The 72,089-nt window shown below is 36.5% G+C and overlaps 2 protein-coding genes and 1 non-coding gene across 4 annotated transcripts in view; all 3 read left to right on the top strand.

Annotated features, from left to right (window-relative positions):
* Positions 1-1,538, top strand: part of LOC131029800 (pentatricopeptide repeat-containing protein At2g13600) — a 4,203-nt gene extending 2,665 nt beyond the window's left edge. The window contains exons 1-2 of one of the 2 annotated variants that reach the window (XM_057960453.2): positions 1-83; positions 768-1,538. The exon at positions 1-83 is cut by the window's left edge and continues 2,665 nt beyond it. The gene's annotated coding sequence lies outside the window, so the exon portion shown is untranslated. Of the gene's footprint in view, positions 84-764 lie in introns of both variants that reach the window. The other variant, XM_057960452.2, reaches the window with a different exon arrangement.
* A 20,115-nt stretch (positions 1,539-21,653) lies between these two features.
* Positions 21,654-21,737, top strand: TRNAY-AUA (transfer RNA tyrosine (anticodon AUA)). The gene has a single exon. It is a non-coding gene; the product is annotated as a tRNA-Tyr (tRNA).
* A 22,843-nt stretch (positions 21,738-44,580) lies between these two features.
* LOC131858396 (uncharacterized) lies at positions 44,581-55,213 on the top strand. The gene is made up of 2 exons (XM_059211628.1): positions 44,581-44,656; positions 54,654-55,213. Exons 1-2 carry the CDS (start codon positions 44,581-44,583, stop codon positions 55,211-55,213), a joined length of 636 nt encoding a protein of 211 aa, XP_059067611.1.
* The last annotated feature ends 16,876 nt before the right edge of the window (positions 55,214-72,089 follow it).

Raw genomic sequence — 72,089 nt, 5'->3', positions numbered from 1 at the left:
GAAGGATCCTCGGCAAGCAGTCGATGTGAGAGAAGGGCTTATAATCAAACCAATGCTTGAAGACGATGGGAGAGCATCTCTTGGTAGTTCTTTACTTCAACTTTTTCACTTTGTTTAGTTCTTTTATCTGGATTATTTGTATTGGCTATTATACAATTTTGTTTTATGATTTCCAATATATATATTAGAAATGCATGTATTATTTTATGATTGAATCTGTATGTTCATTGTTTTTATTTTGAGAAATGACATGTTGAATTAAAATTATGGTTTTGCAATATCAATTTGATGATAATTAATCGTATTGATTCTATATTGTTGTCCTATTATAATTATGTCATAATTGAAATGTTATTCTTGGAATGAAAATTGTAAAATATTGTGTATGGATATTTCACATGATTATTTATTTATATGTAGCTTCGGCTATTCGTATTGGGCAGATGCATATAATATTCGAATTGAGTGCACAATTACATATTTTAACCAACAGTGATTTATTCAGGAGTAGTTTGAGCTGATTACGTGGTATGTTTATTTATGTGAACCTATCCTGTGTTGGCATATCCCATCATTGTCTACCCATGTATGGTTGGTTGATTTGTTATTGTTTGATAGTGTTTTTAGGATATTTGTTTTCTGTCTTTTAATTTTTGTTTTTGTGTTAGTTGTTGAAGGCACACAAGTTTATCATTATTTCATTTATAAATACATGATCTTTATGCATTATAATCAGTTGGTTTTTTAACTCTCTGACATGATAGCAGAGCAAGGGCGGACTACCACTAATCTATTGACTAGCATAGTGGAGGCACTAAAAGCTGGATAGAGGCAGGCTGATTCATGTTTTGGAGCAATCTCATTTCATATTTGCGGTGATCAAATACAATGCAAGTCGTCCACTTATGAGCAAGGGATAGCGCAGTTTTGTAGGTTGCATTCTTTATTGTAGACCGTGAGCTTGAGGGAGAGGGCAAACTTTTTTGGAGATCGCCCTTCTGCATGTACAAGTCGATTTTTTGTTGGAATGGTCGCACATGAAGGCTGATTCACGCCTGGTTAAGGGCACACATTTGCTGATTCTTTAATTTACTAGCAGAATTGACGTTTAAATTGGCAAAATTGGCTTCAAATTCAGCGGTTTCTCTTGTGGAGGTATTTTTTCACGGTAACTCTCTTGTAAATGCGCCAATTCCTTTCTGCCAAGGGTTTTCTAAGACCAAAACCAGCAGTATTTGTTGCTACTGGTAGGCGTAGGCAAGGGTAGAACTAGTATAATTCTTTTCCATATCTGGAAGGAGGCCAATTTCTTTAGTTGATTGTATAGATTTTTTATTTTACACAAATAGTGTGGATGGATTAGATGTAGAAAATTACAATTTGGGGATGGAATTAGGCAGATCGTAGTCTTGCCCATTTACATGCATTTGGGAAGATTGTTTTAATTGACCATTTTTCATTTCTTTTGTGGAATTCTAAAGTTTCTTTTGAAACTAGACTAACGAAAACTTCAAAATGAACTTATGTTTTGAAAACAATTTGCATGTCTCTCAACTTTTCTTGATAAGATGTTAATTTTATTTCTAAAGTATCCTCCCCTTTGTGGTAAATCATTGATCCGAGTTACTTTAAACAGGAAAAAATATCATCTTTATTTAGCTAATACAATGGTAGGAAGTTCTCCAAAATTCCTTTTTCTAAACTCTCAATTGCTACCTAGGAATATTTATTCTACATGGAAGACCAAAATTAAAACTCGGGTTTGAATAAGTTTGCCATTTGGTCAACAGTACCACCACGCAACATAAGATTGATGTTCATGAGCAAAGGAAATTTGATCAAGTTGATAGAAAGGTCAAATTGATCATCGTTTTCAATGTGTCTAATGAAGTTCAGCCCTTTATTTGATACTCGTCCACAATCAAAGACGCATGGGAAAGCTCGAAACTGTATATAAGGTGAAGAATTAGAATTCGATCATGAATTCATGGAGTTGGCTACATAGCCTAAACATGAAGATTGGAAAACAACTAGAATACTATCTCAAAAGAATTATTAAATTGAGAGCTTCGCTACAAGCCTCGGGTGGAACAATTGAGGATGTTGTCTTGGTTCCCATTGTTTTGCAAGCACTATCTTCCAAATACAAAGTGTTTGCAACAATTTTGAATGTCGTAGAATAGACACCCAATTTTGAGAAGCTTGCGTACCTACTTCAGAAAGAAGAGTCTTTAAGCCAAGAACATGGTGAGGAAGATCATGCAATGAGCACACATCGTTAAGGCAAGAAGCCTAATGAATAGTTTGGGGACCTCCCAAATTTGGTAAGACATTTTGATCTAAAAAAAAGTGTTCATTTTGTGATAGGATAGGACACAATATGAAAAATCATTAGTACAACTCCCTGGTTAGATCTTCCAACAATAAATCACATCAATAAAGCCATTTCAAAGAGGCAATACATGATGGAAGAAAAAGAACAAACAAAAACAACATGCCAATGTTATTGAAGAAGAAAACTCTTTGAAAGGGGAGTATTTGTTTTCAACCCCCACTTCAGAAGATAGTTTATAAATAAAATTATATTTCGTATGTGGACTCAAGTGCTACCAAGCACATGACAGACAAGTTGAATGGTTTCTCACATTGAAACCCCATCATGGTAAAGTCTCTCTTAGAGATGATCCCACCCATGACATCTCCTTTCGGTTTGGTATACATCATTGCAGGATCATTGAAGTTTTGTATGTGTCACGTCTTACCAAAAATCTCCTATTTGTCAATCAAATCCTTGATCATAACTTTAGGATCAAGTTTGATAAAAATAATGGTAAAAAGTTAATCTGTGATAAGTCTAAAAGGTCAAAGATTGTTGCAAGTGCCTTTGAAATTGGAAAAATGTTTAGTCTTCATGCAATTGATCACAATCAAGCCTTAGTGACTAAGTGTAATGATCTTGCTATGTTATGGCATTTGCTTACTCTTAGCAAGAAAAGCATGGTCAAAGGGTTGCCCTCACTTCAGGAGTTGAGTGCTATTTGTTCTAGTTGTATTGTTGAGAAAACAACATTGTGCACCCTTCTATCCTAGTGAGCATTTTGCAAGCCAACCTTTGTAGTTGGTGCATGTCGATCTATGTGGGCCCATGAAACCCAATAACAATGGATTCAAGGTACTTTCAACTTTTTTATGATCACAAAAGAAAAATATGGGTAATATTTCTCGCAAACTAAAGATGAAGAATTTTTCTACTTCAAAGAGTTTTACACTCTCGTGGAGAAAGATATGAATAATCGCAATCATGTCCTCTACTTAGATTAGTGGGGAATGCATCAGCATAGAATTATCCACTACTTGAAGGAAAATGAAATTCAAAATCAACTAACTACAACTTACACATCTTAGCAAACTACAGTTCTTGAACAATGCATAACCGCATCATCATAGAGATGGTTCATGAATGATGAAGGATTCAAATTCGGGACATGCATATTGGGTTGAAGTTGTGCATACACCAATTCATATTTTCAATTATGCACCAGCCAAAGGACTTGATGAGATGACACTAAAAGAATCTTAGATAGGTGTAAAGCCATCTATCTCTCATATTTCATATTTGTGTATTTGGTTGGACAACATACATGCACATTCCTAAGCAACAAAGAAAGAAGCTTGTTGAAAAATCCATGAAATGTATTCTTCTTGGTTATAATAATGAGTTTAAGGCCTATTGTCTTATGGATCTTGCCACAAAGAAGATATATATTAGCAAAGTTGTCATTTTTATGAGAAGATTAAGTTCACCTTCCACTTCATCACTTAATTCAGATAGTGCTCCTATATACAACATGGATGGGAAAAGTAATGGGGATGTTGATAGTCAAACTAATTCAATACCCACAAATGTCACATGACCTATGCACAAGTGTTATATTAGTACCGTTTGCAATGCAAAACTAGATAAAATCCTAGAAACATCAACTTCAGGACCAAGGACTTACAACATGGCTCATAATGAGGTAAATCTATCACTAATGAATTCAATTGTTGGTATTTTTGAACCATTTGATGTTTAGGATGAACTAGAATCTGAAATATCCCAAACTACGATATTGTTTCGAATTTGATTTGGGTTTTCGATTTTTGCCATGTTTTGCTTCATTTCATTGCAAAGTAACAACATGCAAACATGCAAAGGAAACAATATGGATTTCCAAGGAAATAAGCATGTTACAAAGACAAATCTATTGATAATGATTCTGATGATCATTTGAAACATACAAAAGAAGATTGAATGACATGCAAGAAGAGAGACCCATGCAATGTGTAGTTGATGTTGTAGAGATGCGTCGATACCAACATGCAAGGAGGAATCAATATCAACCAAGCCTACAAATAATCATTGGAATATAAAGAATAATTACTATCCAAAATTGGAGAAGTTGCTACTACACAATCACCCTAGCCAGAAAATCTCCTCCAAAACCTTATTAAAATGATGCCAATTTGCTCAATGATGAACCCTGAGTGAGCCCACCTCTCAAGTAGTGTTGGGTTTTTGTCCAACCTACAAATATCCACAGGTTTTCGTCCTCAAATATGGTTGCTACTGTCAAACTAGCAACAATGGAGAAATTATCAAGTATCAAATCAACATATCATAATGCTTGGAGAAGGAAGGAAACCCCTTAAATGGATTTTCTAAACTGCTTTTGGACCTCAAAATCACAATGTGTGATTTTTAATAAACTTTTTCCTCCTCCAAGAAGTTTGTCCCACTTCTAGAAGGCTTAATAAATTAAATAAATTCATTTTATAACTTTACATTCATGACAAAATCACTTTATATTTTATTACCATCTTAATAAAGTCATAATTCATACTTAAGTCACTTTCTTTTTTTAATTTAATTTTATAACCAAAAGTGACTTTTCCCTTATAATATTACTTTATGGGCTCAAAATAATATATTTATTTTTGCATCAATAAATAATCGACAATGTTAGCCTTATATCCCTGAATTAGCCTACTGGAATGACAGAAGAATAGGCTAATCAACACTTGAATGATCACTGAGGAGAAGGGGACATTACAGTCCTCCCTTCCTAAAGATTGCTTGTCCTGAAGCAATTTGCATTGACATGCCAAAACTAAATACCAGATATCAACGTCAGGAACACTGCTCCATCAATCCATTGCACTACTCTAATATAAACTTCACCATGCCTTGAGTTGTGGAGCAACTTGTCAAACTCCCACTGAAGAAAAGTATCAAACATCTTGATACCAATCCCCCAATTCCTCATGCAATCATACTCATATGAAATCTCATGACTTATCTGCAACTCACTCTCCACGAAGATGTCTCTTATCCCAAATAAGGTCGATCATGTACGCCTCCTTATGCAAATAGACATTCCTTTTGCCATGCTCATACAAATTTGAATACTTGCAATGCCTTGCTTGAGTAGTCCTACACTTATCCCTCAATGCATCCTCCAAGGGCTAATGCGTGAAATCAAAACTCTCATTACATCTTTTGCACAAAGTGTGAGTGTCATCATCCTCATGTGAAGTGGCATCAATCTCATGATGATGCAAGGGATAGAGATTGTGATTGCCAAGCAACAAATTAAAATAGAAGTCACGTGCAACCTTAGTGTTTCCAGACACTCCTTCCTTCATGGTGAAAGATTCCTTACTGAATGTTGCTTCAAGAAATGGCTCTAGCTGAAAACAACAAACTTCAAACTTGCCTTAAACCCCTATCATGATGATAGGTGTGTCATTGCACTTCCACTGGAAACCATCTACTTCATGGATGCCAACTACCCTAACTGAATGTTGATGTCAATAATAATAAAATCAGAGTATTCTGAGTTTAGGACAATGTCAAAATCAATCAAGCAACCACTAACAATGATTTGATCACCGTTCCCAAACAAGAAATCAGAGCTTCCCAAGCTTATGGCAACACCGGACCCAATCAAGGAAGTATTGTCAGAAAGAAGATCGGGTTCTTCTGTGTGTAGGGTAGCATCAAGCTTCATCAAAGAATTGTCATTCTTAATTAACAAATCAGAACTTTCTGATTTTGGGGCAGCATCAAACTTAAACAAGGAACCATCCTTCTCATGATATGATGTCAAAGCACAAGATGATCTCACCCATGAAGCATCCACCTAAAAAGTGTCTTCCATCTCCTTAGCCATTTGTCCCCTGTCAAACATTCTTGCAAATTGGTTTTCTAATTGGTCTTAGCTCTTTCCTCAACAACCCTCCCATCCAACTCATGCACAAACAAGTTGTCATCAACATTACTATGAGTTAGATTTATTACCTCATGCTCTTCTTTACTTGCTATCATGAAATCAGATTGCGGGTGATCAACATCTCCATCTTCTATCATCTATTTATCAAACCGCACCTAGCTCTCCTCAATGGATTGCTCATGTGCCTCTTCTTCAAATGAATTTTCAACATCAAAATGATCTATATGCTCATCATTAGTGACTTCAATGTGTTCATTGTTGTTATGCCTCTTATCCATCCTCTTAGCTTCTTCAAAAAGCAATTTCTCCAACAATAATGACATATCCATTTGATATTTTTGAAATGCTTGAAAGAAATCCATAATAATTTGTTGACTTTTAATGCAATCATTCATACCATTCATAAGTTTTCTCATATGTCGATCATTTCTTTGTGGACTTATACTATCATTTCTATCCCTTTCTTTAACCGGTGAGGCAAGAAGGAAAGTAGGTAACAATCTCCCATCTTTACTTTTAGCCATTGATACAACCTTTTATACCCCTACTGTAAATGTTTAAAATAAACTTTGATTTGTACCCTCAAGCTAGCAGGTTCACTGGCTCTGAATAAGGGTTGGTAGAATCATTTCAAAGCTGCATGCAACTTGTTCCTAATGAGAAACATTTGTTGATCCACATGCAATGATTTTAGCTAACATGCAACTCCAACCCGCTAATATGCAAGGATCCAAAATGACATGCAAACATCTGGGTATCCACCAAACTGACATGCAACACAAATCCTCTAACCAGAACGACTTGGAAATAACATGCAATGTTAACCCTCTTCATAAACTACTCCTAAACTGACATGCAATTATCTGGGTATTCACCAAACTGACACGCAATAACATTCGACACACATGCAACTCCAGATTTTGGCATGTACTTGTAGTGTCGTAAATTGTACACCCTTGCTAGGGTGGTACAAATTTCACACTTAGGTTAGCACTCGCCTTAGTGTGTCTTGCATCTTGCATTTCTAATTTCCCTTTAAGCATTTAATTAATTAATTAAATTAAATCTAAAGTCATGTTTCATCACTTCATACATTATAAAATTGGGCCCTTTACCCTAAGTGTGCCCCTTTTTATTTTATTCCTCCAATAAATCATTTAATCATAAACCCTAATTATGTCCTATTTCGACCTTTAAAGCCCTATTTCGCATATCAAAACACCTCGAAATCAGCTGTAACTTTGGGATTTGCTCTAATATCATCATATCTAACGACCTTGAAAATTTGGTGAAAAGTTGGGCGGACCGTGGCGGGAATGCACATGGTCCTCGACTTTTTCCCGAAATTTCGGGAGCACAATTCTATGATATTATAATGCTTAACCCCAAAAAATTGGACGGAAATTAAATTCCTAGGTCGGCCTAAAGGCAGAATTAAGTTGAAATTAAGATCTAGGGTTTCCTACATAAGAACCCTCTTTTTTCATTTGAAGGGAACTAAGATCTATCTAATCTAAGGAGTTTTCAGCAAGGCAAGCATAAGGACCCTTCTATGTAGTGAAAGAGAAGTCTATGTGGAGTCTTCAACAACATTCAACAACATTTCATCAAGCATTCATCATCAATTAGGAGCCTTGAAGACATTGAAGAATAATAGGAGATTTAGTGGCAATATCTCTCCCTTGGGGATTGGTATGATTTCATGTTATTTTCATGTCTTTGTATGAGCTTCTTTACATCAATTTGCATATTTACATTCAAGCTTTAGATCATTTAGCATATTTGGTTTGAAGCATTGCTATTTACATTCACATTTGCATTTAGGGTTTACTCTCATGCGTAGGGTAGCTCTAGTTTCTTTCATTTTAGAATCTTGCATACACACAAGGTTCTAGCACACACATTTTCAGTACATTATCGGCTATTTGTGGAGGTGGAAATCACCAACACGGGGGTTTGACTAAGACAAAACCCTATATAGCCACCCAAACCCTATCTTTTGAGTTGCAGGTGCAGAAATAGGCATCCAGAGGCAGTTTCAAATCTGGAAAAGGCATCAACACCACCCACAAGTCTCAGAAGTGCAGAAATTTGTCAAGGACGGGTGCGTGGTGCCCTGGTCCCTCCACTTTGCAGTGATTTTTGGCAGGATACATCTTCAGGGTCTCCAGTTTGCATCCTTTTAGTTGCAGCTCTCTGTCAGTCCATCAAGGACAGTGGCCTGACACCCTAGTCCCGATCAGTTTTGTTCAATTTGCAGCATCAGGTACACATCCAGAATCCTCCCCCTTTCATTCTTTCAGTATCTCAGTTTCAAATCTGCAAGTTTGTTCAATTTCAAGTTCATTTGTGCTTCATTCTTTATCTCCTAATCTAGTTGATCATTCAAACCCTAGTTTTTCTCATCATTTGCAACAAGAGGAATAGAAAACCTAACAGGTAATCCTTGGCTCTCTCTTTCTCACAAGAAGTAGCCAAAGTGAGCTATCTCCCTAGGCTCTTTCGTATTCCCAATGTGTTGGCAAAAGTGGGATTAGGTCCTAGTCACCCGATCTCGCTTTTCCCGCCACCACAACACTGTTGAAACCCTAACAGGCTGGCAAGATCACCAACTCTAATACCACTGAAATATCCCAAACTAGGATATTGTTTCAAATTTGATTTGGGTTTTTTTATTTTTCCCATGTTTTGCTTCATTTCATTGCAAAGTAACAACATGCAAACTTGCAAAGGAAACGATATAGACTTCCAAGGAAATAAGTATGTTACAAAGACAAATCTATTGATAATGATTTTGATATAAAACATGCATGATCATTTGAAACATACAAAAGAAGATTGAATGAAATGCAAGAAGAGAGACCTATGCAATGTGTAGTTGTTGTTGTAGAGATGCGCCAATACCAACATGCAAGGAGGAATCAATATCAACCAAACCTACAAATAATCACTACAATATGAAGAATGATTATTGTCCAAAATTGGAGAAGTTGTTACTACACAATCGCCCTAGCCAAAAAATCTCCTCCAAAACCTGTTCAAAATGATGCCAATTTGCTTAATGATGAACCCTGAGTGAGCTCACCTCTCAAGTAGTGTCGGGTTTCGTCCAACCTATGAATATCCAAGGGTTTTCGTCCTCAGATATGGCTGCTACTGTCAAATCAGCAACAACGGAGAAATTATCAAGTATCAAATCAACATATCATAATGCTTGGAGAAGGAAGGAAACCCCAGAAATAGATTTTCTAAACAACTTTTGGACCTCAAAATCATAATGTGTGATTTTTAGTAAATTTCCCCCTCCTCCAAGAAGTTTGTCCCACTTCTAGAAGGCTTAATAAATTAAATAAATTCATTTTATAACTTTGCCTTCATGATAGTCACTTTATATTTTATTACCTTCTTAATAAAGTCACTTTATGACTTTATTTCATGACTTAAGTCACTTTATTTTTATAATTTATTTTTATAACCAAAAGTAATTTTTCCGTTGTAATATTACTTTATGGGCTCAAAATAATATTATTTATTTCTCCATCAATAAATAATTGATAATGCTAGTCTCTCATCCCTTATATGTCCGAATTAACCTACCGTAATGACAGATTAATAGGCTAATCAACACCTAAATGATCAATGGGGAGAAGGGGACATTACAGAATCAAAGCCTTTGTAGGAGGTTATGGATGGAGAGTATCAATCTTTAATGAAAAATAAGACTTGGGATCTTGTTGATCTACCACTAGGTAAGAAAGCGCTTGGATGTAAATGGGTCTTCATGATAAACTATAAGGCAAGTGGTAGTATAAATAAGTATATGGACAAACTTGTGGCTAAAGATTATGCCTAGAAAGAAGGGATTTACCATCAGGAAACATTTGTTCCCACAACAAAAATCAAAACCATCAAAATAGTTTTTTCTTTAGCTACACAATTTGGATGGAAGTTATATCAAATGAATGTAAAGAGTGCATTTCTCAAAAAGATACCTTAAAGAGGATGTCTATATGACCCAACCAAAGGGATGCATTGCACCTACTAAAGAAGAAAAGGTATGCAAACTTCTTAAGTCTCTATATGGTCTCAAATAGGCTCCTAGAGTTTGGCATACTAAAATTAATGAACATTTGCTACAACATAATTATAGTAGGCATCCATATGATCCAAATCTCTATGGGAGATTATCATTATTATGTATATATTGATGACCTAGTTATCACAAGAAACTTAGAAGCAATGGTTGAAACAACCAAGAATGATCTCAAGAAGGCATTTGATATGACAAATCTCAAGCTATTACACTATTTGTCTTTGCTCAGAGGTATGACAAACAAATCACCATATCTTTGTATCTCAGAGAAAATATGTCAAAACATTGCTTGATAAGTTTACAATGATAGAATCGAAACCCAAGTCTACATCAATGCAATTAGGATTACAATTGTTTGTTATTTATCTATATTCTCAAGCAAATACAACTCTTTATTGATAGATGATTAGAGGTTTGATTTATTTGACTGGCACTAGACTAGATATTAATTTCGTTGTTAATTGTCTTCCATGGTTCATGCAAGGACCAAATATGTGTCATTTGAAAGTAGCAAAATGGGTACTAAGGTATATCCATGGTATAAAGAATCATGGTTTGGAATATAAAAAAGAGTGATCAATACTTCTTGGCAAGATATAAAAATGCAAATTATGTAGGTTTTTTTGGTGATAGGAAATACACATTTTGATTTGTTTTCTTCTTAGGTTCAAGTCTTATTTCTTTGGGGAAGAAAAAAACAAGCCACAGTTGCTTGTTTCTCAATAAAAGCATAATATCGTGAAACATATGTAGTAGTTTGTGAAGTAATTTGGATACATCACATACTAGAAGGATGGAGAGTACCTCAATGTAAAATTACAAAGCCATCTACACTTTTATAAAGGAAATGACTTACATTGATCCAACATTATAACTTGAATCACTAGAAAGTGACATTTATATTCTAAATTTTGAAATGATGTAAACTACTGAAATGTGTATATTTTTAGTGTGTTTTATTTTTGTAATTATTTAAAAATGTTTAAAAAATATTTGAATATATTTTTTTTTACTCTTTTGAAGGTATAAGAATTCTGGCTCTGATATTCTAAATTTTGAAATGATGTAAACTACTGAAATGTGTATATTTTTAGTGTGTTTTATTTTTGTAATTATTTAAAAATGTTTAAAAAATATTTGAATATATTTTTTTTACTCTTTTGAAGGTATAAGAATTCTGGCTCTGATAACAATTGAAAATACTGAGAAGGGGTGGGGCATTGGGGGGGGAGCAAACATCAAGGTGCAAACACCAAATTTCACATGGAAAATCCTTTAGAGTGAAAAAACACGACATACAATAGCTTTCATTAACAAAATGGGCACCAACCAAGATTACAAGTGAGCACCATCTCACTGAGAGTACTAACTCTCCTAGAAGCACCAACTCCTTCCAACTGAAGCACCAACTTCAATTTAATCTTTTTTCTTCATTTTTTCTATGTATTTATAACTTAGAACTATAGTGCATTGATTTTTTTGTCTCATTTTGTTTTTTGATCGGTAAGGGGTCGAAGTTGTTAACACTTTTGACTAGAGCTATGAATCAGTGAGGCCACATTTTTTAGGGAACTCGTCCTCAGAGATGTTTTTGCAATTGTGTGTGCATGACTCCTCCACCTTGTCACTCTGTTGCATGTGCATGGAAACTCACCCTTATATCTCATCTACCTCGCACAAGAAAAACCATATCTCTTCGTCATCGCATGCAGACATCACCTTATCTCTCCATCACCTGTGCATAGGTATCTCCTTATCTCTCCACGGTGCTGCCAAAAACTTCTTCCATGTCAACAACTCCTTATCTCTCTATAGTGTTAAGCATTCCTTATCACTCCATTCCGCCTGGCATCACCTTATCTATCCATTGCGCACACTATCTCTTGTCACTCCACTGCACCAACCTTCTCCTCCTCTCCCCATTATCTCTCCAACACTCACCTACACGCTATCCTCGATCTCAATTTCCTTATCATTCCAACATGTGTCTCCTCATCACTTTGCAAAACTCCTTATAACTCTAATCTGACTCCTTCACCTACCTTCTTCTCTCCTCTGACGCAACAACGTAACACCTCCCTACCACCTGCCCACATTGAGGGAATTGCCAAACATCATGTCCATCGTGGCAACCAGTGTGGATACCATCTGCCTTACAGTAGCCACTCCAACCTCACCTTCCGGGCAGTGTGCTTCCTCTTGTAGGATGAGAGGCATGAGTTTCAAACTCATGATTGTCCTATCAAAATGGCCCATGACTAAATGTCACGATGTGGGATCGCCCCCTTTTTTTGTCTCATTTTTTATACATACATATTTTTAAATATATCTTAAAATTTGTTTGCACTGGAAAATAATTGGTTCCTTGGGATGTCACATTTTGTCTTGACTATTTATCCAAAATAGAAAAAAATATATCATCCTATATAGAATCTTTTCTCTAGTGCATCATATTTTTTAATTTTTTTTTTTTAAAATTAATATTTTTTCTTGACAAAATATTCAAACTTATATTTTGGTGTTGATGATCTATTTTTAATAAAAATAAAAAATGGGTCGTTGATGGGCTTCATGGGGTAAATCCTAATGGGAATGATGTATTTGATATTGTTTGGAGTAAACCAGAGAAGGAATGGGTGAAGATTAACTCCGATGGTGCTTCAAGAGGTAATCCAGGTATTTCAGGAGTTGGATGTGTGGCTCGTGATGATGAAGGGAAAATCTTGATTAAAGGCACTCAAAGATTGTAAAATGGGACAAACAATGAGGTAGAGGTTCAAGTGGTGTTACTGGAAATTGTGTTATCTCGTAATCTTAATGCTTCTAAACTTCATCTTGAAGGGGATTCTAAGATAATCACAGATGCAATTTCGAAGGGATCCACCCAGTGTTGGCGAATAAATAAGTTTATTTCAGTTATTTGTTCAAAATTAAATGCCTTCCAAGATTTTAAAATATCACATATTAAACGGAAGGTAAATGAAGTTGTCGACTTCTTGTCCAATGTGGCTTGTCACTTGGACCCCCAAATGATCTAGTGGTGGGACAACTTAGATGTGGAGGTGTTTTGGCAGGTCTAATCGGCAGATGTCATCATTGTTTTTAGATATCGCAGTACTACAACATCATTTCATCCTTGTGTTTTGTTCTTGGGGCAGATCTTATTCTTGTATCATTAAATTTTATGTCACCACCTTACTTTGTCATTAAAACAATGGTTTTTGGGATTGGTTGTACATGAGGTGACACGTTTCACAGTGTGGGAAGAGGTTGGGTGCATTTATTTATTTATAAATTTCCAATTTTTTTGGCATTGCCAAGTTGGCTTCCGTCGAGTGAGAGTGGTGCAATTTTATCAGTTCTGGGTGTAGTTTTGGGTTTGTTCTACTCTGTGTGGAAATGGAGGTGAATTTCACCCTCCATTCCACCAAGTAGCAGTTGGCCTTTATTGGCGCCATTTTGGACAAACGGTTGGGTGGAATTTATTTGTTGTGATGAGGAGGCCTTTCTCAAAATCATTAAGTGCCTTCTGGGCTGGGAATACTTGGTCTCTAAATTTAGATACATCACCAACATGGACATTGTGTCAATGTTGGTGGCCTATGGGTTGATGTTTGGTACAAAACCTAAGGTTGAATTGGTTTTGAAAGACTGTGTGTCGTCCCATCCTCTGTGTGGTCTAGTTTCATTGATGGCAAGGGCGGTTTCGGGGCAAGGATTGAGGAGACCCTTGGGGGAGGGCGTGATGTCGAACCGATTTAATGTTGGGTATAGGCCTTTTCTATTGTGGAGGGATAGTGTGGACCGTGTGTTGAGGACCAATGAAGCTCGTGAAGTGTGGGAAGACCTGATGGTTTATGTCTGATCTACAGAGATTGAAAGGGATATGGCGCGTGCAACAAAGAAAAAATACGATTGCAACATGAAGATAAAGACAGAATTTATCGACGGTCTAATGTGCGACTGACTAGAATTTGGGTTGAAAGACTGTGGGAGGTGAAGGATAGTGCGTGCTAGTGAGGACTCAAACAAGTATATTGTTTTTTGCCCTAGTCTTGGTGTTGTAGGGGTATCGGGTGCTCTATTCTTCTTAAGCGTCAGTTGCCCTATGGTTTGGGTCTTTATCTTGTTTATTTTTGGTTACTTGTCAATGGGTTTATGTATTTGAGTCTATATAGCAGTAAATGTAGGATTGGTGATCAAGTTGGGATCGCCATTTTTGGCTTGATAATGTATGTATGTAGGATGTTGTGAAGTTGCCAATTTGGTCTTGGGCCAATTGTGTGTATGTAGCAAGGGGTTGGTGGGATTGCAGAGAAATGGATCTGGGGGTGGTCACCGGTGCTTTCAGGCTTTTTGTATCTCCTATAAAACTTCTTTTCTATATTCATAAAATACATACATTACCAATCAAAAAAATAAATATAGAAACTAATTGAACTATTAAAAATTTATATTTTAAAAAACTACACTTGTAGATCTACAAAAGGTTTTTTTTTAAATGTTATTTATAAGTGTAGAAGTTGAAAGATAAAGTTTTTCATATTTTTTTGGTATATTGGCCCTAAAGTGGCATGAAATATGCATTTAGTGGACACTTCTAGTTGGAAAAGTTGTGGTTCATGTCTAACATAGCTAAAATGAATGTACTTATACCATATGTTTGACCAAAATTTATTTTTAGTTGGAAATGTTTAAATTCACATGTATTAATAAGTTGGCCAAAGTGTGACACAACTTTGTACTTTTGTCCCTCAAAATCAACCCAAAATACTCTATTGTGACAATCAAAGTGTTCTCAAGCTTATTTGTAATCTAGTGTTTCATGAACGAACTAAGCATATTGAATTTGATTGTCTCTCCAAGCGAGAACATGTTCAACAAAACAATATTCAACTTTAATTCTATTCTACTCAGGAACAATGTGCATCTTCTCCAAGCCTCTTGGACCCGTGAAGTTTGATACTTTTTAAGATTTTGTTACTAGTAGTTTAAAACAATGATGTAATAAGGTGGAATGTTGGTATATTCCATCATTGTCTACCCATGTATGGTGAGTTTGTTATAATTTATTATTATTTGATATTGTTTTTAGGATGTTTATTTATAACCGACTTTAGTTTTTGTTTAATGTGATTTGTAGTTGTTACACAAAATTATCAATCTTTCATCGATGTATACTTAATCTTAATGCAATAAAATCAGTTGGTTTTTACTCGCTAACATCCTATTTAATGTCAAAGAAAACGATTTGTCTCATGTTAAAACTATGATCTAATCATTTGAATTGTATGAAATTCTAAATTATCCTAAATGTGTAGAACTTGTAAAATACTTGTCCTTGTACATTTATTAGTTTAATTCTTTATTCTAGTACATTGGTGTAATTTCAAAAAATGGAATCTGCAATTATTATTTAATGCATTAGAAACATATATAAATGTAAATAATAAAATTGATTTGCATTATATGTATTAAAAACATATTTAATATATAAAATAAAATAAATAAATAAAGATGGAGTAGAGCTTTGCAACTTTTCGCAACTTGCAGAGGCAAACATAGAAGAATTTGGGTTATTTTTCACAAAACCCTTCAAAGAAACCCAAGGAATATGAACAAGGAGGATATAAAAACTTAAATGAAACCATATTAGATTAGATTATGTCTTCTTTTATCACAGGTTCGAATGGAATCCCTCTTAGTAAAGGTGGATGGTCATCCATTCTGAACCTTGGGAGTCACTCAAGAGATAAACCAAAGTATAGAGCACCAAGGGCTCAATATTATCAGTTAGGAGCGGATCGGGAAGTGATAGATAGATAAAGAAGTTAAATGGATCAAGATCAGTATGAGCTCTAGAGGAGGAAGCAAGGTCTAGGGTTTTTTTAGGGTAAAAATAGAATTCGGTAGTTTTAGGACCCAATTCCACTTTCATTTAAACATTGGAATACGGAAGAACCTAAAGGAGTGATCCTCTTTGACTAGCTCTTGTGAAAGAGAGTCAAGGGATAAATTTAGGGTCTTTATTCCTTTGTTGCTATGAAAGGGAATATGTAGGATATGAATGAATGTTAAACTATGTTGAAAAGATAAAGAAAGTGGACAATACAACAAGTATAGAAAACTAATTAACAATAGAACTGAGACAGAAAGTACAAATCTTATAAGGATATTTTCTACACCTATGATAAAAAAATTTAGTCTGATTTAGCGGGACTAGGGCGTTGTATGCCCTAGTTTGAAAATTGGACTCAACTACAAACTGGAGGACCAATTTCTAAGGCTGACTAAGGAGTTCTTGTGAAATCTAGAGCCAATTGAGAAGGACCAGGGCGTGGAGCACCTGGGTCCCTAAGATCCAGGTCCAATTTCTGGTTATGTGTATGTTCCTATTTCTTGAGATCTCTCAAAAATTATTTGCTTCGACAAAAACCTGTAACTGTACCTACAAGCTAGAAAATGATGTGTTTGTGGCTATTTAGGATTTTGCCTTAGTCAAACCCCTTGTTCTGGTGTTTTCCACCTTCACAAATAGTCGATATTGTATTTGAAAATGTGTGTGTGCCCTATAATCTCATGTGTATGTAAGATTCATATGAGCTAAATGCAAACTAGAGTTCTACCCTATGTTTTGAGTAAAACCCTAAAATGAGTGTAATGTAAATGATATAAATCACAAATGCAATGCAAGTCTAAAGCAATTATGCAAATCTGAAAATCAATATTGTATAGATCTGAAGGTCAATATATAGACATGAAAACAACATGAAATCATACCAAATCCTAAGAGGTACAAGCCAATCAACAGTCATTCATTCCCTTATTATTCTTCAATATCTCCTAAAGCTTTCATAATTAATGAAAATGTTGATGAAGACTTGATTGATAGATGATTTTTCTGACTTAAGACTTCACACAAAGCTTCCTTTTCACTTCACAATGATCTCTTTTCAAATTGCTAGATTAGGATCTCAAAATGAGGAAAGGAAAGGCTTTATATATGAAACCCTAATTTTAAATTTGATAAAAGTTTGACTTAGAATTGATAAAAATTGACACCAAGCGGGATTTGAATAATATAAGAATGTCTAATTAAGCTCTCAAAATTCGAGGAAAAAAATTTGGGACCATGTAGTATACTACCTGATCTGACCAACTTTTTTTCGTTTTTCGAGGGATGCAAGATATCATGATTTTAAAGTTAAATCCAACTCCGTAGGTCAATCCAACTTGTGTAGACGTGTGAAAGTATGCCTTGAAGATTAAAATTAGGACTTTATTAGGATTAAATTAAGATAAAATAAAAAGGGGTACACCTAGGGTTAAGGGCCCAATTTTATGATGTGTGAATTGATGAGAGAGGACTTTAGATTTAATTAAATTAATAATTAAATGCCTAAAGAATCCCTATAATGCAAGATACAAAGGGACACACTAAGGTAGGTGCTAACCTAAGCGTGGAATTAGACAACCTTAATTAAGGGTGTACAATTTACAACGCTACATTTAGCCCCCACTTTAGTGGTCGTATGACACTATGTGCATATGCAAGCTAAAGTACAGAAAAGTAAACATTCATGGGAAAAACGATATGTCCATAAGATGTTGAATGAAGCCCCTAGCGATATTTGCAGTACAAAATTAGGAACCACATCCTACAAAACCACATTGTTAGTTGAAATCACAAAATCTCCTAAAATGCTTACTAAGAGTGATGAAATTCAAGGGTATCTATATGCACCCCTATTTTGGCTTGCTTTTTAGTATGTTGAAACAAGGTATCATGTTTACCACATTGAATTGTGAAGTAAATTGATGACAAATGATCACAACAAGGTTTGATATAAGATAAAAATGAAACAAGGATCATCTGGTAAGAAAGAGAACTGAAACACGATTCTAATGCAACCAACAATGTGAAAATCGAAGTTCTCTAGCTCAAGGTGTTAAAGATTAAGTGCAAAATGCAAAATTAGGGTTTAGAGAAGAGATTTACCTTAAATGGTAAAAGTGACACTATTCATTTGTCTTATTCACCTTTTTGTCTCATAGTGTAAAAGAGGATCCTACATAGTAGAAAATGTCATGTCAATGGGCCGAAGTGCCCATCCAGATGGAGAACCTGAGGCAATTGATCCTAGACGATGTTCCATTTGATTAGGTAGGTCCACCAAACTGCACCTTGGTGATTTGTTGTGTTTTGATTCGTAGATTAGTTGTCAAAACCCTAATTTTGATAAGGGCCACCTAGAATAGGTACCATGGTCCCATCTAGATGCCCTGGTCCCCTAGGGGTGCCATGGTCCCATGAAGGTGTCATGGTCCCAAAAAAGGGGCACCGGGTGGCACTCATGGGGTTAGGACAGGTTTTGATGATTTTGATGATGTGGATACTGATACATGATGTTTGATGCTTGCAGGAGTTATCATATATACATGAGAATACCTCAGGTCACACATACAACCATATGTGGAGTCAAATTCCTCACCTGGCATTAGATGAGCAGAGACTTCTCTATGCAGTGGGCTTGTGGTGGGTATGTTGCATGCTAGCGATCAAGTTTCATGGGCCGATTTTGATGGCCTTGATGGAGAGGTGGGATTCAGATACATCTATATTCTACGTTCTTTTTGGGGAGATGACAATTACGTTGGAGGATGTATACCATATTATGCAATTACCAGTGAGAGGTAGGATTGTGACATATCAATCACGTCGCTCATGATCAAAGAGGAGGAGAGAGCGGGCATATTGTATCAACGGATCCACACCCGAAGAGACGAGAGGTTGGATACTCATTTGATGGCTACTTCATTTGACATGTGTTATCTCATTAGTGACGAGATTGATGATTGTCATAGTGGGACTGATTGTATGTCCCGATGGTTGAGATAGTCACATGCACGAAGGATTGACATATGCTATTCACGAGATGGAGGAGCATCATATTATGTTTGCATGGGGACATAATATTTTAGTGCATCTCTACCATGACTTGAGAGATTATGTATATTATGAGGGGAAGAGTTTGATGACCTATAACCCCAAATATGGATATTCGAGCATGTTACATGTACGACACTAACAAAGTTCTCGATATTGACATTGATGAGCCCCGAGCACATGCATATCCATGCATGAGATCTTGGTGGAGAAGTGATTTATTACATTGGAGAGTTGCAATTCATTGTTTTCAGCTAGATGATATTGTATGGAGGCCTTACAGATGGATGGGTGATTAGCTAGGTCAGTATGTATAGATATGACATACAACGGGACCGATTTCTAGAGGGTTGTTGCAATTACATCATCATTCCCTTCTATTTTGATACAGTGATGAGGTAGTGTGGTCTAAAGAAAGGTTGTTCAGTAGTGTCGATCTACATACGACACTCTCATAGTGCCTTGAGACCGGGAGCTAGACCTAGACCTACTACATAGGATGTGGAGATTACAAATGATGAGGAGGAGGGACAATATAGATATGTGCCCCCATTCTAGGATGATGCAAGGGTACAACACAACTATGTGAGATGGTGGGAGAGGAGCTACCCAAGAGCTATATTTACTCTAGACTACCCGAGAGGGAATCATGATCCTTGGGTGAGACCAGTGGACCCACGCAGTTAGGAGAGAGGAGATGAGACATTCGAGGAGCCTAGTGAGGTAGATGGTGAGATACAAGATTAGGAGGATGAGTAGGGGCATGCGAACATTCTCGATCATGCAGGAGATGAGATTGGAGTTGCAGACCCTCCACCACAAGAGGATATGGGATAGGATGTAGTAGGAGATGAGGATGGCATAGCCCCACAAAGGCCTAGTTCAAGATTGTGTAGATCCTCACCATTAGTGCCACACTCTGAGATACAGAGGTAGTATGAGGGAGGAGAGAGTAGTGGTACGATGCCATAGGCTACAATAGCTCAAGCTCCTACCTCATTTGATCCTACTTGGCAGGAAGGAGATCCAGGTAAGAATTTGTGTATAGAATTAAAGTTCAATTTTATTATTTGATGAGGTATATATGTTGAATACCCGGACAACTGAGAGGGGGGGTGAATCAGTTGTCAATTAAAATTTTTAACTCTTTCACACATCCGGAATAACCAACCTATTAATTATTTAATCTGAATAGATGTAATCATAAAAGAACACACATGCATACATAATGAACACCAGATATGATGTGGAAAATCCTAGAAGGGAAAAACCACAGAGATTGTTAGTTCTCAATATATAACACCTGTTAGGGTGAAACTAGTTAAGGTGATTTTTACAAAGGTGGCTCACTATGGGAGGGATCACTCCCCCGAAAGGCTCATTGTTGGAAGAGAAAGAAAGAAAAGAAAAACCACCACTGAGATACAACTACCAAAAAATAGCAATGTCAGAAAATCTTCCAGACCCCAACAACACGCTACACAATTTCGCACAAGTTCTCACATCAATCGTCAGCCAAATTTAGCTTTTCAATCTTGCATGTCTTCCATTTTATTATTCAATATCAGAATAACTTATATATTAATCAGTTAATGGGTTAGGTTCACTTACTTCTCATTTTTATTGACTTTATTTTAATGCGAAATAATTAATAGAAAAAAGTAAGAATATTCTAGTAATTGAAATTGAAATTAAGTATTAATAATTTCAATTATTATTCTTAAATCAAAATTACGAAAGTGAACTAGATTATGCCTAATCTTTTACTATTCCTCGTTTTATCAGCAGCAAGATAAAGGAAATAAAAAGCTAGATCTAAAAAAACAATTCTACATTAGTTGTCCTCAATTCTATTACATATTCTATTCCGTTATAACAAAAAAATCATCATGACAGGTATTTATTTTTTTATTGCAACTTTTTTGTCTTAATCAAATATTCAAAATGAACACTGGGCTTTATTGCAAGAGCCCTTTATCGGGCTTGAACCGATGACTTACGCCTTACCATGTATTCGTAGATATGAATAATCTAATGGGGTGTATATATTAATACATATATATGTGTGTATATATAATAGAATATAGCTATATATAGTTATATTGTTGATCCTGACAATGCAAGAAGAATATTCAATAATGAATATTAAGAAAGATTCTTTTTATTGACAAATTCCTAGGGATTTGAATATTATGACAATAAGTAGGCCCCTATTGTCTAGTGGCCCAGGACATCTCTCTTTCAAGGAGGCAACGGGGATTCGATTTCCCCTAGGGGTACTAGGCTAGGAAAGTAATTATAATACCTAATTAGGTATTATAATTACTTCCCATTTTTTCCTGGGTCGATGCCCGAGTGGCTAATGGGGACGGACTATAAATTCGTTGGCAATATGCCTACGCTGGTTCAAATCCAGCTCGGCCCAATACCAACTTGATCGATAGATTGAGATTGATACCAATCTATTGATATTGGTAAAAAAGGTAATTGGTTTTTGAATCCTGTATACTCAATATAGAAAGAATCGGAATGAACAGATACTTTCGCAATATTTGAAATAGAAAAGTTTTACAACCTATTTTATCGACCTGGCACAGTTGAATTACTATGACTAATTAGTAAATAAACTGTACCTAGTGGGATTGTAGTTCAATTGGTTAGAGTACCGCCCTGTCAAGACGGAAGTTGCGGGTTCGAGCCCTGTCAGTCCCGATTCAATAAACTGAACAATTGTTTGAGCGATCCCTGCCCCAAATAAGAGCAAAAAAGGAAAAGAGAGTAGACTAGAATAGATTTGATTATTTCTTTTTTTTCACATTTTGAATGTGGATTATACCACCGAATTATCAGCATAGATTTGCAATCCTCTTTTATCCATACTACGTATAGCTCTATGCTCTACGGTCATCTCTCATATTTTTGTTTGCTCGGAAATAAATAAAATATTTCAAATTTGCTAGTTCCCCGTTTTTCAGAAATGAAAAGAACGTTTTTTCATTATTTAAAAAAAATAAAAAAGATTCCAATTAATTATCCTTAAAATAAGAATTCAATTCTATTTCTTTTACTATTCAAAGAATTCTGCTCATTCCAGGGTCATGGTCTTATCTTAGGATAAGATAATTTTGGGCAAAATAAAAAAGAAATAATTACCCTTTTAAGGGTTTCAATCGACTTAGATTGATTGAACTTATCAATATATTAGAAAAAAAGGGCAGCCTTTTTTTCTAATATATTGATAATTTTGAAAATGAAAATGAAATACCTACCCAGAATTAGCGAGCCAAAGTTTTTTTTTACAAAATTTGAATGGATATATAATAGAGGATGGCTGCTAATTAAAAACGAAGCAACCATATTATGGCCAATTTTTCAAAAACATCTTCAGAATAGAAATTCATTATGTATTTATTGAGTGAATAACTCGGACGATTCGCATCAACAACATCACTAGGACTTTGTACCCCCTCCCCCCTTTTTTAGCCCCAGTTAACCCCAGTGATTTGTTCTCTAAAATAAGGTAAAAGCTTCGGCACCTTTCTCACCCAAACAAAAGAATTCATTCTTTTTTTTCGTTTTATCTATTATTATATCCCCGTATTGCGAGGGGGATTTTTTCTAATGAAGGTAAGTTTTTAATTATTAGTTAGTCCTATTAAAATAACAAATCAATCAGTATATTCCATCAGAGCAATCTTTATGATACTTTTCTGATCCTCGAATAGGCAAAGGTTGGATCGTTATTAACATCTAAATATTTGATTGAGACAAAGACTTGATTCATTAATCAAATTTAATTTACATGTCTGATGTTATTTGTTACTAACGATAAAATTGAATTGAGTCAAACCTTGGAACTATACTAATAAGACGGTGGGATCGATCCATTAGGGACCGTATTACTAAATCCAATATGAACAAGAGATAATAGTATGTTATACTAATTAATTTCTATTGAAGAATTCATCAAATCCGCTCAATTTCGTTACTCAGATTGATCCTATTGATGGAATTACTCCATGGATTCAATCCATTTTTTTTGACAAAAAAATGAGATACTCTATAAGATCAAATCTCGAGTTATCGTAAAATGAAGGGAAAATCAATCATGGAAGTAAATAATCTCGCATTGCTCTTTTTCCTTGGGGAATTATTAAATTACCTCATGGGGAATTAGCCGCACCTACAAATGATATTAATACCACAGTAGCTCTAGCTTTGCTCACATCAGTAGCTTATTTTTATGGAGGTTTTACAAAGAGGGTTTAGGCTATTTTGGTAAATATATTCAACCAACCCCAATACTTTTACCAATTAACATATTAGAAGATTTTACAAAACCTCTATCACTTAGTTTTCGACTTTTTGGAAATATATTAGCTGATGAATTAGTAGTTGTCGTTCTTGTTTCCTTAGTACCTATAGTGGTACCTATACCTGTAATGTTCCTAGGATTATTTACAAGTGGTATTCAAGCTCTAATCTTTGCAACTCTAGCCGCATCTTATATAGGCGAATCCATGGAGGGTCATCATTAATTCAATTAATTGGACTCAGTCTTTTCTAACTTTTCATTTCGATTCTCCCTTGTATAATCATAAATGAAAATACTTCATCTCTAAGATCTTAGTAGAAAAATTAAGGATCGCTAATCCCGTCGATAAAATTCATAGATAGAATAGATCCTATTTGTAGATTCATATCTACATAGTAAAATGAATAGGTTTACTAATGGGAATTAGTTTAGTAAACTGTGTACCCCGGTGTGGAACAATGCATTTTTTGATTTCGAAGGGATACATACATTTTTTGTACATAGTTTGTATTATGTTATATAATTATATATATACTAATATATATATATATAATTATTTAGAATTAACCATAAATAATGGGCTATTACGCAGAATATTTCATTTTATAAATGAAAAAAAATCTGTCTCTATTTCATCTAAAAAAGAATATAATGTCAGGGTAGAGAATTGGTAATATCATAATTTTGAATGCCATTTCGTCAGAGTTTAGTTTTCTAGTCATCCTTTGCTTATATGGTCCTCCTCACTACATAACCTTCCAAGTCAGCCAAACAAAATTTGAAATAGGTCAACACTAAGCATTCTCGTGGTGGGAAGGAATGAAAAGTGGACCACATCACAACACGCTTCATCGGTCAAATCAACACGTTACACATCCATCATAAAATCTCATACACTACACGAATGCCATTACATAGTCTCTAATTCTGGATTGGACCGGACCCAAAATAACGCTTCTAAGCTTAGTAAAATGAGAATGGAACTAAGATAATCATGAATCCAAGCAATCAACACCATATCCAGAGAACAAAGAAATATAGACCACAAACAACACTATCAATTACCAGTCAACAGTGAACATCATTCAGGGCACAACTTCAGGAGCACCAAACAGATTGGAAAACATATGCCAGATCACAAACTCAGAAAACCTCACAAAAACCCATACATTGACATCAATGAAAACCATTAATAAAAGCCATGAAAAACATATCAACACCATCCATCATCACATTTGCAACAATCTCCCCCTTTGTCATTGATGGCAACATCCATCAACAACAAATAGAAAACTCACATCTGCATCAATGTCATCATCATGTGCAACTCTGCATCACTCCCCCTTTGACATCAAGGACAAGGGCGAGCATAACTCCCCTTATGAAATTTACTTTGCACATCAGTTCAAACTAGGAGGGGATAATACCCCTAACTTCTGCCGGAGATAATCAAAAGTATCTTTACATAATGCCTTGGTGAAAATATTTGCAATCTATTCTTTCATAGGTACATATTCAAGCCTTACTTCATTATCCAACACCTTTTCCCTCAAAGAGCGATATTGAATAGATATATGCTTTGTTTTGGAATGATGTACCAGATTCTTAGAAATGTTTATTGCAGTGGTGTTATCACATATAATTGAGACAGGTTCATCAAACATCACACCAGTATCCTTCAAAGTCTGTTTCATCCAAAGTACCCGCGTGCAACACGAAGATGCTATAATATATTCAACTTTAGAAGTGGACAATGACATAGAATCTTGTTTCTTACTTAACCAAGAAACTAATTGGGAGCCTAGGAAAAATGATCCACCACTTGTACTTTTTATGTCATCAACACTTCCTGCCCAATTTGCATCTATATAATTTTGAATCTCTAGGATACCATAATTTGAACTCTTGTGTTCTCTTCAAATATTTGAAAATCCTTTTCACTGCAACAACATGTGATTCATTTGGATCTTGTTGAAATCTAGTTTCTAAAAAAACAACATACATGATATACAGTCTGGATACAATTAGATATAATAGTCCTCCAATCATTGATTTGTACTTACTTACATCTACCTTAGGAGATTTATCATCTTTTATTAACTTGAATCTGGTGGTCATGGGTATACACAGCGGTTTGAAATTCTCTAACCCAAACTTCTTTAACAATTTTTTGACATATTTAGACTGAGAAATGAAAATTCCTTTGCTATTTTGACTCACTTGCAATCCAAGAAAGAAATTCAACTCACCAATCATGGACATCTCAAATTCCTTATGTATCTCACTAGCAAACCTTCTGCACATACCAAGATTTCCTCTAAAAATTATGTCATCAAGATATACTGCAACAATTAAGATTTTACCTGAATCAACTTTGAAATAAAGATTGTTGTCAATAGATCCCTTCTGAAAACCTTGACCAATCAAATACTTGTCTAGCCTTTCATACCAAGCTCTAGGAGCTTGTTTCAATGCATACAAAGCCTTCTTTAACCTACAAACAATATTTGGATCATCTCTCAACTTAAATCCTTATGGTTGTTCAATATAAACTTCTTTCAATTCACAATTCAAAAATGTTAATTTTACATCCATCTAATAAACATTGAAATCCTTGAAAGCTGAAAAAGCTAAGAACATCCTAATAGCTTCCATCTGAGCAACTGGGGCAGATTTTTCCTCAAAGTCAATGCCTTCAACCTGAGTGTAACCCTTACAAACCAACCTTTCTTTATTTCTTACAACCTTTCCATCTTCATCCAGCTTATTCTGGAATACCTACTTTGTTCCAATTATATTTATATCTGTCAATCTGTGTACAAGTTCCCATGTCTAATTTTTCTCAATCTAGTCTAGTTCTTATTATGCCCTACATACCTAACCCCATCAGTTTCCTTGTCTTGAAAATATGGGTCCCCTCTCTTTTGATTTTTGTAGTTTTGTTTTCCTTAGTTTTTGCCTGAATACCAGGGAACCCCGGAGTCCCGAGATGTTCTTTGCTTTGTTTTGATTTCTACCTCGGAGTCCCGAGGTAGCCTCTTTGTTTCATGTTTTTGGTCTAGACCCCGGAACCCCAGAATCCCGAGGTCTTTCTTTGTTATTTTTTGTTGAAGTCTTGGAATCCTGGATCCCCAGAATCCCAAAGTTGTTTTATGTTTCCACCTCGGAACCCCAGAGTCCCGAGGTGCCCCTGCTTGTTGTTGAGCCACACCCCAGAACCCTGAATTTCTGAGGTGTGTTTGTAGTTTTTGTTGTTTGTCACCTTTGAAGTCCAGAACCCCAGACTCCTGAGGTCGTGTTTAAGGCAATCGTACATACAACTTATCAAGGGGGTATAAATAGTGAGAATAAACTTTTCTAAGCTCATTTGTACATTCAAGCTTTCTAGTTTTCTAGCTCTGACCTCCTGACTTCGTGCCTCCGTTTTGCCGATTTTTCGCACGTTTTCTGCCGTCAGGTTGGTGGATTTATTCCATCTCGTGTTTCCTTGTTTAGATTTTCTAGTTTTATAGTGTAGATTTTCTTTAGCTTTTTCTTTTTTTCTTTTTTCGTTTCTTGTTTTACGTGTTGGTGTTTTCATGTGCCCTAGGTTCGGGATTCCGAGTCCCCAGAATCTCGAAGTCTTATGTTTTTCCCGTCACAGCCTAGGAACCCTGGAGTTACGAAGTTGTTCCCCTTTGGCCATGTCCTTACCCCAGAACTGCGGAGTTCCAGGCTCTGCTGTTTTATTTCACCTCGGAACCCTAGAACCTCAGAGTTTCGGGTTTTGCTCTTTTATTTATCCTCGGAACCCCAGAATCCCAAAGTTCTAAACCATCCATTTGGGCTTTCAAATAAACTACCCGGGAACCCCGGAGTTCCAGGCCATATGGTTTTCTCTCACCCCGAAACCCCAGGACCTCAAAGTTCCGAAGTTAATTATTTTTGAAGGAGTTTCCCACCTCGGAACCCCAGTGATAGGGAGGCTACCTAGTTTGTCATCAATTAGGTTTCTTTGATGGTTTTCTTCTATCCCTTTCCAAGTTCCAAGTCTACCCCTCTAGACTTCTAAGGGCTTCCCTACCATTTGTTTGCTTATCTCACCTTCCTCAAGCTCACAAAGTAAGCTTGTTCACTAAATCCTTGCAGGGGTAAAGGACACACATATTCTCTCTCTTTGCAAAACCACCCATCTTGTTTGGTTTAGCAAACTTTCCCCCTTTGGTTACACAATGTCTCAATTTCAAGATTGTAGCCTTCTAGAACTTCTTCCAATTCTCAGCAGTTTCCTTCCCCTGCAAGTTATCTCCTTCAAATTACTGATACCTAGTCGGACTATCACCAAGCTCGCCTAGTATACAGAAATGGCGATTGCCATTTCCTGGTCTCTTTCAAATGAAAACCTCCTGTACATAGCTGGATTTGATTGACAATCTCCAATGATCTTGTGGATTTTCAAGTCAGAGCCATATGATTATTGAAAACAAAGAACAAAAACTGAAAGGGAAAGCTTTATTTACAGATCCTGAATTTATTCACAGGTTCAAAACAGTAACTCTTCAGAACAGAGAAAATAAATAATTACACTAACAACATACGTGAAATGAACAAAAATTAAACACTAATTGAAAACTAGAAAATGGACTTCTCTATTGCATTTCAGAAAAACAAAATGTGTTCTCCAAGGCAATCGACAAACAATGATCAATGATCCACGATCAAATGATCAACCATCCATGATTCACTATTAACCTCTTACAGATGCCCGTTGGGTCTTTTTATACATTCCATCCTCTATTGGGAACTCCTCCTATTGGACAAGATAAATCTCATTACCAACAGTTTTCCATTTGTAACTGCTTCACAGGTTCCATCAAAACATCGAAGTAACATCCAAACAAGGTTACCAATGTCCGATGACAACCTCCAACTCTTCACACTTCCTATCGGATCTTCAGTGTAACATCAAAACGGGGCTACCGATGACCGATGACAACACACGCCTGTTAGGGCCAATATGGAAAGTTAATGTACTGAGAGGGGAGGGGTGAATCAATACTTCAAATCCTTTTCTTAACAATATCTTTGATGTTATGCATAAACTAAATAGTGCAGTAACATAATATAATGCTAAAACAAATAAATAACAATCATACATGATTTACTCCATAACACATATATTTTGGTTACGCAGAAACTCTTGGTTAGAGAGAAAAACTGCGGTGGGGATGGCACCCACAACTTCACTACTGCAATAATAAAGGTTGCTCAGTTAGAGCTACATGTTTAGCTATTTCTGATAGCTTACCCTGTTAGGAGTTTCAAGATTTGTTAGATCTACCTTGCTAAAGGATTTTACAACACTTAATCTAAATGTTGCACCTAGTTAGAGGCTTTACAATTTATAGACTTGATTAGAGTCTTTTACCCTGTTAAAGGTTTCTCTTACAACTTCAAAATATTATAGTAAAATCATTACAAATATCTACAACTTTACATTTGGAATGTTATAGCAGATTCTATGTGCTCAAAATAAGATTACCTTGCTTATAGCATACCTCGGTAACCCATATACTAACTCGGTAAACCCTTCTGTTTACTCAATTCTTTGACTATTCTCTGAAATCCTTCTCGGTGACCTCTGTGTCTCTGTAACAGTCATAACACTTAGTGCTTTCACATGTCTTGCTTCATATATTTCTATATCTTCCTTTTTGTCATGCTACATGTATATATCTATTCCTACTCCATGTTGTATAAATAGATCTCGTATCATGGTGATCCATTCATTGCTTCGATCTTACAAACTTGTTTTATTGAATAAATAACCATGCAAAATATTTCATTGGTTAGATGACCTCAAAATCATACACAATCTTTAAGTGCAATTTCCAATGTGATAACGGTTCTATGTTCCTTGATCTTGTAACACGTTTCCATATGTATGTCCAGGTTCAGTGAATCTGGTAAAACATTTCACTCGGTGTGTCATCTTTGCTGCTCAATAGACATGGAATGATACTCGGTAGACAGCTCGGTGCATACTGGGCTCTGTGACTACTTTCTTCTATAACCGATTGGACTGTGCATACCGACTGAATATTTCGGTAGAGATAACCGACTAGAGTATATAGAATAACTTTGAACATAAAAACTAATGGCAACTTGATAAGTAGTAACAACACTGCTTCATGTTTTCCATCGATTCATCAGGGAGACTTCAAAACATGTCTTTTGATGGCCAATGATAACTTTCTGCACTCTGCACATCCTATCGGTTCATCGGGAAGACTCCAAAAAACCTGACTTTCGATGGCCGATGATGACTTGGCAAGCGAGGCGGTCTCATCGAGTCATCGATGTAGTGTGAAACTACTCTCGCCGATCTCTAATACTCCATCCAGCGAACACACTCCAAGCCAATGCTTTCTCATCGAGAGGTCGGGGTAACTTGAAACGGTTCCTCCCGATACCAGATGGCTCCACTCCACACCTATGCTTTCGCATCGGGTCGTTGGGGTAACTTTAAATCACTCCTCCCGATACCCGATGACAATACTCCAAGCACTGATGACTTATTGGGTCATCGAGGTAAGTGTGAACCACTCCTGCCTATACTCGATACAACTACCCCAACTCTGGCGACCTCATCGAGGTAGGACTTGCCGATCGGGGTAGGTCTTTCTGATAAGGAAAATTTCAAGAAACTACAACTAAACGACCAAACAAATGGACTAGAGCCAGTCCATATGTATTTACATGACCACTGGAAGGTCTCACAAGCCAAAGCTGGTTAAGGGCATTTCAACCCTTAGGTGCTCCTGCACCATACTCCCCCCTAAACAAAGAAGTCAAGTGACTGCGCTCCGCAACAAGGAAAGATCAATTCTCGACTTAACAAATTCTGATTCAAGGACCCAGGTCACTTCAGAATCAGGTTTATGCATCCATTTGACCAAATGTTCCATGTAGACCTATTGTCTAGTCATTTTGAGAACGCGGGAATCCAACACTTTCTCAGTCTGAGGCATGGAAGAAGAAAGTAATGGTAGGTCGACAAGTGACTATTGGACATCTGAAACTTGTGCATCCTCCTTGGGAAGTTCTCTCTTGTAGACAACCAAATCTGCGACATTGAAAATGGGAGACAAAGCAATATCAGATGACAAATCAATCTTATAGGCATTAGAGCCATACTTGACTAAAAATTTACATGGACCTATTCTCCTCATTTGTAGCTTGTTGGGAACCCCTTTCTGAAGTCGAGCCTTGTTCAAATGTACCATCACCAAATCTCCAACTGAAAATTGCACATCTCTCCGCGTGGCATCAACTCTGGCTTTAACTTTTTGTGAAGAATCTTGGAGAGCTCGCCTGACTTGGTCATGAACCTCCTTCATAGATTGAGTGACATCATCAGCTTGACCACTTCTGTGCAACAAATTACCAAGATCTCATAATTCCATAACACCTCGTGGGTACATACCATACACTATCTCAAAAGGACTCTTCCCAGTAGACCTGTTGACACTGTCATTATACGTAAACTCTGCCTGGTGAAGAATCTGATCCCAACTCTGTCCATACTCTTTTTTCAAACACCTTAAAAGGTTTCCAAGTGTCCTATTGACTACCTATGTTTGACCTTCTATTTGGGGATGATAGGTTGAACCAAAAGACAAGTTAGTTCCCAGTCTTTTCCAAAGAGTTTTCCAAAAATGTCCAAGGAATTTGACAGCTCTATCTAAAATAATGCTAACCGGAAAACCATGGATTCTTATAACCTCTTTGAAAAAAAAGTGTGCAATGTGACTAGCATCATGAGTAGTTTTGCAAGGAACAAAATGTGCCATCTTATTGAATCTATCAACAACAACAAAAATGCTATCACACCCAAGCTTAGTTTTGGGTATTCCAACCACAAAATCCATACTTACACATTCCCATGGCCTTGTAGGAATAGGTAATGGCTGATAAAGACCAGCATTAGTAGGTGTACCTTTAGCTTTCTAACAAACCATACACTGCTCAACATACCTTTTGATATCCCTCTGCATTCTGGGCCAATAGTAGAACCTTTGAACAAGTTCCAATGTCTTATTAAGGCCAAAATGACCACTCAAACATCCATTGTACTATTCTTGGATCATATTTTCCCTCATCGATCCTTTGGGAACACACAACTGTCCACCTTTAAACAAAAAACCATTCTGCAAAGTAAAATCAGCATATTCACTATGAAAGTGATTCTGAAATTCTTGACAAACCTTGTAAATGGCTGCAAAATCTTCATCATTGGGGTACAAATCCTTGAAGTAATCAACTCCAATACCCCGAATCTGTATTTCTTGCAGTTTTAGTAGCCTTCTACTCAAAGCATTTGCTACTTTATTACACTATCATTTCTTATGCTTAATAGAAAAAGTATATGACTGCAAATACTCAACCCATTTAACATGCATATGACTCAACTTATCTTGTGAATTCAAAATACTTAAAGCTTGATTATCTGTGTAAACAACAAACTCCTTAGGTAACAAATAGTGCCTCCACTTCCTAAGAGCTTGGACAAGAGCATACATCTCGAGATCATAGGATGAATATTTCTTCTTGGCATCATTGAGCTTCTCACTAAAGAAAGCTACAGGTCTATTCTATTGACTCAAAACAACACCAACTGTTAAATTACTTGCATCACATTCAATTGTGAAAAACTTATCAAAACTAGGAAGAATGAGTACTGGTTGTGTAGCTACCTTTTGTTTCAAAAGTTCAAACCCTTTGTTAGCTGCATTGGTCCACTGAAACTTAGTTTTAACTCCTTTGATGGTATCCAACATGGGTGCACAAATCTCACTGAACCCTTTGATAAACTTCCTGTAGAACTATGCCAAATCATGAAAACTTCTTACTTTACTTGTTGTCTTTGGTGTTGTCCAATTTGTTATGGCTTCCACCTTTGATGTGTCCATCTTCAAATCTCCTCCTGAAACTACAAATCCAAGATAGACAAGTTCATGCTTTATAAACTCACACTTCTCCAAGTTAATTGTTAGTTGCTCATCATATAATTTTTGCAATACAATACTAAGATTCTCTAGATGTTCCTCTTTAATTATACTGAAAATCAAGATGTCATCTAAGTATACAACAACAAATTTACCAATAAAATATTTAAGCACTTCATTCATGAGTCTCATGAATGTACTGGGAGCATTACTAAGACCGAATGGAATAACAAGCCACTCATAAAGTCCTTCATTGGTTTTGAAGGTTGTTTTCCATTCATCACCTTCTTTTATCCTGATCTGGTGGTATCCACTCTTGAGATCCATCTTAGTGAAGTACTTTGCACCTCCCAAGCAATCCATCAAGTCTTCAATTCTTGGGATAGGAAATTTGTACCTGATAGTGATTCTATTTATGGCTCTTGAATCTGTGCATAGCCTCCATGTTCCTCCTTTCTTGCGTGCTAACATTGTAGGTACAACACAAGGACTTATGCTCTTCTTTATCAACCCTTGGTCCAACAATTCTTGGACTTGTCTAGCCACTTCCTTGTTCTATTTGGGAGTCATCTTATAGGCTGCTTTGTTGGGTAATGATGCTCCTGGAATAAAATCAATCTGATGGCTTATGGCTCTAATGGGAGGTAGGGTTATTGGTGGTCCATCATTTATGATTGCTTTGAAGTTGTCTAGTATCTGTTGCACTTCATGAGGTATTTGAACCTTCTTTTCTTGCTTTGCTTCCTTTGGTTTCACTATAAGAGAAAACCCCACTCCTTCTCCTTCCTTGAGAGTGTTAATGAACTCTTTTTCACCCACCAATAACACATTTGGGCCTTTAGTTTTCCTGCTCTCTCCTTCATCACTTAGGGACTGAATATGGTATGTAACTCCATCCTTTTGAAATGGTCTTTCTCTCAAACTGCTATGGTCTACCAAGAAGTAGATGGAAAGCATCCATAGGCAGGATGTCACACAAGACTTTATCCTTATAACTACCTATGTTGAACTCAACCCATGTTTGTTCATTTACTACCACATGCTGCTCCTTGTTGATCCAAGTGACCCTATATGGATTACTATGTGGAATTATTTTCAACTTCAGTTTACTTACTACTTCCTCTGACATAATGTTGTCAGTAGATCCTGAGTCTATCACAACTCTACAAACCTTACCAAGGACCTTGCATTTGATTCTAAAAAAATCTCTTCTTTGAGTTGGTTCTTCTTTGATTGGCTCCTTAATCAAGACTCTTCTCATCATTAAATTTTCTCCATCTTCAGGAGCTAAGCTCGCATCTTGTGTCTTGCCGCTTTCTACATCTTCTTGTGCATATGTCATTGTTCTTTCACTTCCTTGAGAAGAAGAGGATTTCTTTGGACATCTATTGGCAGGGTGACCCAACTTTTGGCAATAGTAACACTTCATGGTGGAGAAGTAGGACCCTCTTCCCGGTCCACTAGATCTACCTCTTCCTGGGTTGCTAGATGATTGCCTTCCTCTATAGCTGCTCTTGCTATGTGAATCCTCACTTTGAACTATAAGTTTGGACTCTCCTTGGGACCTTTGATCTGCTCCTCTTCCACCAAAACTACCTCTTTGGCCTCTACCATATTTTCCTCTGCCTCTTCCTCTGTTGCTTTGTTCTTGCTTCTTTTTGCTCTTTCCCTCCACCTTCAGTGCCAATTGATAGCACTTATGCACGGTTTTAGGACATAACAAACTCAACTCCTCTTGAATATTCTATCTCAAGCCATTCAAGTATCTAGCTACCTTGATGCTCTCATCCTCTACCACCTTGGATCTCAGATATAACTTCTGAAATTCCTCAGTATAGATACTCACATCCAAGTCTCTTTGTCTCAAGTTTTGTTTCCTTTTGTGCAGCTGGATCTCATAATCTTCAGGGATGTAGGCCTCTTTCACCTTGGCTAACATGCCCTTCCAAGTGGCTATGGTGTTCTTGCCCTCTTTTTACCTCTCTTCTTGGATAAACTTCCACCAAGTCAATGTTTCCCCTCTCAATCTAGATTTGGCCGCCTTCACCTTTTGAGCCTCACTGATTTCATCACACTCAAAGTGATTCTCCAATCCCTCTATCCATTCCAAGACTACCTCAGGCTCCATTTTTCCACAGAAAAGTGGCACTCCTTCTAAATATTTTCCTCCTAAGGCTTTAATTGCTTTAAGGAAAGGTTCTTCATGTAGAATAGGGTCTGGTTGAGGAGTCCTATCCTCTTCTGCAACATCTTTCCCTTTCCCCTCATTGACCTTGATTGTCACTTTCTCAGTTTTGTCTTCAATTACATCTAGTTCTCTCTCCAATTGTAGCAATCTTTCTTTCAGGAATCTATTCTCTTCCTCCTGATCTTCTACCTTCTTTGCTAACTCTGCATTAGTCACCATTCTGAGACTATTTTCAACTATTGATTCAGTAACTGACATCCACTACTTTCTTCCCAAGTATAAACTTGCTCTGATACCAATATGATAGGGAGGCTACCTAGTTTGCCATCAATTAGGTTTCTTTGATGGTTTCTTCTATCCCTTTCTGGGTTCCAAGTCTACCCCTCTAGACTTCTAAGGGCCTCCCTACCATTTTTTTTCTTATCTCACCTTCCTCAAGCTCACAAAGTAATCTTGTTCACTAAATCCTTGCAGGGGTAAAGGACACACACATTCTTTCTCTCTTTGCAAAACCACCCATCTTGTTTGGTTTAGCAAACTTTCCTCCTTTGGTTACACAATGTCTCGATTTCAAACTTGTAGCCTTCTAGAACTTCTTCCAGTTCTCAGCAGTTTCCTTCCTCTGCAAGTTATCTCCTTCAAATTACTTATACCTAGCTGGACTATCACCAAGCTTGCTTAGGCTCAATATACAGAAATGGCGATTGCCATTTCCTGGTCTCTTTCAAATGAAAACCTACTGTACATAGCTGCTCTGCTTGACAATCTCGAATGATCTTGTGGAGTTTCAAGTCAGAGCCATATGATTATTGAAAATAGAGAACAAAAACTGAAAGGGAAAGCTTTATTTACAGATAACAAATTTATTCACGAGTTCAAAATAGTAACTCTTTAGAACAGAGAAAAGAAACAATTACATTAACAGCATACATGAAATGAACAGAAATTAAACACTAATGGAAAACCAGAAAATGGACTTCTCTATTGCATTTCAAAAAAACAAAATGTGTTCTCTGAGGCAATCGACAAACAATGATCAATGATCCACGATCAAATGATCAACCATCCATGATTCATGATTAACCTCTTACAGATGCCCATTGGGTCTTTTTATACATTCCACCCTTTGTTGGGAATTCCTCCTATTGGACAAGATAAATCTCATTACCAACAGTTTTCTATTTGTAACTACTTCACAGGTTCCATCGGAACATCAGGGTAACATCCAAACAAGGTTACCGATGTCCGATGACAACCTCCAACTCTTCGCACTTCCTATCGGGTCTTCGGTGTAACATCAAAACGGGGCTACCGATGACCGATAACAACACACATTGCTTCGCATTTTCCATTAGGTCATCAAGGAGACTTCAAAACCTATCTTCTGATGGCCGATGACAACTTTCTGCACTCCGCACTTCCTATCAGGTCATTGGGAAGACTCCAAAACCTGACTTTTGATGGCCGATGATGACTTGGCAAGTGAGGCGATCTCATCAAGTCATCGGTGTAGAGTGAAACTACTCTCGCCGATCTCCGATACTCCATCTAGCGAACGCGCTCCAAGCCAATGCTTTCTCATCGGGACGTTGGGGTAACTTCAAATGGTTCCTCCCGATACTTGATGGCTCCACTCCACACCTATGCCTTTGCATCGGGTCATCGGGGTAACTTGAAAGCACTCCTCCCGATACCCGATGATAATACTCTGAGCACTGATGACTTATCGGGTCATCGGGGTAAGTGTGAACCACTCTTGCTGATACCCGATACTACTACTCCAACTCTGGCGACCTCATTAGGGTAAGACTTATTGATCAGGGTAGGTCTTGCCGATAAGGAAAATTTCAAGAAACTGCAACTAAACGACCAAACAAATGGACTAGATCCAGTCCTTATGTATTTACATGACCATAGGAAGGTCTCACAAGCCAAAACTTTTTAAGGGCATTTCAACCCTTAGGTACTCCTGCACCACCCGGAGTCCCGAAGTGGGTGATAAAATTGTTATTTTGACTATGTGATAGGCTAATTTTTGGTTCTTTCTTGCTAATTAGAGCAATTAAATGGATCCAACCTCCAGCAAGAAAGTTAAAGAATTGGAAAAGCACCATCAACCATGAAGTACCACTACCAAGGTCAAACTTATGCTTCCAAATTGGAAGACTGGATCAAATGGGTGACTGATATCGAATTAGGGCATATTGAACTAGAAGATATCAGAACTTAGTTAGACAGGCCAACGTTGGATGCTCCTTATAGGAGGATCAAGAGGTCGAGGCTAGTGGAGGCAACCATCTTTCCACAATCTGTTCAAGCCCCTGAATTTATTATGACTATTGCATAGTTCTAGAATGCAGACACGAGGAAGTGCATAGATGATAAACGCAGAATAGTAATAGATTTATCAGCAGATATGCTAGGTTTTGTATTTGGTATTCCTTCAAGGGATGAAGTATTGTTGACTACTAAGGAGGAAGTTGTGGAGGTATGGGATAAGGATACCACTTCCTACAGAAGACACATGAATGAAAATTGGCTCGAAGAGGAGAGGAAGATAGGGTTGAAGGCCAGTGACATTCTAAGGGCTGATTTTAGAGAGTCACAGTGGGACCTAATAATCATGTTGAACAAGGTCTTTGGTAAGCTAGAATGCCGATATTTTTACCTCTGGATGTTTCAGTAAATGACTACTATTTTGATTGGGAAATAATATTTTGATTGGGCCCAAATACTATCAGATAACATACATAGTCAACAGGTTGATGTGCGTAAAACAGATAAGTTCTTCTTTACTTCTTATGTTAGTTGGGTAGCTACTCGGGCAGGCAAGTTTCCAAGGCTGCAAATAGAGGGCCAACTCAGTGATGAAGAGGGGCAAAAGAAGGTGTGAGCATATTATACTCAACTCCCTTCGAGCAATGCAAAGATACATTTTAAAAGGATAAATTATGTCTTCCTCTTCCCCGTTATTATAAAGCTCATGGGTGATAAGGGTTACATAATAAGCCCGGAGGCTATGGAAATAATAAGGGAATGGGGATGTTGGTTCGTCCAAAATCAACGTTCTACGTACATCGGGGTTAGTGGCTTCACAAGGAATCCTATGTTGCTATCTAGATATTGCAATGACTGGGTGATACTCTTGGATTATGTAAGGTAGATGGTTGGGTTTCAGTCACTGATGTCTTCAAAGCACAAAACTGGTGTGGATTTCCCTATTTCAATTAGTTATTTTTCTTGTTCAAAAATTCAAGTAGCTAAAGCAGTCGAGCAATAATTACAGGACTTGCATTTAAAAGAATTCAATTATGCTCGGGAACATTATGATCCATATGAAAAACTGAAGAAAATGATGCCAAAATATTATGATGGGCATAAACTGAGGTTAGAATACTTTTGGGCCAGCCTCCAAGACAATTTTGAAGTTAGAGAGAAAATTATTCTAGGCTCTCAGTCCCACAAATAAGAAATTTTTAAATAGAGACAAATCTCCCTAAAGAATTGAGGGATGATGGTGAATTATTAGACCAAACATAGAGGGAGCAAGGAATTGATAAGAAGCCCCTATCCCCAATAAGATGATCGGGACGGGAAGATGTAAATATAGATTTAGTAACCCAAAATGTTATAAAATAACTAAACAATGGATAAATTGGAGGATTGGTCGAGTGCTTCAAAAGGAAAACAAAAAGAATCAGCCATTGATAATCCTCAGTCGAAGGTACATAGGGAGTATGCTTGAAGAAACAGGTCTAGTTCTAGAAATAATACATCCACATAACCAGATGAGACTGCTGGACTTGAGCCAACCACAGAGGAACTTTTGGAACAGGTCAAGGAACAAATGTAAAAGGCTGAGTTATTGAAAAAGGCAGCATATTTTTGAGTAAGGGAGGGATTAGTAGTTGTTCCACTGGCAGAAGTACATCTCATTAGGGTTGCTATTGGGCAAGTACCATGAGAAGGAACTAAGGAGAAAGATGAGCAAGAAAAGTCTGATGAAGGTACATCTACATCTACTCAACCTCCTCCTAATACGACAACAACATCTACTCAGCCTCCACCTACCGCAACAACACAGGATCCAATTTTGACATCATCGGCTACTACAATCCCTCTAACAACGTCGGTGTCTGCATCAACCGATTATTTTTCTACAACATCAGTAACATCACCTCTAGTAATACAAGTATTGACTCCTACTATGGAAAAGGTGACTATTCATAATATCAAGTCTGATTCTGATCAGGACGATGAGTAGCCTATTTTACAATTGGTACAAAGGAAAACTAAGAAGAAGAAGAGAAATAAATATGTTCGGCTCGGGAAACATACACATGTGGATCCTATAGACATAGATGAGCAGAATCTACAAGAGAAGCAGGCGATTGAAGAACAAGAGGAACCCAAGGATGAACATCATGAAAGATTGGTTCTAACTCCTGAGGACCAGGATAATTTGTTAAAAAAAATAGCAATTGAAGGAGAATTGAAAGAAATAGATAAAGTTGATAAAGAGTTTGAAGAGGAAGTAAGTGATAGGTTAGGAGAGTTGCATAAACAACAATAGTTGAATATTGATATCGCTCTCCAAACCAGCCAAGTTCAACCGGGTATGTCAACCCAAGGTATGCAAATTCCTGAACAAGAGGAGGAAGAGAAAGATGAAGCAGAAGAGTAATTACAAAAGACACACAAGGTAACTATAGAGATCGTGCCACATGAAGGTGATAAGGATGAAGACACCCCACAATGGCTAAGCTTCACCTTTGAAAAGAAGAAGAAAATAGTATTGCCAAAAATTACCTTGCAACAAGCAATCACTGAAGAACCAAGGAAAACAAAGAAGGCAAAGACCGTGCATCATTTGTCTAGAACTGGTTCTAGTGAGGTAATTGTTGATATTGCAGGACCTGTATAAGTTGAAGGCCAAAGCTCCCCGAAATACCAAGTTTCACATGTAAAATTAGCTAAGAAAACCAAGTTGGGAGAGTTGGATACATTGGAACTTGCTACCAGTGTGGTGAGGAGAAGAATAGAGAAAGAGATTAGAACAATACAAGTAGTTACTGGTAGAAATGGGCAAGCCATTGGATGTGTGTATAGATGATTGTTTGCCTTCAACCTCGTCGCTTTCAGAAAGGTGACGTAAAGACACTCATCGAAGTGAGAAAGGTGGTTGCAACTACAAAAACATGGGCATAGAATAATGCTTCTAAGATTAGATTATTTTTGTAGAATACCATGGAGGTATATGGGAGAGCCATGCAGATAGGAGGAGCTTTGGCTTCAAGTTCTCAACAGTGGTGAAAGCTCAACATTTTTGCTAAGCACTGTGAGATTTTGAATAAGATTTTGAATCTTGGGGAAGAAATCATAATGGAGGAATATCTCTTGGAAGGAGATATTATTGAACATTTGCAGCCTTATATATATATTTTAGAATTGAAGATTGAGATGTTGCAATAGTATGGAAAGGACATAATAGAATCTCATCTTCCTTTCCTTGGATCGGTAAAGAAATATGAGAAGTTTGTAGTGAAGTTATTAGGCATTTTTGGGCTTGGTATTCTCAGTGTTGGACATTTGGAGGAGGAAAATGTACTCTGTCAGTGGGACGCATATGCGACACATTATTTTACAACTTTTGTTGAGTTTAATGTTGAGTTAATGGATAGATATACATACTTGATAACTCAGTGTAAATGGGCTTCAGAGATAATAGAGAAATTAGAGAATATAAGTAATAATGCAAAGGAGATTTTGCAGAAATTCAAGTTTAGAATCAAACATGTTGTTGATTCTCCTGCCGAGCTAGTTGCATGCTTCATTAGCAACTACAAGAGTTTTAAAAAGAAGTAGAAGTTGAACATACAATTGCTAATGATAGCATGATATTTCTGAAAAATTTTGCATGTCATTGTGACTGGGACTTCAACTACTGCTCCTGCATGTACCTTGAATTATTGAGAAAATTTTGCATGATTACGAAGTGTTGGCTCATGCAGCACCATTTTTGTAATGCTCACCCAGTGACAGTTTCATAGTAGTTAACTGGAGTTCAAGGCAGAGACTTGCATGTCAACTGCGACTCCTTGCTTTTTTAGTGATAGGTTTATTTCCTAGAAAGTAGGACAAGAAAATCTATAAATTAGAGATTTTGATTCATTGTAAGGGTCCACAAATTGATGATTTGAGGCCCGGTTAGATTTTCTTTTAGAGATTTTTAAGCATATTTTATGAGTTTGAGTAGATGTTTTGATTAAGTAAAAGCAGGTTTTTGAAAGGAACCTGAACCTTTTACAAATCAGGAGAGCAATATAACTTGAAAGAATTGTACCTGATCACTCCAACAACAAAAATTGATCCCACCCGAACAAAAAGGGATCTCAACACACTTAACATTAAGAACCACAACAAAACAACAAAAGGAAAGCAAAACGACAACACAAAGACTAAGACAGAGACCGAGACCGAAACAACTAGATATTTTTCATAATATCTTTAGCGTGGACCACCATCTGCTTCATGTTGTTCACAGAGGTCTTTAACTCATCCAACTCTCGACCCTTAATGTCACCCTTGTTCCTGGTGCTGGCTCTAGTCCTCTTCTCGTGACCTTTTTTGTCCAGCCGATCCTTGTTGCCCTCTTTATCTTTGATGTTATCAAATCTATTAATCAAAATGTTCATGTTGTCCACCGAGGCTTTGAGAACCTAGAAGTTTTGTTCAACTATCTTCTTTACTGTGAGTTCCATCCTGTCAACTCTGCTGCCCAAATTGTTCATAGAAATTTCCATCCTTTTCACCTCTTTATTTCCTTCCATCTCCTTAACCTTTTTTTCAGTTTCAATAATTTTACTCACCATGTTTTCAATGGCTTTAGCATTATTAATTGCCACCGCCAATTGTTTGACATTTTCAGATAGAGGTTTGTCACCTATCGTGGCTCTTTTGACAACATTCATATACATTCTTTGGAGTTGATACAAGAAGCAGCTTATAGATTGTCTGGTCTATGCGTATGTGCTATGAATTCGTACTTTGCAATCTGGCAATGTCTATTATTTGAAATCAACAACTTATTTTGATCTTATGTTTTATTGCTTTATAAATCATATTGTGCATGTAAGTGGTGTATGAGAATTAATGTGATAGAACAATATTGTGGCGGTATTTGTTTCCATGAATTTGTAAGGTTGCATGACTTTGCATGTTTATTGGAGGTCCATTATTGAATATTGGTTTGAATAATATTGATGATATTTAGATTGCAAGGTGCTAACTGCGTAGTTCATTAAATTGTTATTGTATTCATTTCATTGTTATTTTCTTGTTTCCCTGATCCATCTTTTGCAGTTTATTTTGAAAGAGAATCTAAATCATAAAAATACAAAAAAAAAAATAAGTTAAGCTATTGGAAGTTATTTCAACCAGTAGGCCCCTTTAACAAGCATGACCACATCAACCATTGAGCTTCCCATCACCGTCGAGAACTGACTATAGAGACCTTGGAGTGGTTAGTTCCCAAAAACTTATCCCTTTTTAGGAGAGGTGGGGGGTGTTCACATAAACTACTTGACTGTTGGTGAGTGTGTCAAAACACCCATCAGTTCTCTCGTTGCCTTTATCCAATTTGATCACTGAAAACTTCTTCTATGATAAATAGAACAACAAACAAACAAAAAGGTATCATTGAGCAGCAAATCAAAATACAGATAAAGGAAGAACAAGACAAACGTGGTAAGGCGGAAAACATCATTATCAAAGGAATCAAAGACTTCAGAGAAAAGGAGAGAATCAAAATTCTAGTTATAGACTTTCTTAGAGATAAGTTGGAATGGACAGGGGGCATTCAACAAGGAAATAGGGTAGGAAGGAAGATAGACAAAGGAAAAGATAGACATATAAGAGTTACTCTGAGAAGCATAGAGGATAAAATCATGATCCTCAGAAATAGAAGGCTACTTAGAGGTTCACAATTCTATCTAGATGAAGATCTGACTTTTGTGCAGCAAGAGGAACAAAGGAAGGAGTGGAATAAAGTTAAGACAACAAGAAATGAAGGAAAGTGGGCATGGTTGAAGAACGGGAAAGCGCAAATTAGGGAGCGCTTCTCAAATAAGAAATAGGAATTAGGGGCCCCACGAGACTGCTTAAGTGTAGTGAGTTGGAACTACAGAGGTTATCCTTGGAGAAGAGGTCTCGGGGTGGGGTCCATAGAAGAAGGGAAGGATATTATCATCTTTGTTGAAACACATGAGCATAATAGTTGTAAGGTTCTAGATTTTGATGGCTACAAAAAAATTTCAGTTTGGAACAAAGGGAATGGGACAGGTAAAGGACATGGGGGAGTCACAATGCTTATAAATGAGAAGTGGTATGGAAATGTTAAAGTTCAGAAAGAGGACCCAAATAAACAATACATTTGGCTGCAAATAATAGTAAATGAGATAATTTTCAGGTTAGTTGTATATTATTTCACTCCTAAAAACTCTAAGTTCTACAAGAGAGGGAACTTAGACAATGAAGATCCTTATGTGTCGTTAAAAAAAGATATCTTCTTATTCAACACCTTAGGATAAATAGTGCTAATAGGTGACTTTAATGCAAGGACAGCCAATAACCAATGTCTTCAACTGAGCAATGTTAAAAAAGGAGAAAATAATCCTCTTTGGCTGGAAGAAAGTGAAGGTCAATCTTGGGAAAGAACTTTGCAAGATTACAATGGAGATATCTCACACTTTGGGGCAGAATTATTGGGGATGTGTAGTTTATTTGGTATGGTTATCTACAATGGAATGAGGGACTAGCTGACTTCAAGGAATATCACTTGCAAAACATACCATGGTCAGAGTGTGGTTGATTACTTGATTTGCTCTCAAAATCTTATATCTAGAGTGCTAGAGTTTGACATTGGTGACTGCCCTATAGAATTGAAATCTGACCATATGCCTCTTTTTGTCAAATTGGACTGTGCTACATGCAACCCACAATTTAATCAAGATCTTAACATACAAAAGAAAATTATTGTTAAAGGCAAAGTCCTCATAAATCAAGAAAACATGAGCATCTTCAAGGTTGTCCTTAAGCAACAATTTTGTGAACTAAATAATATGACGAAGGGGGAAAGACTCAATAAAGAGGATGATCATGTTCATAGAAGCCAGCTGATACCTATTATACACAAACCTTTGAGTGCTTGAAAGAGGACTTCCATTAGAAAGAGGGTTGTGAGTACTTTCCCGGCAAACTAGTGGTATGATGAAGAGTGCAAGGCAGCTAAGAGATTTTTGAAGGGGAAAGATCTGAGCAAAGAAAACAAGAAGAAATACACAAAGTTGATTCAAGCAAAAAAAGAAGAATATGTAAAGGCGAGTAGCAACAACCCCAAATATTTTTGGAAGGAATTACAGCAGCAGAGTAAACAAACTGAAAATAGAATCGTTGATACTCAATGGCTTGATTATGTAAAGCTTCTTTATGAGCAAATTCACGAGAAGCACTCTCCTCCCATAGTGAACACTTTGATGGAGTTATTCACGGTTGAACATATCAAAAAGGGAATAAAGAGTCTAGCAAATGGTAAGGCAAGTGATATTGATGGGATTCAAGCTGAATTTCTAAAGTGGGGAGCTGAGCTTCTTGCTCCTCACATAAAGGGTATATTCAACAATGTCATTTGAGATGGTTTCCCATCAGATTGGACAACTAGTGTGGTTGTCCCTCTCTTTAGAGTGGGGATACCAACAATCCATCTAATTATCGCACTAATATGGTCAATCCTCTTCTCCGTAAACTTTTTGGGAGCATGGTAGAGCGTAGAATTAATAGGTTGGTAGAAGGTGAAGGTATAAGGGTCAAAGGTCAGGCCGGTCTCAAGCCTAGGCATTCCACCATCGATCACTGCACCACTCTCCAATATTTGATAGAGAAAATATGGGACAATCAAGGGCAAGAGGCATGTTGTTGTTTTGTTGACTTTAAAAAAGCCTTTGACATGGTGCCTAGAGATAAGTTATGGAATAGAATGGTAGACTTGGGTGTACCTGACATATATAGAGCAGTTGTCTATAGGTTATACGAGAAAGTCAGAGCAAAAATTAGAACTAAGGAGGGAATTTCCAAGTGCTTTGGTAGTGACATTTGCGTCAATCAAGGGTGCCCTTTATCCCACACTTTATTTGGTTTATACATTGATAAACTTGAAACATGGTTAAACAATTCAAATGGTGACGGGGTTCATCTTGCAAGATATGTGGTGAAATTACTTTTATATGTTGATGATCTCATTCTAATTTCTAAGACATCTCATGGTTTGATTGATCACTTAAGGGATCTAGAGAATTTATGTATGGAAGTTGGGATGCAGGTGAACATTTCCAAAACCAAGATCATGATTTTCTCTTTAAAGAGGAAAGAAAAACAAATTAACTTTCTTTTCAAAGGAAATCCGTTGGAAATTGTGAAAGAATACAAGTACCTGGGGATTTACTTCCACTATAAGATTAGTTGGGAGACCTGCAGAGCAAAAAGGATTCAGGGAGGATGGAGAGCATCACATCTACTTCAAAATAGGTGCAGAAATGTTGAATTATGGGATTGGAAAACCCAAAAAAAACTCTTTTTGGTATGCTGGTCACACCAGATGTTCTCGATGGTTGCAAAGTCAGGGGAGGAGGCATGTCAAATTGTGCATGGAGATAGTTAGAAATAATTTAAAAACACCTAATCATAAACAATATCAAAGTTAAAAAATTAGTGCCATATGGGATTCTTTTGGCGAAAGCAGGTATGTTTCCATTGGAAGCATCAGCATTAACTCGGTTAATAAGTTATCTAAAGAAGGTTGAGAACATGGATAGCCACCAATGGCCCAAGATTGCTATGGAAGAAGGTCTTATCCATTTAAAGAAAACTTGGATGAAACAAAATAGAAAGTGGTTGAATAAATGGAACATCAAATTGCATGACTAACATAATACCAACAAGGAAATAAAGAAGCTATTCATTGAAAAGATTCAAACTTCCATGTGGAATAACCACATTGGACGCAAAAAGGCATGCTACATTAAATAATTTAACCCAACTAGGGAACATGGTGAGAAAGCATATTTAGGGACAACTATTAAAGGGAAAGCTAGGTTGTTAGTGGTACAACTAAGGACTGGTACACATCATCTCAGGTGTGAAATGGGTAGGTGGTAAAGGCCCCAGGAGTTATGGGAAGAGAGAACTTGTTTGTTTTGTGGGATGGGAGCAGTGGAGACTGAATGGCACTTTCTTACTAAATGCACAATGTATGATAATATTTGGGCTCAATATGAGATCATTTTGAAGGCCGACAACATGCATCATTTATTTGATGAGGACAAGATCAATCAAACGGCTAGCTTCCTAGTCAAGATCCATAACAAGAGATCAGACATGGAAAATTATATTCAAGAGGATTAGTGTGTGTGTTTTTCTTGGTCCCATAGGTTGTTTAGTCTTGTGGACATCAGTAAAATCATTTATTCATTCATTCTACCGACTTCAGTTCAGTCTCAGAAAGTAAGCATAACAGAATTTGTTCTTGACTTGCCTTCTTGTAACAACTTCTCTATTCTTGTTTCCAATAATTTGATCCTTGGAGTGATTCCTTTCTACATACCTTGGGGTTTTTTATGTCGTTGCCGAAGCATCCTGAGTTTCTTTTTCCTTTTCTTCTTCTTTATTATTTTCTTCCTTTCTTCTCTCAATGGACTCATCTAATTAATATCATGCCAATTTATTAGTCTTTAGAAATATCTTCATCAACCTTCACATTTGCACTTTCAACAATTTTATTTACTCTTTTGTTGTAACACCGGTAAGCCTTGCTCCTTGTAGAGTATCCTAGAAATATGCTTTCATCTGCTTTGCTATCAAATTTTTCAAGATTATCCTAATCTCTTCGGATATAGCATCTGCTTCCAAATATCTTGAAATACTTCACTGTCGGAATCCTCCCATGCCATAGTTCATATGATGTCTTCCCATATCTTTCTCAAAATAAAATTATATTAAGGGTGTATAATGTTGTATGTATTGCTTCTCTCTAGTAAACCTCTAGTAGTCATGATCCTTTGATCATCATTTTGGTTGCCTCTTGTATAGTTCTACTCATTATTTCCACTAAACCATTCTATTGTGGTGTCCTAGGGGAAAATAATTGTCTTCTAATTTCATGTTTTTCACATAAATTGTTAAACTCATCAAAAGTAAATTCTCCTCTTCTGTCATATCTCAAACACTTAATTCTTCTATCAACTTCACTCTCAACTCTTACCTTGAATATCTTGAATTTTGATAATGCTTTTGATTTCTCTCTTAAGAATGCAACCCATGTCATTCTAGAGTAATCATCAATTAAGAGCATGAAATATTTATCACCTTGTATACTCCTTGGTCTAGTAGGACCACATAATTTTGTGTCCACCAATTCCAGCAGTCCAGTATAAGATTATTCATTTCCTTTAAATGTTCATTTTGTCTACTTTCCCTCTTGACATTCCTTGCAAATATTGTTATCCAATTTAGTCAGCCTTAGTAAATCTCTTACTGCACTTGTTGAACTAATCTTCACCAAATTGTCAAAGTTGATGTGACACATCCTTATGTGCCAAAGCCAACTATCATTGAATTGAGATAACAAAATGTGTCTTGTAGCTCCTTCCAACTGAAACATGTTTCCACCAGTCATTTTCCCTGTTGCAATAACAGTTTCGGATCTCTTTTGGATCTCATAGCCACCATCCTAAAACACAACATTATAGCCATTTTCGCACATTTGTCCAACACTTAGGAGATTATGTTGCAAACACTTCAGATAGTAATTATTTCTAGTATTATGCTTTCCATCAAAGGTAATAGAACCAATTCCTACAATTTGTGTTGTTTTATCATCTCTGAACCTAACAGAACCTCCATCATACTTTTCATGTTTTACAAACTTATTTTGTCACCAGTCATATGATTTGAACATCCACTGTCAATCAGCCATTCATTTCTCTCTTCTAGCACATAAAGCAGTAGCAATAGTTTTAACAGTCTCAGAGGATAGTATGTTAGAAACATCAGTTTTGGGTACATCATTTTCTACCAAAAACAATCACCTTCTTCATAGTCTGATTTATCATCTAAAATACCTACATCATCTTTAACAGAATAGACTCTCTTATCAAACCTTCCTTTACCTTCTCTAAACTTTTGTCTTGTTCCTTTTTCCAGACATCTAGTAGCTATGTGACCAATTTTTTTACATCTAAAACATTTAAGAGGTAATATAGCTTTATATTTGTTGGTGCCTTTCTTCAGCTTCCTCACAAAATTTGCATTAATCTCATCCAAACTTTCATCAGTGAATCTTCCTCAGCAACTTTAAAGGTTGTCTCAAATTTAACTTTGTCTTTTCCAAACTTCCTCATCTCAAACATGGTTAGAGTACCATATAGTTGTTCCCTAGTGTTCTTCAAATCATAAACTTCCTCAATAGAAGATATCTAATCATTGTATCTTTCTGGTATAGTCATCAAAATCTTCTCCATTATGTCTTCATCATTTAAGGTGCCGCCAATTTCTCTGATTTCATTTAATACACTGTCAACCCTCTAAAACTAAATTTTTGTATCCTCTCCTTCTTCCATTCTCAAGTTCTCATAACTGTGCTTAGCTGTTAGCTTCCTTGATCATTTAACTCTATCATTTCCTTCATATATTTCCCTTAACTTTTCCCAAACTTCATAAGCAGTATTTAATTAAATAACCTTTATCAATTCAGTTTTTAATAAAGCACTAAATATTGCATACCTTTCTTTTTCATTCTCTTCATAAATCTGAATCTCATTCGGAGTAGTAAGACCATTTTCCAGTAATACATATTTAGTCTCCATCACTTTCCAAGTGTTGTAACCCAAGGAGATCAGGTTACCTCTCGTCTTCACTTTCCAAAATCCATAATCACGTCCCTCAAAGATAGGAATAGTTAGTTTGTATGCCATTGGATCTTCCTCAAGCGGTTAGGCTCTTTTCCAAGGAACTAAAGCTCTCATACCAATTGTTGAATGCCCAGATAACTAAGAGGGGGGTGAATTAGTTGTCAATTAAACTTTTTAACTCTTTCACACATCCAAGATAACCAACTTAATAATTATTTAATCAGAATAAATGTAATCATGAAAGCACACACATACATACACAATGAACACCAGATATGACGTCAAAAACTCTAGAAGGGAAAAACCACAAAGAATGTTAGTTCTCAATATATAACACCTATTAGGGTGACACCAGTTAAGGTGATTTTTACAAAGGTGGCTCACTGCCAGAATGCTCACTATAGGAGGGATCACTACCCAAAAGGCTCACTGCTAGAAACAACTTTTGAACCCCAACAACATGCTACACAACTTCGCACAAGTTCTCACATCAATCATCAATCGGATTTAGCTTTTCAATCTATCATGTCTTCCATTTTATTATTCATTTTGATCATCATTTACTTATACTTTCCTCCTCACTATATAACCTTCCAAGTCAGCCAAACAAAACTTGAAATAGGTCAACACTAAGCATTCTCATAGTGGGAAGGAATGAGAAGTAGACCACACCACAACACACTTCATCAGTCAAATCAACACATTACACATCCATCACAAAAACTTATACACTACACAAATATCATTACACAGTCTCCAATTTTGGATCAGAACAGACCCAAAATAACGCTTCTCAACTTAGCAAAATGAGAATAAAACTAAGATAATCATGAATCCAAGAAATCAACACCATATTCAAAGAATCGAGAAATTTGGACCACAAACAACACTATCAATTACCAGTCAACACTGAACATCATCCATAGCACAACTTTTGGAGCACCAAATAGATCAAAAAACATATGTCGGATCACCAACTCAAAAAACCTCACAAAAAATGACATGTTGACATCAATGGCAACCATGACAAATATATCAGCACCATCAATCATCACATTTCCAACAATATATGTATGAAACTATCTCTCTATGTACAACTAGTGTACAGGGATGGCGTGAGTTTATCCATCACGTGCTTGGTAATATTATCACTTCATCACACATTCCACAATCCTCTTAGATCATATGTAGATCACAATAGAGTGTTGAGCGGTATGACGATTTTTTTGATGCAATGAGAGTAGAGCTGGAGCTTGGATGAGAGGAGAGGGAGCGGTTACAGATGGAGACTCGAGTGGAGTCATAAATGTATAGAGGTATCATGATGGATAGGGATAGGAGGAGCTCATCTGGGATTAAGTCACGTTCCACTTTGATCCATCAACACACACCCATGAGACCACCACGCTAGGGGCCGGAGGTCTCAAATAGCCACCATCCATAGAGTTGGTGACATAGATACCACATTTTGTATTAGTGGGATGATTGTTGGAAAATGCACACTCCAATGAGAAATTATAAGTGATTGAAGGTATTGTAATTGATGGCAACCTTACAATCCTATGGCACCAGCAGACACCAGCACAGGCACAGACACCGGTAGCGGCAATGACAAAGATGTTCGTCGGCATCCTGGCCGACAAGATTTTATTTATTGTATTTTGTAATTAATTGTAATATCTTTTTGTAAGCCGACAAGGCAAGTTGTAATATGACTCATATAAGTATGAGCTCTTGTAAATCATTTAGGAAATAAGAAGATATGGTTAGATTATTACAGAACTAAGATGTGAATATTAAGGCAGAGTTTTGAATAAGGTTTTGGAAGTTGTATGAGCTTAAACTAGTATTGAACCTGGCATAGCAGATGCTGTTCCGAAGCAGTACATGACATTGGATTTTCATAATCCACTTTTGTAAGTCAGTGAGACTTCTCTTTTGTATTTAAGCAATGAGCTTTAGGCAGTTGGCCTTCCTGCATGTGCAGGCCACTATTGTAATAGTAATATTCACTTATTGGCTACTAAGCGAATATTGTGGGTCACAAATCCCACCGAGGTTTTTCCCACATCGGGTTTCCTCGTTAAAAATATTGTGTTATGGTGTGCCTTTTATGTTGTGTTTATTGTTCTTATTTACTGCATTTTTGGAATGTTTTTCATTTAATAAGTTAAGAAAATCAATTAACCAGCAAGATATTGATTCACCCCCCCTCTCAATATCTTTGGGAATCCTAACAATTGGTATCAGAGGCTGGTCCTCTATTTTCAAAAGCCTAACAGCTTGAGGAAGATTCTGACACCGGTAGAGATGGAAAACTTGAGGAAGCAACTAGAAACATCTCTTGCAGACTATGATACAAAAAAGTTGAAGAATATGAAACTTGAAGATGATCTAAAGGCTGCACAGGAAATCATTCAAGGACTTCAGAAAAATCTCACTATTGCTAGGAACAAAAGAAGAGAACTTTTTGAGAAGATGTAGAGTGATGATGATGAGAAAGAAACTCTTAATGACCTTGTGAATAAACCGAGACAAGAAAATAGTACAATGAAGAATTAGATGCAAGATATGACCATGATAATTTGTAAAGACATTGAAGATAGAAAGAAGAATGGAGATGATCTAGCTAGAAGAATCAATGATGCTGCAAATGAAAATATAAGACTCAGTCATGAGAATGATATGTTAAAAATAGATATGATACACTTGGAACATGATAAAACTGAACTCATGAGACAGAAAGATTTCTTGGGAAATGAGTTCGCTACTGCAAATCAACACAAGGATAAGTTCAAGAAAAGTTCAGAAGAACTTGATGGCATGCTGAAAAATCATAAACCTAATGGTGACACTAATGGCCTTGGCTTTGAAGTTGGTGAGAGCTTCGGTACTGCAAACATCCATGTTCATGGTAAACCGGTAAGACAACCTAATGCCTACAAATTCAATGGAAAATGCTTTAATTGTAACAAGTATGGTCATAGAGAAAATCAGTGTAGATCTAGAAACTATCAGAACACCAATGCACCCACCGATCAATGCTCTAAATGCAACAAAATTGGTCATAACTCAGAAAATTGGAGAATGAATGTAAGATGTTATATTTGTGGAAGATTTGGAAACTTATCTAATCAATGCAGAACACATACTGGCATAGGATATGGAAAATCTATTCAGAAAAACAATGTGACTTGTTCTGCTTGTAACAAGATTGGACATATTGCAAAATTTTGTAGAAGTAAGACATCACCGGCAAATAACAAAGGACCCGATTTGAAAGGTAAAGAAAAGGTTGAAGAAGTAAATCAGGAATTTTCAAAACAATGGATTAGAAAGTCTGACATGAATGTTAGTGAAGCTATTCCTTTACCGATAGAACAAAGTATCACTCCACCGGTAGGAGATTCTTCATCTAACTAAAGAAAAATATTTTGGGGGTATGGCAATAAACTGTAAAACATGCTAATTTACCCTTGGTTGATGGTGAGAAGTTTGTTTACTTCTTTAACAGCAAATGAGTTAAGTTTTGACTTAACCGGCAGACATTAAATGTGATAGTTGAAGGAAATAACATTATAAAGCAAGTGTTTTGGCCCTTTTTAATTCACTGAGCATTCAAATCTCCAGAGAGCGCGAAAATCCCGAGCGAAGGCATCCACAGCAAAAAGTGAAGCAAATCATCCTAAAGGAAGATTAAGGTATTTATAACTATGGCTTCTTCCTCTGCACCTGAATTCATTACAAACCCTACTGTGATTGAAGTTATTAAGTGCCTTAGACCCGTGTTCAAACTTATTCCCGAAATTGTGAAGAAAGATGATACCCTAGGAGCATTTTCAAAAATACCTAAGGGAGTAGTTTATGTTGAGGATCCTAGAATCTATATACATTGTCGTATTGAGGAACTAGAAGCTAAAGAAATAATGAACATGTATAGAACTATAATTTGTGATGAACATGGAAATGTTAAACCGAGACACAAGATAGTGGAAACCCTAGGCTTTGTGGACATTCTTAGTATCCCTGATTTTCCTAAGGATGTGATGAGGATAGTATTAAGCAGAGTTCATGGAGAGTTCTTTTGGTTGGATTCCATCCATAAGATTACCAAAGAAGCAATTAGGGAAGTGATAGGCTTACCTTCCACCAGTAGCAGGCCTGATAAAACTAAAAAGGTTCCAAATGACACTATGATGACCCTAACTGGCACAACATTTGATAAAAGATCCCTAAGAGTCAACGATGTGAAGGATATCAATGTTATATTTGTCAGCATGATTCTTGGTTATAAGGCTACACATGCAAATAGACTAAACTTTGTTTCCAGCTTATGTATCAAAAGTGCATATGACATGGTGAATAAGAATGCTATGATTGATGTATGTGAGTGGCTAAAAGATGAACTAATAGATAATTTGAATAAAATCAAAGGTGATAAGAAAGGAACTTTCAGATTTGGCAACATGCTTGTGTGTTTAATGTTGTACATTACCAAGGAAGTACCCGGTATTGGTAGGAAAGACTTTGGTTTTGATATACCGGTAGGAAAACAACTTCTAGACATACTGAACAACATGGGAGATGATAGGGAGAAAAACATGAATGAATATTTTCAAAATTTGAAAGCAAAGATGAAGACAAGAATAAGGCTATCTCAAGCAATTGTTGATAAGTATCAAAAAGAGATATGCTTTGTGATCAAGAAAGATGAAATTTGGATGGAGGCAGTTAACCCTAGGACTGTTTGGGTCACAGAGATGGGATATGAGGCAGATGACAACATAGTTGAAACCTATGCAAAATCCCTCTTAGAAGCACCTAAGGAACCAACTGAGAAAGTTTTTGGCAATGTGGAGACCATAGAAAGCAAAATCCAATATGAGAAAAGAATCAAGAAAACTGAACAGATAGTGAGGAAGGGAACAAGACAGGCAAAAGCAATAAAAGAAGATGTATTAAACAAAATTGGAAGGACTACAACCGAAAGCACATCTTTCACCTATTTCTACCTCCTCTAACAGTGAAATACTAGTAGAATTTAAAAGGGTAGTCAGGAAAAGAAAACCTTCACCGGCACCTGCTCCTACACCAAAAAGATCAAGACAAAAACAACAGGCAGTTAGGGCTCTGGCAAGGAAGTTGACACCAAAGAAGAAGAAACAAAAACAAGTTGTTCCTCCACTTGACAAACTTCTGACTGAAATAACTGAAGATGGGAAATTGGCTAACATCAGCAAGTTGTATAACACACTATCAAATGATGAAAAAGAAAGTATAGAAAATAGTGTCATTTTACATCTTGATATTTATAAGAAATTTTTGATGGAAGTTGTTGATGATAGACCAAATGACGTGTACAGAAGATTAGAAGCTAGAAGGGTAGCTATTGTGGAATTAGGTAAAAAGATAAAAATAGAGAAACTACTTGCAGTTCACCCAGTGAACTCCACAGAAGAGATAGATGAATTAATTAGTGAGGCTAACCGGACAGTATTCTCAACTGGTCACCGGCATGTAGCACTGATGGTAGGCAAAGTAAATGAAATATTAGAAGAAACTACAGATGAGTGGGATATATTCTTTGTTGAAAAGGAGAAACAAGAAGAGCTTAAGAGACCAAAGACTTTTAAAGTCTATCAAAAAGAAAAGGACAAGGATAAGGGGAAAGATAAGGTAGGTGGACCTCCAAGCATAAAGGTGACAGATAACTTAAACCCACCTCCTTCTGATACTCCACCGATACATACTGTTGACACACAACCGGCAGCAGAGAGTATGGAAACACCACATGAGGATACAAATCTTGATTCTGAGGTGCTATACACAATGAACATTGACACACAGGAAGTCAATATTGTGGTGGATAAGGAAACAACTAACAAAATAGATGTGGCAACTAAGCCACCAGTAGGAAATATTGTAGTTGAAAACATTGTAATTGGGGTAGAACAACAAACTGAAAAATCAAATGAACCCCTGGACACAAGAAAGGTAGAGACCACAGGTGTGCTTACTGATGCATCTACTGAGCCACCGGCAACTACTGAAACTCAAAAACCTACTAAGTCACCGGCAGTAGATAGTACAGAGGTAAACAAAGAAAAATTGGTAGTGGACACCACAATAAAATCTTCAGAGGCACAAACAGAGACACCATCAGGAGAGGACACTAAGAAACTGGTAGAGCAACAGCTCCATACTGAGAAAAACATTGAGAAACAGGTAGAGCAACATGCTCCTTCACAGACAATGCCATCGGCCACATCTGACAAGCCCAAGCCTTTGGTAGTAGAAATGAAAACTCAAACTGATCCTCCAGAGAAAGAGGAAAGCAAAGCTATCACTACCACTGACAAATTACAGATTGTAAAAATAGTTGGACAGACACTCAGAACCTCTATGTTTGAATTTAGACCTACTAGTGTAACAGAGGTACTATTAGATTAAATAAAGAAAATAACAAAGTGCAATGCACAAGCTTATAAGGCTATAGATGACACCTTACCAATTTTGAAGATGATAGCTCCAAAGTGTAACATAGAAAATAAAGATTCTTTGAGCCAATTAGACACATTGTCCAAGTATATAACCGACAACCTAATAACACTGGATCAGATAAATGAAGACACCTTTAGAGAGAAAATGAATAAGGAAAAGGAAAAATTCTTTGAGGAGACAGTAAAGAAGAATAAGGAACATATGGAAACCTTATTACCGGTATTAGGCAAAACAATTTTGGACTTTAAGAAATTGTATAGAGACACATGCAAAATAGACATTTTGACAAAAGACATAGATAAAGAGATCGGCATAGCCCAAAAGAAAATTAATGATATTGCTGACAACTTGATAGGTTCATCGGATTCAATATCAGTAATTGAACAGGAAATTGCAGGATTTGAAGGAAAAATAGAAAAACTTGAGAAAGACAAGGAAAGGATGAAGTTTAAGGCAAAAGAACTTAAGTATAGACTAAGTCCTAAACTGGATCCTCATCTCTTTGAGAAAAGAGATTTCTGAGGCTCTTTTTTCAGGACTTAAGACACCGGAAGAAAAATGCACTTTCTCATCGGTACAATTCAGAGAACAGAAGCAGCAATAAAGGACAGTGAGAGGTTCAGCAATAGTTTGAATGTTGCCTTAGCAGAAATTTATCAGATTGTAATCAATCGATTACATGGAACTAGATAGGAACTACACTCAATTGACATTGAATGGCAACCTTTGTCATTGATGCCAAAGGGGGAGTAGTTGAGGATGAGAAAAAGGATAACAAAAGAGATGATCTACTCAGGGGGAGCACGCAGAGCACACAGTTTTGACAGTTTTGGTAAGACATTTTTTTGGACAACACTTTTTGTATTTTTCTCATGAGTGTTGCCATCAATGCCAAAGGGGGAGATTGTTGGCAAATGCACACTCCAATGAGAAATTGTAAGTGATTGAAGGTATTTCCATTGATGGCAACCTTACAATCCTATGGCACCGGCAGACACTGGCACAGGCACAGACACCAGCACCGGCAGCGGCAAAGATGTTCACTGGCATCCTGGCCAACAAGATTTTATTTATTGTATTTTGTAATTAATTGTAATATCTTTTTGTAAGCCAACAAGGCAAGTTGTAATATGACTCATATAAGTATGAGCTCTTGTAAATCATTTAGGAAATAAGCGGATATGGTTAGATTATTGCAAAACTAAGATGCGAATATTAAGGCAGGGTTTTGAATAAGGTTTTGGAAGTTGTATGAGCTTAAACTAGTATTGAACCTGGCATAGCAGGTGCTGATCCGAAGAAGTCCATGACATTGGATTTTCATAATCCACTTTTGTAAGTCAGTGAGACTTCTCTTTTGTATTTAAGCAGTGAGCTTTAGGCAGTTGGCCTTCCTGCATGTGCAGGCCCCTATTGTAACAGTAATATTTGCGTATTGGCCAGTAAGTGAATATTGTGGGTCACAAATCCCACCGAGGTTTTGCCCACACTAGGTTTCCTCATTAAAAATATTGTGTTATGGTGTGCATTTTATGTTGTGTTTATTGTTCTTATTTACTGCATTAATTCTTGTTTACCAGTACACAGTTTTGGAATTCTCTCAGTATCTTTGGGAATCCTAACAATGATATGTATATGTTGTATCAAATATATATATATATATATATAAAGTTCTTTGTCTCAAATGTGTTCCTTGAAATGCAAAACAATGTGTTCTATTGCTTTGATTCAAAGTAACAAATTTGAAATTTTTACAGGTATGTCTAATTTAATACTCATGTGATTGATTGTTCAATAGTTTCATATTAAATTGATACATGTGTTATTTAACTAAACAAACTAAGTGTTTAATAAATTGCTACTAGTGATGATGTAACACAATTATGGTAAATTACATGGCCAACGTGATCTAATTAAAGGATATCTTAATTAAACACAACATGATGTAATCTAACACAATACATAAAGAGAATTGAATGATAAACTAGCATAACAAAATGTAAGTTCCTAAGAAATTGCACAATGAATTCAAGACAACCAAAACTAAAGATGTTTGTCAAGAATGAAGCAATACATATTAAATAACAATTATCTAATACCATATGCTTTAATGAAGACATGTTAACATATCACTCAATTAAGATGAAAGGAAAAGCATAGAAGGAAAGGAAGGAAAATTTCTAAGCATAATATCTCAAGGATGCATAGAATTTATGAGTTCCGTAAGAGGCATACCTTCCATATCTGAAATATTGTAAGCACCTAATCTGTAAACGTCAATGATGATGTGTGGTCCAAGACAATTCAGACAGAATTTCCCTTTCTCACTAACAAAGCATCCACATTGAGTTGATTCTCATAGAGTACCAAATCACCCACAAAGAAAGAACGTTTTTCAAATATCTTTGTCATTATAGCTTCGTTGTGAAGTCTTTTGATAAGATTGGATATTCTCAAGAGTGTGTATGCTTTGTTCATCAAGCATTTCAAGTTGTTGAAGAAGTTATCTATAAGAGTATCATCAATTATCCCCTATAGAAATTCTTAGTGAAAAAAATCTCTAATTCCAAAATAAATAAGATTGTAAGGAGTGATACCAGTAGTTATGCGAACACTTGTCTGATAGGCCCAAAGAGCATGGGTCAACTGAGTATGTCAATCCTTACCATGTTTATTTATAGTCTTATGAAGAACATTTTCAATGATCTTATTAGAAGCCTCATCTTGACCATTTGATTGAGGATAATATGATGTAGAAAAGCAATGTTGAATATGATATTTCTCAAGGAACCTTTTCATATCTTTGTTCTTAAACGAGGTACCTTATCTGAAATTAAAGTGCAAGGTATACCAAATCAAGAAATAATGTTATCTAGAAGAAAATGATAGATTACATCAGTAGAAGTGGATCAAAGAGGAACGACTTCTACCCACTTCATAAAATAATCTGTTGTAGTGAGAATGAAAGTATGTACTTGTGAGAGGGTAAATTTTACCAATAAGATCCAAAACCCACAAGGAAAAGGGACAAAAGGTCACTTACGACCTAAGTTCATGTGTAAGAGCATGAATCAAATTGTAACATTGCTGACATTGATGAGACTTTTTGAGAGCAACCATTGAGCCAAAGATTTACCACCAAAATATCCCCTGCAAGCAGCTGAATGTGCCTCCTCAAGAGCAATGGAAATCTTGATTTTGTTGAGACAAAAAAGAAGAAGACCATTATAACCCCTTCTATAAAGGACATTGGAAAGAACAATGTATCACACAGTAAGCTTACAAATTTGAGATCTAGTGTTCTTACTCATAGAATCCGAAAAAGTACCATTTGTCAAATATCCCAAGATATGAGAATACCATTCATCAAAATCTAAAGCATCACAACAAGCCATGTCACTAGGATTATTAGTAATAGCAAGGGAAGAAAGATTGTGAATAATGAACTAGTAATCCATAGAGGGATCTTCAAGGAATATGAGAGAAGTTGTGCTTACCATCGCATCCGCATGTCAATTGTCCTTTTGAGGGATAGGTTCTATGGTATAAGAAGTGAATTTTTCTAGCATGGATAAGGCCAAGTTAATATATTGCGATAGTTTGTCTTGTTTAGCTTGATAAGTTCTTGTAACTTGTCTTGTAATCAATTGTGAATCACCATAGATACACAAATGTTGAATATTAAGAGATAAAGCCACTTTTAAACCAGCAAAAAGGGCTTCATATTCAATGATATTGTTAGTACGGAGGAAATTGAGACGATGGGATAAAGGGATTGATTTTCCTGAAGATGGTGTTAAAATAACAATGACACCTGAACCAGTTTGACTCTTAGATCCATCAAAATATAATTCACAAGTCTTATCAATATCAACTAGAGGAAAAAAATCATCAAGAAAGGACTCTTGATTAGGTAAGGTAAGAGGAGAAGGAGCATCAGCCAAATGGTCAGTTAAATCTTATCCTTTAATTGCTTTTTGGGAAACAAATTTGAGGTCAATTTTTATTAACAACATAACCCATTTCGCTAAGCGCCTTGAAAGATCAATTTTAGAAAAGAGATGTTTCAGATCAAATTTGATGATAACATGTGTTTCAGCATTCAAAATATAATGTCTAAAATTTTGAGTTGCAAAAATAAGAGCAAGACATTGCCTTTCTATCGCAGTATATCAGACTTCATAATCGAGTAAAGTGCAGCTTATATAATAAATTGGACATTCTTTATCATCACTATTATGATGTACCAATAAAGCTGCAAGAGAATGAGAAGAAGCGGCAATATAAAGAACGAAAGGTTGACTAGGAATAGTGGGTTGTAAAATAAGAGGATTAGCCAAATAAAGTTTTAAATGTTCAAAAGCTTTTTGGCAGTCCACATTCCATCGAAAAGTAGTATCTTTCTTAAGCAATTAAATAAAAGGGAAAGTTTGATCCACAAATTGTGAGACAAACCTATGAATAGCTTAAGTAATAACTTATTCAAATCCTAAAGAGGGAGAAGATCGAGTAGAAAACATAAAAGTCAAATCCCTATTGAATGGAGAGGGAGATAGTAGGTTTGCCTTTTCAATTATAAGTGGTTAGAGAAAAGTTGGAAAAGAAGGAAATAAGTTAGTGGTGACAGATGATAACATAATCTTAGGGGAAGATGAAGAACCTCCTATGTTGGATGACTATGATGGTGAGAAGTTGAGTGAGAAAAGGTTGGAATCTAGAGATTTCAATAGAGAGGAGCTCACCCAACTTAGGAATAAGATTGAGGCTCTTAGTCAGGACATTAATCGACAATTGCCATTTATCACCCTAGTAGAGAGTCAATTGGAAAGTCTCAATATAGAGATTCCTATTAATATGTCTACCGAAGAAATCTCCCTTTTCAAGGATGAAAAATATAGGGAGGTATTAGCAACTCCTTTTTTAGTTAAAGAAGGTAATAATCAAAACGGGGGAATAAGGGTATGAATGTTGGGGAGAATAACAATTTTTCCCTTGAACTAGAACCAATTTGTTACTTTTTAGGCATATCTCAACCTCTAACAAAGGGAAATGAGGATATGTAAAGAAAAAATAATTTTTGATACACAAAATCCTAGTGCTAGAGGAGGAAGAGGAGGCAAACCAGGAGATGCTTTTTAGAGAGTAATTTAATCAAGAACCTGAGGAAGGGGATAGAGGGGAAGAAACATTGGGCATCTGCCAATGCTGCCCCAATAAGGAAAAACTAGATTTTGGGAAATCCTCGGGCAAGAGGAGAGGCATACAATCTTTGTCAAAGCTTTGACTATTTGATGGGTTTGTAGTGGATCATACCAAGATCACTAGTCTATTAAGTGTAGGGAAGGGGAAGATCCTTCCCAAGGAGATGACGCTTGGAATGTGAGGGGCTTGAATGCTCCTAATAAAAAGTGCTTGGCCAAGCGTGGAATCTCCTTGGACAAAGCAAAGGTAATCTTTCTGCAAGAGATAAAATTGACCAAAGATGAATTGATTGGTTTTCATAAAAGACTTGGGTTGTGGAAAGTAGCAGTTGTTCAAGAAGAGGGAGCTTCAGGTGGACTAGTTGTCCTTTGGAATCTGGGTGGGGTATCCTTTGAACCCCTTGCAGAGAGCAAGCATTGGATTTGGGGCTGATTTGGAGTGTGGATAGCAATCAAAGGTTTTTGTTAATTAATGTATATGGTCATATTTCCACTAATAGGAAAAAGGAGGTGTGGTCGAAGTTAAATAATTTTTTGAATCAATCTCCCTTACCAAACACAATAGTAGGTGGAGATTTCAGTGTTATTCTTCATTTTTCAAAGAAAAGAGGGGGGATATAGAAGGAATTTCAACCTTAGATATATCTCAAGGAGTGGGTTAATAGAAATAATTTACTAGAGGTGGCCTCGGAGAATGGTATTTATACTTGGCAAAACAAAAGATTTGGTTTCATTCATATAGTAGAGAAATTGGACAGGTTCTTCTTTAAAGGGGATTTGACAACTTTTCCCTTTGAGATGAACTTTTCCACATTAGTCTTCTCAAGATTAGACCATCTCGCAATGGAGTTAACTCTAGTAGGCGATAAAAAACCTTTGAATTTCCCATTCAAGTTTGAAAAGATGTGGATGAAGGATAGGCAGTTCTTTTCATATAGAGTTATGGTGGAAGGAGGAGCATTTTGGGGGATCTAAGATCTTTTTCTTTGTCTCCAAATTAAAATCAATCGAGAAAAATATTTTAAGATGGAATAGAAAACATTTCAAAAATATCTTTGAAATAAAGAATAGCATTAAGGAAGCCCTAGAATCGAAGAATTCATAAGTAATCAATATGGGTATGGATCAAGAGAGCTTTATAAAAGAAAAAAAGCTTTTGTGAGATTATGAGGATGTGTTGGCAAGGGAGGAAATATTTTGAAGGAAAAAATGTAGGGAGACATGGCTAGCAGAATGAGATAAAAACTCTAATAGCACTAAGACGAGGAGGAGAATCAATAAGATTTTCGAATTGAGAGAAGATGATGGCAATCTCATAGAAGAACCAGAGGGTATATATAGAGAGGTGGTATCCTTTTTTAATAAAATTTTGAATAATTGGGAAGATTTAGACTAGGCAACCTAGACATCCTTGATGGGAGATATTCCTAGGCTAATTACGAAGGATTAGAACAAGAAGCTAATAGAAAAATTCTTGGTAATGGATATTGAAATGGCCCTTAGAAAATTGCATCTAGACAAAGCTCTTGGTCTAGACGGTTTCCTAGCTAGGTTTTTAAAAAAATGTTGGTATATCTTTAGGGAAGAGCTAGTGGAAGCTCTAGAAGCTGCTAGAATAGCAAGAAGTTTTTTAAGAGAGATTATTAACACCTTTGTGGTGTTGATTTAGAAGAAAGAAAATGATATGAGTCTAGATGATTTTAGACCCATCTCTCTTTGCAATACCTTGTATAAAATGTTGGCTAATAGACTAAAAATTCTCCCAACAATCATCATGAAAGAACAAACAGGCTTTGTGTCTAGGAGATCTATTCTTGTTGGGATGATAATAGCTCAATAATCTATTCATTCAATTCAAAATAAAAAACAACCAAGAATGTTAATTAAGGTCAATATTAAGAAAGCTTATGATAAAGTGGACTGGAGATTTCTAAGTTAATCTTTGGAAGCCTTTGGTTTTTGTAGGCAATGGATTAGCCTGATATTTTATTGCATCTCAAGTCCCAAATTTTTAATTCTAGTTAATGATACCCTTGAAGGATTCTTTGAGTCTTCCAAAGGCCTAAGGTAGGAGGATCTTATCTCCCCATTTCTTTTTATCATTATGGCAAAGGCTTTAGGTAGATCCATTATGAAAGCTCAAGAAGCTAGGTTGATTAGAGGCATTAAGATTACAAATTTGGTGCCAGCTATTTCTCATCAATAGTTCAAGGATGATACTATGCTTTTTCGAGAAGGAAATATGTAGGACGTAGGGCATTTTAAGAAGATTCCCAGTCTTTATTAGAAAGCCTCTTTGTTAGCTGATTAGTCAAGAGAAGTCTGAAACTTTCTTCTTCTTTATCAAACCAAGGGAGGAAAGAGACATTTTGAACAAGTTGGGCTTTTGACTTTGTAAATTGCCATGCACTTATGAACTCATGGAAAGGGAAGTGGTTATATTGGGCAGGTAGAGTGGCAATGCTTAAAGTTGTCCTCTCAACATTGCCTATTTACTTGATGTTTTGTCTTTCCCTCTCGGCTAGGGCTCACTCCAGATTAATCCAAAGGATGAGAGCCCTTTTTTGGAAAGGATTGTCAAAGAAGAAGAAGATGGCGACGATAGCCTAGGATAATATATGTAAATCTAAACATGTAGGGGGTGTAGGGTTGAGAAATCAATTGTGGTAAGAATAAAGCCTTGGAAGCTAAATTAGTTTGGAAGATGTATAAGGACTCTTATATCAAGTGGGTTTGAATTATGCAAGGTAAATATTTGGAATATGATAGTCTTAGTGGCATATTCAAATCTACAAATCCACCTAAAGGGTCCAAAGTATGGAACCTTATGCTGAAATGTAGGGACATCATTACTGAAAATTTATCTTGAGACGTTGTTGATGGTAGAAGCACATTATTTTGGGAGGACTCGTGAGGGTATATCCAGCCATCACATCTCTGATGAATGTTGATAATATTAGAAATATATTGAAGTAGCAATGGGCGCTCTATGTTAGAGATTATGTTGATTTTGTTAGTGAAGAGCCCTGTTTGGGATGGAGGTGGAAATCTTATAAGAAAAATCCTCTGCAGGGGGAGAATGTAGGAAAACTAAGGGATATTTTGAAGAGCTGAATATTATCATTATGTAATGGTTAGGAAAAACTTGTTTGGGTGGGAGATAAGTTTTTTAGTCATAGTTCCAAGGATGAATATAGTGCTATTATTAAAAAACCAACACTTTTGTTAATCAGATATTCCAATTAGGATATGTTGGATTAAATTATGTCTCCCTAAAGCAAGGATTTTTTTGTGGGTAGCTCTGCAAGGTAGAATTATCACAGCAAAGAGGTTCAGAAAGATTGATTTTGAAGGTCCCTCAAGGTGTGTCCTCTATGAATAGGATGAGGAATCCATCAATCACATTTTATTGAGTTGCCCCTTTTCACAAAAATATTGCATGTGGTTAGGCGCTAAATTGGGATGGATTACAACTCTTCCCAAAGATATTCTAAGTCTATTCAAGTTTTGGCTTGGGTTGAATAAGAAGTGTTTGTATGGTTGCATTTGGATTGTAAGTCCTCTAGTTTTGTGGGAGATTTGGAAAGAGACAAATCATAGAATCTTTAGGAATAAAAAGATGGAATGGGGTTCTTTTATTAATAAATTACAGTCAGTGATAATTGAAATGGTCAATTGTAGGATTGAAGACCATCCTAATAAGGATTTCCAATTCTCTAACTAAGATGGGATAATTAGGGGTTGGTGGAATGGCCTAATAATATCACCTTTCTTTGGAAAAGGTGGGACAAATAGAAGAAATGATAGAGAATAGTGTTTGGGCTTTCCCAAAATATGGATGGTATAAATTGAATTTTGATGGAGCCTCTAGGGGTAATCTTGGGGCTTTAGGAGCGAGATGTGTGGTCCATCACTAGGATGGATAGATGGTGGTTCATCACTAGAGGAGGATACTACCAATATGGAAAAGTTCAAAGCGCTCACTAAAGGGTTATTTATCTGCATCCATCTTAGGATTAAGATAATTGAAATTGAAGGGGATTCAGCAGTGGTGATTAATGCAGTTAGGACTAGCTCTACCATGAATTGGAAACCTGATGCCTTGTTAGGTAGAGCCTTAGAGTTGCTAAAAACATTTGAGGTTTTCACTATCAATCATATCTACAAGGAGGCAAGTTTTACTATTGATCATTTAGCCAATTTGGGAGTAGACAAGGTGGTGGTTGAGCACTTTGGTTTCGCATTATAGTCAAAATTTGTATAGTTTGGTAGACGTTGAGAGCGGGCACGAAATTAAAAATTTTAAAATATAAAGTCTTCCCTAGGAAGTCAGATGAGGTGGTTTTGACCCTTTTGCTAAGTGTCAGGCATAAATTTAAGTAGGCCACTTAGGGTCAGGTGGCAATGATGAGGTGGCTTCCAACATAAGGCTTTGTGTGACCAATAAGAAAGAAAACTTTGGGTTTCATATCTCTGCATATAAAGATTGGATTTGGTCATTATTTAGCATGACAGAGATAGTGACATAAATCAAAGACAACCTAGAGAGAAAGGAACTCATTCGGCCTACCTATACAGTTGTCTATTTTAGGGAAATGTGACCCTTGCCACATTCAGCATTTATGAGCTCATTTATGAATCTTCCTAATGAAGCTGGATAGAAAAAGGATAATCCTTAATATTGTTAATGAAAGAAATGCGAATAAAATGCAGAAAGAAAAATAGAATTCAGAAAACAAACACAAATTCATAACACATGTTTTACGTGGTTCACCATAAATGGCTACATCCACTTTGAAGCAAAGGAAAACCTATATTATACTCTATTTGTCAACAATTCAATCAGTTGTAGGTTACATCTCCAGAATACGAATCAAATAAAGTGTAATCCTCTCATATATATAAGCAAGGACAAGAATATGAGAAGAAAAGAGCTTGTGGAGGGAAACAAAGAAGATCATTGGACTTCATATACTGAACAATCTCCCACTTGAAATCCAACGATGTTGCAACAACCAGAGATTTCCCCCACTTCAATCTTATTGTTATCCTTTAACGAGACCAAGAGAAGTCCGACAGAATTTGAACTTCTCTTTGGGAACTACCTTAGTCAATGCATCATCCGGATTAACCTTCATGTCTATCTTGACAACCTGCAATTTCCTTTCCTCAGCCACACTACAAATGAAATGATGTTGTATCTCAATATTTTTGGTGTGACAATGAAACACAAGATTATTAGCCATTTGAATGGCACTGTTGCAATCAAAAAAATAAGGAAAACTCTTTTTGTGTACATCGCCAATCACGCAACAAGTGCTGCAACCAAATCAGCTCCTTTGCCCCTTTAGATAGAGCCATATACTCAACCTCAGCTATGGATTGAGCTAATAATTTTTGCAACCTCGAAACCAAACTAATAGCAGCTCTGACAAATGTGAAAACATAAGCTGAAGTAGACCTTCGCTTGTCTAAATCCCCAGCCAAATTAGAATCAACAAAACCTTGAAGTTGTACATGATCCTTACCAAAACACAGTGCATAATCTGTTGTTCCTTTTAAATATCTCAAGATCCATTTGACAGCCTCCCAATGAGCTTTTCTGGGGTTATTCATAAAGCTGCTCACAACTCCCACTGCATGAGGAATATCCAGGTGGGTGCAAACCATAGCATACATGATGCTAACAATTCCTGAATAGTATGGTACCCTTCATAAATTATTGATCTTCCGGTGTCTTGGGACACAAATCCAAAGATAACCGAAAATGACTAGCAAGTGGTCTGTTAACAACCTTAGCTCCAGCCATGCCAAATCTGTCCACAACTTTGTCAATATATAACTTTTGAGACAATCGAATCTCCTTCTTTTGTCTATCACAAAAAAATGGTTATCCCAAGAATTTTCTTTGCTGCCCCTAAATCCTTCATTGCAAGCCTGGTAACTAATTCTTTCTTTAATTCACGAACAATCCTCAATGCTTGTTCTAGCTACCAACATTTCATCCACATGGAGTAATAGTATGATAAATTCACCATTTGGAAGTCTTTTATGGTAAACACATGGATCAGATTCGCATCAAAAGAATCCATATTTAGTCATGAAGCGATCAAATTTGATATACCATTGTCGTGGGGCCTGCTTAAGCCAATACAAACTCCGCTTCAATCATCAATAGAGATGTTCCTGTCCACATTTCACAAATCCCTCAGGTTATTCTATATATAATTCTTCATCTACATCTCCATGAATAAATGTAGTCTTGACATCGAGTTGTTCCAACTCAAGATCCCGTGTTGCTGCGAGAGCCAAGACTATGCGAAACCTTGTCATTTTCACAATAAATGAGAAAATCTCATCAAAGTCTATTCCTTTTTGTTGAGCATAGCCATTCACTACAAGCCTAACCATGTATCTCTTTTTGCCCCCTTCTTCCTCTTTCGATTTGTAGACCCACTTGTTTCTTAAGGCCTTTCGATTTGGTGGAAGAGGTACTAGATCTCAAGTCTGGTTTGTGAGCAATGAATTCATTTCTTCAAGCATGGAAGCCTGCCATTTATCATAATTAGCATATTGATAGGCTTGTTTGTAGTTACCAGGCTCTGTTTGGTTTGAGATTAACAGTGCAAGCTCAACTTCTTCATAGAATAACAACTCATAATCTGTAAACTTTGGGGGAAGTTGACGCTCTCTAGTAAACCTGTGTGGTTGATTATTAATAACACATTCTTGAGTGTTTTCTCCAACATGATGGTCGGGAGACACCAAACTGATATGAGAGACCTTTGGATGAAGACGTGTTGACTGTGTTTTTCTAGTAAATGGCATAGAAGGGAGGTGATTTTCTTCACTAAGACCACGTGAGTGGTTTGCCACGAAATCATCATCCACGACATGTGGATATTGCCCCTGTAAGGAGCCCGTGGAGGGAGAGTGGAGGGGAAGTCATGTTAGTTGTCCCACTAACTGTGAAGGTTGCTTTAATCCAAGTAGCGTAAACTGTGATGCAAGTCGTGAGATAAGTGGCAAACTAGAGTGTGATTCCTCAATGCCACGCCATGAAGGCTGCTCGCTAGCAGTTCCCTGATTCTCCATGTGGGCCCCTATTTTAACCTGTTATGAATAAGTTAGAGGTCAAGGTAGCCCTGTTCCAAACAGTAATGGATTTGTTATGAGCCGAGGAGATACAATAGAGATGTTATTAGATTCTTCACCATTGTGAGTCTATCCAGGGGACTGAAAACTAGAATCAAATGGCAGATTAATAACCAGTGGAGCTCCCACTTGATGGGAAGATTGATGTAAACCACCATTATTCTGAACTGGTGAAGAATAATTTTCAAAAACCAATAGAGGAACATACTCTGTTTCTGATTTATTCTAAATTTGCAGCGCAGGGAAAGATGTCTCATTAAAAATAACATCCCTACTGCGAACAATTTTTCTATTAATCAGATCCCACAACCTGAAACCAAATTGCTCTTTGTCATACCCAATGAAAATACACTTCTATGACTTGGGATCCAATTTGGTTCCTTTCACTTTGTGTATATGTGAGAGGGCTTCACTTCCAAACATGTGAAGATGCAAGTAGGAAATCCTCTTCCCCTACCATTCCTCTTCCAGAATACCAAAATCCATCCTAGATGAGAGACTTTGGTTGATCAGGTATACTACTATGTTGCAAGCCTCTGCCCAAAATTCCTTACCTAGACCTACATTTGATAACATACAATGTGCCTTTTCAAGGATTGTCCTATTCATCCTCTCGGCTGCACCATTTTATTGAGGAGTGAAAGGAACAATCTTTATCCTTCTAATAAAGTTATCAGCACAAAAAACATAACTTCTTGTGAACAAAATTCTCCACCATAATCTATTTGTAAACACTTAATCTTATGCCCAATCTGATTTTCAACTAAAGCCTTAAAAAATTTTAATTTTGAAAAAACTTCAAATTTCTTAGAGAGCATGTAAATCCATACTTTCCTTGTACAATCATCATGAATGGTGACAAAATAGTTAGCTCCTCCAATGGAGGTTACCTCGATAGCCCCAAAAACATCTAAATATACAAGCTCTAACCATGTTGTCTTCGTATCATGCCCACCTTTCAAAAAATTGACTCGCTTTTGTTTGCCATAAAGACAATGTTCACAAAAGGCTAAATCTACAAGTTTGAGACCCAGAAGTTGATTCCTTGTGTGCATAACATGGAGCCCTTTCTTTCTAATATGCCCAAGCCTTTGATGCCAAAGATCTGGTTTGTTGTCCTCAACCACCATTGCAGCTCCCACTTCACCATGAGTCTTAAATATATAGAGACTACACAATTTATTTCCATTGGCAATCAGCATGGTACTATGGGTTACCTTCCAAGTATCCGAAAGAAAATTCACATTAAGACCTTGATCAAAGAGCTGACCAATGGATATCAAATTTTATTTCAATTTTGGGACATGTCAAACATCTTTAAGCAACCATGTTTTACCACCTTCTATTGGCAGTAGCACATCACCCTTGCCTATAATTTCAAAAGCTTTGTTATCTCCTAAGAAAACATTTCCAAAGTGACCTTCTTTGTAGTTTATAAAAACTTCAAAGCATGAGGTAGCACGATGGGAGGTACCAAAATCAAGTACCCATGAATTCAGAGTAGTGTACATTGTTGAAAGGATTAGAACACTGTCATCCTTATCGTATACGGTATTTGCTTCGTTGTCCCACACCTTCTCTTGTTCCTTTTTGTAATTTTTACAATCCTTCTTTACATGACCAAATTTACCACAAAACCAACAATCACCATTTTTGTTTCTAGACTTTGATCTCCTTGCTGATTTCAATCTTCTATGCTGATTATTTCTACCTCTATTTTTGGTGCTTACTATGTTTTAAGGCTTCACCAGATGAAGGTTCTCCATTTGTCCTTCTCAAATCCTCACTCAGAAGAGTAGCCACTACATCATTAAAAACTATCTTTTTTTTGCCAAATATCGATGTGCTAACAGTTGTTACAACACCATCCCAGCTGCTTGGGTAAGAGCATAACAAGAGGGCAGCCTTGCTCTCATCATCTTGTGTCATCCCCATCAGGGTTGCTTGACTGATCAATGTATTAAATTTATTGATGTGATTTGTCATTGCACAACCTTCCTTCATCTTAAGCATGTACAACATCTTTATGATAAACACTTTATTTGCAGTCGACGCCATTTCATACATGGTTGTTAATTTATCCCATACATCTTTTGCAATTGGTTCACCCATGAAATTGAAGAGGACATTATTGAACAGTGAAAGAAAAATTGTTGCTCTTGCCTTCTTGTCTAATTTTTCCCACTCTTCATCAGCCATCATGGATGGCTTCTTTGCTTTCCCTTCAAGCACAAGTGAAAGGTCTTGCTTTATCAGCAAGGACTCCATTTGCACCTTCCATAACCTAAAGTTTTGACCAGAGAACTTCTCTATCTTCACTTCTTCCATGATTCAGGAATTTCAACAACCGAAATCTTAATAGCGATCTAACCTCACTCTGATACCAATTGTTAATGAAAGAAATGCGAATAAAATGTAGAAAGAAAAATAGAATTCAGAAAACAAACACAAATTCATAACACATGTTATACGTGGTTCACCATAAATGGCTACATCCACTTTGAAGTAGGGGAAAACTTATATTATACTCTGTTTGTCAACAATACAATCAATTGCAAGTTACATCTCCAGAATATGAATCAAATAAAGTGTAATCCTCTCATATATATAAGCAAGGACAGGAATATGAGAAGACAAGAGCATGTGGAGGGAAACAAAGAAGACCGTTGGACTTCATATACTTAACAAATATATACTCTATCGAAGTGAGTGTTTTTATCCCCTATTTAGAGCTCTCTCATAGTGATTGTCAAATCTTTCGGTTGAGGGATTAAGGATTTTTTTATCAGATTGTTGGCTAATAAGAAGTAGATGGCATTTTTGGTGTGGGTGAAAGATGAACAGATTAGGGAGGTGATCACTCATTCTCATAGGCTAATCCTTTTCATAGTTAAGTGCATCCTGGGACATGAATTTGTGAGAGCAGATCATAGATATTGAGTGAATACGGACATTATGATCATATTCTTAGCTAAAATCTTGCAGATGGGTGAGCAGAAAGTGATGGCAAAGGAATTATGTAGGTGGATCTTCAATGAGTCTTTTCTGGGAGATCTCAACTCTGTTATGCATTGTTTTGATGGAAACCTTACCATTCCATACCCCATGCACTACTATGGTGAGTATGTCTAGGAAGGTGATCCCTAGGCTTCTTGTCCTTACAATTTGGGACACTGAGAGCTTTGAGGTTAGAAAGTATTATTCATAGAAATTTGGATTTCCTAAAAAGGCTTATGGGCTTCACAAAGATGGGTTCTTGCTTGAGGTTATTGGGAATGAAATGGATGAATCAGAGGACTAGATCTTGGAATATAAACATGATGAAGGTCTAGATGGTCCAGGAAGTGAGGACTCAAGTGAGGAGTAGCTGGAAATGGAAACTAATGAGTAGGAGATTCCTCTAGTGGTAGCTGCAGGAACTCTTCAAGGACAAAGCTCGGGTGGATCAGGTCCTTCATTCTCTCTCTGATGGTGGCTCTTTCTTGTGAATGTGTTAGATATTGTTAGATAGTTTGAAATTTATGCATGTAAACTCGAAAGGATTTTTGGAGACTTAGTCTCTTTTTGTCGAGGCCTAAAGCCAACCAAGGTTGACCTCTATTATCATTTTTACCATCTTATGTATTTCCTTTGGTTTTAATATAGATATATCAGCTTCGACATGTTATTGAGCAAAAAAAACATATTTAACATATATTTAATATAATTATAGTACCCCTCCTCAATCAGACTCTTTTGTATTTATGTTTGACTTCAGTTGACTATTCTATAGAACATTATTGTATATTGATTTAGACTTTATGCGATGTTATTTCATGCTTTATCTAGATTTGTGGTGTATGCTTTCATGTAGTATCTCAGTGCTTATGTTTAATGAGATGTTTATGGATTACTGACATGGACTGATACATTTACCTTAGATGTGTGATGCGTTATTTGTATGTTTCATGTTTGCGAGTGTATTGGGATGTGAGGGGAGGATTTTCTTTCACTCACTCCGATGAGATAGGGAACGTCACGATTCTCCTTCATCGATGTACGTGCCATGTCTATTTATATATTTGTCTATATGCATGTGTGGCTCTTTGGTGCATGACATTGTAGGTACAAGTATCGGATAGGTACGGGGTATCGATTCCACTTGAATTCACATGTCTGAGTGTGCCTTATTTGTCTGATGGGAGTGGAGGAGATAGTTGTGGTACCCTAACTTGACCCATAGTTACACTCATGTGAGTGTTGTTAGTCGGTCATCTTCTCCGTTTGACCAGTATGCGAGTCATAGTGCTTTGGTTTGGTCATTTGTGAGTCGTCATTTGATCATTCCTCGTTTTGCATGCTTTCATTCATTTGAATAGTTATTTAATTGAGTCAATGATTTTATTTTTGTGTTGGCGTAATTAGTTAATTATTATGCTCGAGTTTATTGATTTGATTAAATAAATGAGTTGCTAGAATTAAATGGTTAA

The sequence above is a fragment of the Cryptomeria japonica genome, chromosome 9, assembly GCF_030272615.1.
Source record: "Cryptomeria japonica chromosome 9, Sugi_1.0, whole genome shotgun sequence".
NCBI classification, from domain to species: domain Eukaryota; kingdom Viridiplantae; phylum Streptophyta; class Pinopsida; order Cupressales; family Cupressaceae; genus Cryptomeria; species Cryptomeria japonica.
The sequence above is the reverse complement of the archived record's forward strand: the minus strand, read 5'-3'. Positions and strand labels throughout refer to the sequence as shown.

Excerpts from the sequence above, each read along its gene's own strand:
- LOC131858396 (XM_059211628.1), top strand. The coding sequence starts at position 44,581 with ATGGTCAATCCTCTTCTCCGTAAACTTTTTGGGAGCATGGTAGAGCGT. Across the intron at positions 44,657-54,653 it reads TAGGTTGGTAGAAGGTGAAG|ATGTGGCAACTAAGCCACCA; the intron begins GTATAAGGGTCA and ends CTAACAAAATAG.